Here is a 57,485-nt window from a genome sequence, read left to right as displayed (position 1 = left end):
CAGTTTGTTCCTTGTTAACTACACAGTAACCAACACATTCCAACATCAAGAATACTTCTAAAGTGATAATCGCCAGTCACATCTATTTCATGAATCATGTTGCTAAGTATTTTTAATTAATTTTTTTGGAACAGAGCATATTTATTTACAGTCATTATCCATAGTTCTCTTTCTGGATGAGGATGGTGTTTTCCATCCAAAGTCTATTGGGATTGCCTTGGATCACTGAATCACTGAGAAGAACCAAGTCTGTTGATCATTCTACAGTCTCGGTGTTATCACTGAATCACTAAGAAGAACCAACTCTGTTGATCATTCACAGTCTTGGTGTTACTGTTACTGCTTGTTTGAATTAGCTTTGTTCACAGGGGGAAGGAAGGGTTGATTCAGAATCACTGGCATAAGAAAAAGTATGTTAGCTAATGAAGAATGAGTCCAAGAAGAAAATCTGTGATTGGAGAAGGAGCAATTAAAGATGGTAAATGATTAGACTTTGGATTTAAAATCATGGCCAAGTGATAATACTGTGTCCCATGGAGGTGCACTTAATAGCAAGTAGAAGTGGGCAAAGGTAAAGCCTGGGGGAGTATGTTCAAAAGATAGGAGGGGAACTGGATTTGGGATGTCTTCTGGAATATCGGAGAAGGCCTCAAGTGAAGACTATGTCCTGGGCTGTTAAAGGAGGACTTTCTGGGAATTCCAAGAAAGAATAAAGAGAGAGGTGAGGAAGGATGTATGGATCTTGAGCTGACAGGATCCACTGGAAAAGCACTGGAGGAAAAATAATATGGAATTGCCTGAAGAGATATTAATGGAACATAGTTGTGCTATCTTAACATAATAAAAAGATCTAATTAATTTATATATTCAGTGCCATATCAATAAAAATACTAGAGTCGTATTATAGTCCTAGATAAAATAATAAAAATCATTACAACGATCAAGAATCTCAGAGAAAATAATGAAAACAATTTGAAAAGGAAGGGGATGTGGCAGTAGTGTATTTTGAACTCCATTACTAAATAGGAAACTTCAAAACAATTTGATACTGGTGAAAAGGGGAGGTATATGAGAGGTAATTTAAAGGTAGAAACAAACAACAGCTGACTGGATATAATAGGTGAATTTGAATGAGGAATTGATAAGATCCTGGGGATGCAAGTATGATTGACTGGAAAAATTTCATCCTTAACAGGAAGTTGGAAGTTGGAAATATGAAGGTGGGGAAAGATAATGAATTGTTTTGGAAATGTTCCAAAAATTATTTGAGGATAAAAGTGGTGCTCAGGAGAGAAATCATAGATAAATCTAGTTGAAATGGCTGAGATCCCACGCAAGATAGAATGAAGGGAAAAGAGAAGGTGATCCAGGACAGAGCCTTTCAGGACACCCATAGGTAGTAAGCATGGCATTGGCTAAAGAAAACTATTTCTTCCTGTGTGACAGAGGAGGAGAAAAGAACTTTGTCTGTGAGTTTATGTGTATGTGATGAACCAGCAAAAGAATTAGAATGAATCTCTGATGTTATAAAATCTAGAACTTTACTTAGATCTGCCTCAGGTCAGCTTCATAGTATAGTAGGGTTCCTTAAATGTAAAGACTGGGCAGTATACACAGGCAAAAGTGAAGCCTAAACTACATTTCCCAGAATGCTGAGAATTCTTGCTTTTTAGAAACCCTCCAGGATTCACAGCCTCAGGGGCTTTTTGCTCTGAGAAATGGAATCTGGACTTGGAGTGCTTTGACCAGAAGGTTTCTGGGAAGAGTAGTTCATTAGCTCTGCAGGTGTCAGGAACCTTAGTTTGACTACGTGGCAGTTGCTAGTGCCTTTGTTCTCTGGAGGCTCCAGACTGGTGAGTCAACTCAGGCTCCTCCTCCTCAGAAGGACGCAATCACTGAGGAGGGAGAGGGAGAAGTCCCTGTCCAAGGATTAGAGAGGGGAAAGGGGAGGGATAGAAAACGGAGGTACTGGAGGTAGGTGTGATCCTATCATTGTCCTTAGGTTTGACTGTGAAAAGAGGAAAGGACCCTATGTCCCTAGGTCTGAATGTCTGTCCATGTGTTTGTGTGTGAAGAGAGGGCAGAGAACCACATGTGTGCACGTGTATGTAGTAGGAGAAAGATTGAAGGAGAGAACTATATGACAGAGGAAGAGAAAGGAATCTTCTTTGAGTTTGTATGTGTATGTAGATGTATGTATGTGTGTGAGAGAGAGGCTTCCTCCCTATGTGTGTAAAAAGAGGAGGAGGTATCTGTGAGATCTCAGAGACAGCATTTATTGAGTGCTTACTATGTGCTATATGCAAGGCACTGTGTCTAAGTGTTGGGCAAACAAAGAAATGTAGAAAAATGATTCCTGCTCTCAAAGAGCTTGAAGGCTAATGAGATAACATGTATACAACTTTGTACATATAAGATATTTAGGATACTTTGGAGATAATCTAAGAGGGAGCTCTGTGACTGATAAGGAGGGTAGAGAAGTTCCATGTATAGTGTCTGGGGGTGGGGAGGGGAGGAGCTGTATGTGTATGTGCCAGAGATTGACTCTGTGTTAGTGGTCTCTAAGAGAAGACCTCAAAGATGTCTACGTGTGAAAAGGAGAGAAGGAGGTACCTTGTATCTTTGTGTGAGTAAAGAGGACTAGAGACAGTGTGAGTGTGTGTGTGTGTGTGTGTGTGTGTGTGTGTGTATGTGCATGCGTGGGTGAGAATAGATATATCTGTATGAGAGAAGAGTGGCCCCTGTGTCTTAAAAAGAATAAGAACACTGTTTCAGATAAGACTTCTATGTATATGTATGAGCATGTGTCCATATCCCTGTCATTATCTGTGAAAAGAGGAGAGAGGAGCTTTGTAGATTTGTGTGTGTGTCATGTGTGTTGTCATGCATGTGTGCATGTGCATGGTCTGCATGTGAGTAGTCCTGTTTGGGTCAGAGAAAAGGAGTTGTGTAGATTAATCATCTAGAATTTATTAAACTCCTACTGTGTACCAGGCATTGTGCTAAGAGCTGGGGATACAAAGAAAGACAAAAACCAGTCCCTGCTCTCAAGGAGCTCACCAACTAAGGGAGACAATGCGCAAACAATCATGTACAAACTACATTCAGGAGCAATTATAAGTCATCAATAGAGGGAAGGAACTGTCATCAAGGAATCATAGAAAAGGCAGAGAGAGAAGAAAGGAGACATGCTAACCTAGGTGTGTGAGGAGAGAGAAGCTCTAAGTATGTTTGCATGTGTGTGAAAGGGGAGGAGCACTATGTAGGAGTGTGACAGGAGAGAAGAATACTGTGGGTGCATGCGCAGATCTAAGAGAACAAGAGCTATTGTTCTTCTTTGTGTATGAAAAAAGGAAAGGAGCCTGGAGTCTGTCTTTGAAACGAAGAGAGGACCTATGTCTGTGTTTGTGAAAGTAGTGGAGCCCTTTATCCCTGTGTTTGTGTGAGAGGAACCTTTGTGTTACAAAGGAGAAAGAATGGATGTGTGTGTAAAGGAAAAGATCCCTGAATTCATAGATATGTATATCCTTGTGTGTATGTGTGTGTATGAGAGAGAGACAGAGAAACAGAGAGAGAGAGACAGGGAGAGACAGAGACAGGGAGACAGAGACAGAGACAGAGGAAAGGAGGAAGGGAAGGAGGGAGGGAGAGAAAGGGAAAGGGAAGGAGGGAGAGGGAGAGAGGAAGGGAAGGAAGGAAGGAGAGGGAGGAAGAAAAAAGGAGGGAGGGAAGGAGGGGAAAGGTAGAAAGAGGAAAAGAGGGGGAGAGAGAGAGAGAGAGAGAGAGAGAGAGAGAGAGAGAGAGAGAGAGAGAGAGAGAGAGAGAATATCACTATATGTATGTATGCTTAGGAAAAGAGGAGCCCTGGGTGTGTGTATTTGTGAATAGAGAAGAAGCCCTCTGTTGCTCTGTGAGAAGATAGGAGAAGTGCAGTGATGTAAGTGTTTGAATGAAAAGAGAGAAGCTTTTTGTCAGTCTATCTGTGTGAGTTAAAGGTGGAGCACTGTATGTATGTTATAGGTTGAAGACATTCAAGTCTAGAAGAGAAAGAGACACACACAAAGAAATTGGGAGGATAGGAGAGGTGTACCATATATGTGCAGATATATAAAACTGTATGTATGGGAAGAAGGAAGCTCTGTGTAAAAAGAGGAGCTTAGTGTACACATATTTGTTTAAAAAGAGGAGAGGAGCCTATGTGTCCATGTGTGAGAGAAATCTTATGTTTGCAACAGAAGAGGGGAGAGGAACACTGTGTGTGTTACGTGTGTGTGGGGGGGGAGTAGGGTTGGAGGGAAGGAGAGAAGCATTGTGTGTAGGAGAAGAGTTCTGGGTGTCTTTGTGGTGTGTTTATGTGTGTGTATATATGCACAGGCAGTCCTACATGTATACATGTACATGGTCTGCATATGAGTGGCCCTGTTTGGGTCAGAGGACAGGAGCTGTGTGTCAGTCATGTAGCATTTAGTAAGCACCTTCTATGTGCCAGGCATTGTGCTAAGTGCTGGGGATACAAAGAAAGACAAAAACCAGTCCTTGCTCTCAAGGAGCTCACAAACTAAGGGAGACAATGCACAAATAATCATATACAAACAAACAGGAGCAATTATTGATCATTAATAGAGGGAAGGAACTGCTATCAAGGAATCATAGGAAAGGCAGAGAGAGGAGAGGAGAATGCAAACTTGAGTGTGTGAGGAGAGAGGAGCTCTGTGTCCATGTGTCTATATGTGAAAAGGGGGGTAAAATCACTGTGTGTGTCTGGTAGGAGAAGAGCCGTGTGTAGGGTGGGGGAATAAAAGGGACAGAAAACTGGGGCTCTGTATTCCTGTCTCTCTTTGGGAAAAAAAAAATACTACATCCCTGTTTCTTTGTGTGTGAAAATAGAAAAAGAAGAATCCTGTGGTCACGTATGTCTATATAGAGAAGCTAAGTGTGTGTGTGTGTGTATGTGTGTGAGAGAGAAAGAGGATGAGAGAGAGGAGAGGAGAGGAAGGGAAAGAGAGGAGAGGAGAGGAGAGAAGAGGAAGGGGGAGAGGAGAGGAGAGGAGAGGAAGGGGGAGAGGAGAGGAGAGGAGAGGAAGGGGGAGAGGAGAGGAGAGGAGAGGAAGGGGGAGAGGAGAGGAGAGGAGAGGAAGGGGGAGAGGAGAGGAGAGGAGAGGAGAAGCAGATAAAGAGAGGAGATAAACCCTAGATCTGGGTACATGAGAAATAAAGAGGACAGAGGAGCTCTGTGTGTGTTGGTGTTTGTAACAGAAGAGAGGAGCCCTATGTCACTGTGGCCTTGTGTTCATGCTTCAAGTGTGAGAAGTAGAGATTAGTTGGTGTTCTCTGTCTGTGTGTGAAAAGAGAATAGCCCGGTTTCCTTGTGTCTCTCTATTCTGCATTAGTAGGACCCCTATTTCTGTGCATCTCTAGTTCTGTCTCTGGATAAAAAAGAAGAGGAGCCTCATATATCTGTGTGTAGATGCTTCAATGTGTGCACACCAGTTATTAAACGGCTCCAGGTGTATGTTTATGTGTGTAACTTTTTGACTGTCCTGTGACTTAACAGTTTTACCTTGTAAACCTTTTGGGGGAAAACCTTCATATTCTTTGTGAAATCTTTGATTTCCTTCCAGCACGCTGCAATGAGTTAATTGTGGAGGGAATGGAAATTATTGTTTTGGATTTATTTATTTTGTATCTCTAGCTGCTTCTGGAAAGGCCTGAAGTCAGTGAGACTGAGACTGTTAGCTTCCTCCTGTGACTCAGTCCTTTGCTTTTCTACAATAGCAATAGTCCAAGTAGAGTTTTAAGGAATCCAACTTGAGACACCGGGGAATATATTCTCAGTAGGGGAGTAAGATATGAACCCCAGAGTGAAGAAGGCCCCATCTAAAGGGAACTTACTTTTCCTTCTATAGAGCCCTTTTCAAAAGAACGTGAGAATATTCATATAAAAAAGGATCTTTCTTAGGTGGACTCATGTTAGGGCTTTCTTTAGAACCTTTGTATAGTTAGAGAATGCTGGAACATTTTCTGACCATCTTGTCCTAGGAAACAGTACTTGGAAAAAAACCAAGCATCCAGTGAACAACGAAGAAAGAGTGACTATGGAAGATCTAGTGAACATGTTTGAGAAGAAAGGTGAGGATCATATACTGTGAGAGGGGAGAAATATCTGCTGTGACAGACAAAGGCAAAATAGCACTTGGGGGAGGGGATGGGATTGAATAGGTCAAGAAGAACATGATCAAAATCCATAGTTGATCCTAGTTTCCATCTTCTACTTTATTCTTTCTTCTCACTTTCCATTTTTACCTTGGTTCCTCATTCTCTCTCTCCATCTTCCTCATATTTTTTTTCATTATTAATCTGATCTAATCTCTTAGCCACTAACTTATACCTTTATCTAGGGTACATTGATTCCTGAATATATACTGTTCAAAATATAGGGGGAAAAACCCACATAATAACAACAAAAACCACTGTCCTCTTTATTCAGCCAAGACAGGTTATAGCTTTTCCAAAAGGGACTTTCATTAAAAGAAAACAGAAGAGGAAAGAAAAAAATATATTGTGTACAAAAATATTAAAATGATGAATTTCCTGAGTGGAGTTTTCTGATGCAGAGGAGAATGACTGCCCCAGATTGTGAGTATGCCTGGCCCTAGCTCCTTTCTATTTCTTAAACACCATCTGAATCTTTGAGGTCTACCTTTGCAATCCCTCCTTCAAGTACCCCAATTTTCCTAGGGAAGGACTGGCTTAAGAATTTGGGTCCTAGGTTGGTAAAATAATGCATTGTTAATTGGACAATGGTTGCAATGGTGGCAGGAGAAAAATTTTTCAGTAGAGATACTTAAAAAAAAAAATCTGAGTTTGAGAATATGTAGCAGGCTTATAATACCATTGCACGGCTTTTTCTGAAACTATATGGAAATTTTTTCTGCTAAATAGCTCTGGTTCTATCAGAAATTGTGTAGAGTTGGAAAGAGGAAGGTCTTTTTGGCTTTAGGGTGTAGTGAGTATATTTATAGTCTTAGATGTTTCTTCTTCTCCTTGCTCCCCACTCCCTCCAGTCTATTTAGCCTTTAGCCTCACTTTTTTAGCTTTTCTGTAGAGGAAAAAAAAAGCCCTTGGAACTCAATATTAGAATCATAGAGTTAGATTTTTTTTTTAAATTGAGGTAACAACCAAAAAATATTTGTGGTAAGATTTGAACTCATGTACTCTGACTCCAGAATCATTCTTTTTCTCTTAATTATTCCTGTGAGAAACAATAGCCCAATCACCAACTATTTTATAAACCTTTATTTCATTTGGTTTCTGTACACTGGTTGTTTTTGTAGTGTGTTTTTATGAATAAAGCCTTTTACTTGACAAAAAGCTTTTGGTTTTATTTTCACATTTTATCTCCACAAGAGGAAGAGAAACTAGTAGATAAATATGGTAGTGCTTATTTTACAAACATGCAAATTATTATTGGAGAAATAAAGAGAATTGCTTTAATACCTGTAGTTAGTTAGTGACAGAACCCAATTTATAATCAGACCAGTTCTGTGTTCTTTTTTTTAATATGACATTATTTCATTAACAATAAAATTAAAACATGCTTTCTCTGAAGAAACTGTAAAATTGAAGTTGGGAGGGAAATGGTAATTTTTTTCTTAAGTTAGAAAGCAGAGAGGGTATATAACACATTCATTATCAGTACACTTGGGAATAGAGTTTTGGATTTATATTTATGGTCTGATTCTCAAAATGCATAGAATTCTGTCCTCTGGAACTTCTTAGACCCACAAGGTTAGAATCAAGAAGAAAAGCCAGGAAAGGGGATAAGAATCCTACTGGATCCCCTTTGACCTGTATATGCTTGGGGAAATGGTCATATCCCAATGAAGTGTTTCAGGTTCTAGCCTTATAGGTCTGAGAGTTGTGGGATGTTCTCTCATGGTTCTTTTTTCTTTCCCAGCTCTGCCTGAGAAGTATGACCTTCTCCCTAAACAGAGCACAGAGGTGGAAGAAATGACCACTGGGCTCCTATCATCCACATCCCAGGTGAGCTGGGGTTTCTTCTCTCTCCTTAAAAACCTCATCGTCTTTCAAAGAATTTAATGATTTCTTTTTTTTTTTTTAATTCTGAAGATTCTTGTTCAACAAACTTGAATGTGAGCTCAAATTGTTCTTACTGAGAAGGCTAGTTGCTGAAGGTTCCAAATTAGTATTCTCAACTTGCCTAGCATCTTAATAATTTTTGTCTCTGACTGACATTCCCTGGCTTAATCAACCAGGCCTATATGTGCTCACTATTGTGGTAAGTCCTGTGAACAGAACAAAAGTAGAATACCCATGTTGTGAAACCTCAATGGTATGAAAGCCCCTTGAAAGCAGAGATTATTTTTTTTTTTGTCTTTGTATAATCAGCACCTAGTAGAGTACCTTACACTTAATTTAAATGCATGAGAGGAGATATAGTCCTTGGCCTCAGAGGGATTCTAAGAAGGTAAGAGAATACTGTTTTTAAATTTTTGTTATGTTTTGATGCAATAGACACTTCCCAACAGACCTATATATTGTTAACTTTAACTTTTTCATGCCTAATAATTATAATGGTTATTTTTTGTGTACTTAGTCTCCCCTATGTGTATGCATCTTAAAATACTTGAGGGCAAAAATTACATATATGAAGTATATTCCATAAAATAAAGCTTATTGTTTTTGTTTTTGTTTGTTTTTAATAAAATCAATGGCAGACACTTCTCAACAAACATGCATACAACACCATCTTTATAAAATTAATTTAATAAAACTTCATAAAAAAGTTTATTGATTGTTAAGCAAAGCAAGCTGGATCTTTTAACTTTAACAGCATGTTTAGAACATTGACAATTAGATTTAAACAGAATTTTATTTCCTTCCCATGTTAACTTTATCAACATTGCTATAGATACTATATTCTTTTGGTTCTGCTTTCTTTTTATTCTGCATCACTTCATACAAGCATTCCCATGTTTTTCTAAATTCTTCATATCCCTTCATATCATAAATTCTTTATATTCATATCATTCCTTTTGAATATGTAATATTCCATTATATTTATGTCCCAGAATTTTTCAGCTGTTTCTCATTATTTGGGTATATTTAATTATAGTCTTTTCTTTTATATATATAATGCTACCATGAACATTTCTATATCCATACATTATTTGGTAATTTTGATTTTGTATAATTCCAAATTATTTTCCAGATTATTTGAATTTATAACTTTACTAGCAATGAAAGAGCAGGCAGCCTTTTCCACCCCCCAAAAAAACAATGTGTTCCCATTTCTTTGCATATTTATTATCTTGATAGATTTGGGGTTGTTTTATTTAGCTATAAGCATACCTTTAGGTTTTTATACCAATCAGTCATCCACCAGGCTTTTTCCTGTAACAAAGAAAAAAAGTTGATTATAATCAACAGATATAATAACTAGATATTAAACATCTTGTATCCATAGGCCCTCTCTGCTTCTATATCAAAAAGAAAATACATTTCAGCAGTTGTATTCTTGGAGTAATTAATATCATTTTAATTTATATTTCTTTGTTTTTGAACTTTTTTTTTTCAGGTGGCTATTGGTAATTTGCATTTTTCTCTTTTGAAAATAGTGTTCTGACAGATTCTATCTATTGAAGAATGTCCATTAATCTTACAGATTTCTGTTAACTTCCTATACATTTTTGGATATCAAAATTTTTTTACCAGACACACTTAATACACAGTGTTTTTCCTAATTTCAGTTATAAACACACAGTCATATTAAACATTTCCATATTAGTCATGTTTTGAAAAAAATAAGAATAAAAAGGAAACACTATGAGAAAGTAAAAACAACAACAACAAAAAAGTGAAAATAATATGCTTCGGTCTTCATTCAGTTGCCATAGTTCTTTCTCTTGATGTGGATAGTAGTTTTCATCCCAAGTCTATTGGATTGTCTTAGATCGCTATTGCTGAGAAGAGCTAAATCTATCATAGTTGATGACACAATGTTGCTGTTAGGGTGTACAATGTTCATTTGATTCTGCTAATTTGACTCAGCATTAGTTCATCAAGTTTTTTTCTGAAATCAGCCTGGTCATTATTTCTTATAGAAAAATAGTATTCCATTACATTCATATACCACAACTTATTTAGTCATTCCCCAATGAATAGGCATTCCTTCCATTTTCAATTCCTTGCCCCCATAAAAAGAGCTGAGTAGAATATAATCTTGAAGGCAGAGATGTTTTCACTATTATATTGTAATACAATACAATAGTGGGCCCAGTGCCCAAAATACAGCAAGTGCTTAATAAATACTTGTTGAGAAGTGATTGCTCTCTGCATCACTGTGGGGAGAATCTGCACCAAGGATATTATAGGTCATTTATATTAAAGAAAAGAATAGGTAGGAAGAAAATAGTATAAATTAATATAATTCATTTGTATAGTACAAACTTGCAAAGCAGTTTTCTCATTAACTTCTCCATTTTAAGATGGGTGAAACGATTTCTGAGTTATGAAGTGACTTATTTAATCATCATACAGCAAATAAATGCCTGATATAAGATTCAAACTTAAGTTTCCTGACTTCATATTCAGGGCTACATGTATTGTGCCAGAGTATTTCTTCATAAAATAGTTGTTTGATGCTTTTTCATGGCATGAAAGTAATTCCAGATTCTTTTCAATTTTTGCCAATGAAGCAATAAATCAAGAAAATTTTATTATGTAGAAAAATCTTTAAGTATTGTCCCAATAAAAGGGAGTTTTGGGGAATTATTAGTGATACAAACAATAAAGAGGATTAATAAGAAATTTTAAAATAATAAACTTTAAAGTAGATCAGCATGCTCTTTAGCAGTACTTCAGTACAAGGTAAGTATGATAAAGGATGATGAAAAATGTGGGAAAAGATAATTCAGTATTAAGATTTTAAAAAGGGCTAAAAGATATGTAACACAAAAACCTCTAACCTAGGTGTCATAAATGCTTTCTTAAATAGAGTTAAAAAGCATACCCCATAGTAAACATGTTACAAAATCACAAAAAATTAAGTGAATTTATCTTAACAATTGATAAATTGGTAAACAATTGGTTAACTAGGGAGGAACCATTTCATTTAGCAGGTATTAAATACCTACTATGTGCCAGGTACTGTATTAAGTTGCAGGAGATAGAAAGAAAGTCAAAAAAATGGTCCTTGCATAATTAGAACTTATGATCTGTTGGGGAGATTACATGAAACAATTATGTTCAAACAAGATATATATATAATGAATTAGAGATAGCCTATAGAGGGAAAGGCTTAAAGATGATTGGGAAAGACTTCTTTATTTTTGTAGATTTTTTTAGTATTTTATTTCTTCCCAGTAACAAGTAAAAACAAATTTTAACATTTGTATTTTAATTTTGAGTTCCATATTCTTTCCCTTTCTCTCTCTCCTCCCTGCCTCTGAGAATGCAAATAATTCAACATAAGTGGAAAAGAATAATGGCAAGGAGCAATCACAAGCAAATCAAACTTTCTGATCCTAATGGGAGTATTAAAGAGAGAGGAAAAAGAAAAGAACCCAAAATCTAAAAGGTACCTCCCACTGTCTCAAACAACTGGTAAATGGAAAAAAAAAAAAGCAAACTGTGGTAAATGAGTGTAATAAATTATGATTGTGCCATAAGAAAGATACTTATATAGTATTTCATAGAATCTGGGATAGTATGAAGGGAGCTCAACCAGGAAAACAATTTATGCAAGTGTGACAATTTTGTAAAGAAAAATAAGTTTAAAAGACATAAGAAGTCTGATCAGTTCAATAATCAGCCATGTCTTCAGAGGATCTATGATGAAACATATTAACCACCTCTCGATAGAGAGGTGGTAGTAGACAAGGTACACAAGCATGCATTTGGAAATGACCACCACAATATGGGTTCATTTTTGCTTATTTGTTACAAGGGCTTTTCTTCTACCTTTCAATATAAAATTGAGAGATGAGGAGGGTAATTAAGCAATATTGATATCAAAATGGAGAGAATATAGTATTTCAAAAACCATAAAGAATAGTAGGAAGTTTGGAAGGAAGCACAAATAAGCAAGATACTTTTTAAGCTAACATAGAATATAGTATACTTTTAAAAAGCAATCACTCAGATGTGGAGATTCATGGGTTCACATAAAATTGTCTTTTGTGGTAGTCTGAATGGAAAAATAATTTTTGGAATGCTTAAGTTCAGAATAGATTTCTTTTCCCATAAAAACAAAAAATTTATAGAGATGGAAAGTGCAATGTTATGAACTGTATCACTTCAAAAAATATCTAAAGTCAGTGACTGAGAAGAATCATCGAAGAATCATGGAAAAAAGTAAAGAAGAGTACTCCAGTAACTACTGGCTTATTTCCTATTTTCTCTTCATTATAAAATTTTATAACAATCATCTTTGCATAAATTGAGTGTTTACTTAATGGAAATATGAGAAGGGTAGGCACTGAAATAAAATCTTATATATCATATTACAGCTTCACATTACCAGTTACTAAAAGGTATACAAAGAATTCAAGATTCTACTTTTTATTCTTTATTGATAATAAAACAGTGTTTGCTCATAACAAAGTGCAACCTTAAAGACTATTATTCTGACAGTTAGCTCTCTTGCATAGATTAAGGTCATGATTTGTGACAGATGCAACAACAGGATGACAATGTTTAATGGCTATCTGGTTTTCAATATCTAATGTAGGTTGAGACATGCTTATCAAAGATATTTATCAATATCATTCAGGATGATTGATGAAGAGTGCAAGTGAATGAATGGTTCCATGAAGAAGGTGAGATTCTTTAGGAATTCCTATTTGTGGGGACCTTCTGATAATTTACTTCAAATTCTGGAATAATGAGAGAAAAATTTTTTAAAAAAATATTACATATCTTTTCTTTTTTACATTCTGCTCTTTTCTCAAAATAGCCCTTCTTTTCCCTTACCCAGATAATATTTCCTTTGTAACAAAAAATTATTACAGAAGAGGGAAAAATAGAAACTAGCACAATGAATGCATTTTGACAGTATATACTCTTCAGCTCTTAATGAAGGGAGGGTAGTATATTGTCTTATATCTTCTCTAGGGCTATTACAATTATACAGAATTGATTTTTTTTGCAATTACATTGTTATAGTTATTATTTGAATTAATTTATAGGTTCTACTTATTTTATTGTTACTTTATATAACTTAATAAATAATTATTGATTGATTGATATGCACCACTTTCACATGTCACTATTTGTTTAGTTATTGTCCACATACTTTGTTTCCAATTCTTTGCTACCATATAAGAATGTTGTTATGGATATTTTGTTATACATTTTGTTTTTGTTTTTTAATTTTTTACATCTTTTACATGCTTTGGATCTCTTAAAATAAAGACATTTATGCTGCTCAAAGTTGCTTTTTGGAAGAACTTGGATCAATTCATAGTTCCACTAACAATGTATTAATGTATCTGTCTTTACACAGTTCTTTGAAGCTATTTCTATCTTTAGTTATCTTTGCTAATTTACCTAGGGTGAAGTGAAACTTCAGAGTTGTTCTGATTTGCAAATTCATTGTGGTAAATAAACCAGTTATTTGAAGAGGTCAAGAATGAAAAAAAAGAAGGGGGGGGGGGAATTAGAAGGTTGAATTAGAATGGCTTGCAGAGTAAAATCATGCCTTTTTTTGTCAGGGTGGGTGGGTGAGAAGTGCTATTTTTGTTCTGAAGAAAGGTAAGTAGCATGATTCATTAAAATTTTTCAGTTCTGAAAGTTTGGGCAAAACTTTAAACAGTGAAATTTAATGAGGGCAAATACACAAAGTGATACTTATCTAAACCTCAGTTATACAAGTATATAATGGGTATGAAGGGGGAGAGTATTAAGTAGAAAGTTCATTTCCCTAAGGACTTCTGAGTTTTGTCATTCACCCTTCTGCTGCTTGCTAAAGACCACTGGGCCTTTATATCTATCTTGCACTCAAAGTTGTGTTGTCTCCTATGATTGGGATGCAAGTTCCTTGAGAGTAGGGATTGTTTTACTTTTCAATTTTTATCCCCAGTACTTAAAATTTTAGCCAAAATAAGTGCTAATGAAGGCATTTTCTACTTACTTCTATTTGATTACAATTTTTACTTTATTCCAAATCCAGTATGAGGCTGCCATGTAGTCTAATGTAATTATAAGTTGTAATAGTCACTGTAGAGTGAAGAATACTTAGTGGGGGTGGGGAGATGGAGGACCAGCAACAAACCCACTGTGCTCTACATTAGTTAGAACACTTTTGAAGTTTTGGGTTCAGTTCTGAACTTCCCATTTTAATAGAGATATTGAGAAACTTGAACATGAGGGTACATAAAAAATTCATAGGAAGAATGGTTGAAAGAACAGGCAATTTTTATCTGGTAAAAAGTGTAGCCAATATAAACTCTGGGGATCCTTATCATAATTCCTGGTCTTAAAGACAAATATTGGGTCTGAAATCAAGGCTATATCTCCTCAGGAACTAAGGATACTCCTGGGAGTCATTAGCTCAAGCCCATACCTATGTACTTCCCTCCTCAAGATTATTATTTAAGAATAATTTCTAGGAATACTTACTAAGTTGATACAACAAAAACAGTTGGTATAAAACATCTGGATGGTTCCACAAGTATATACCAAGTACAGGGGGGAAATAGGATAAAGCTTAGAGAATGTGATCAGCAAAGTGGTGGGTTCATAGCTCCTAGAACCTTGAAGTCCTTTTCTCCCATGTGAATGCTTGAGTTTATCTTTAGTCATGGTGTAATTTCTTTACATTGTGGGGCCATGAAATGATCTTTAATCTGGCCTCAGATTTAAATGCAAACACTTCTGGCAGATCATCTGGCATTCCATCATAGGAAAAGATGGGAAATCATCATTCTCCCACGCCCTCTGAATCTTACAAAGTCATTACCTTGCTAAAGTTGTCACAGGACAAAGCTGAAGCCTAGGCTTCTCCTTTCCTCCAGATGTTGTAAAGTTTTATTAGAGCACTTGCTCCAGTCTCTTTGATGGCTCCCTTCTTAAATCATTTGAAAATTTATATGCCCTATAGGGCATGACAAAGTTTTTTTCCATCTACCTGAACCCTCTTTCATGGGACAGCTCCAGATCAAAAGTCTTTTCTCACATAGTCTAGTGTTTGTGCTTGATTGATTGTTTTCACCTAAGGTATTGTATTTAATTTTTTAATTTAAGTAAGGTGAACTAAAAATTGAATAACTCAGCCAATTACCCTTACCAGGCAATTTAGCAATTCTTGTCACCAAATATTTGAAATGTTGTTTTTTAGAAGATGATTTAGACTTATTTTGAAATATTTCAGAGGCCAGAGGGAAATTACAATTAGATGCATTTTTACTTGGCTAATGTCAATAGTCTAATGAATATTCTCCATGAAGTCTTTTTTTTTTTTTTTTTTTTTTTTGGAAGGAGGCTAACCACAGATTTTGAAAACAAAGGAGCCTGGAACTGTACCTTATTTATCCATCTTACTTTCCCACTCTTTGAAATTTTTAAGCAACTTGAAATTATCATTGCATTGACACCACCTCTTTCAAAATAAAAAGATGTACATCTTAAAAAGATGTGTTCAATTCTGAGACACAATGTGTAGCAATCCATTTTATTAACAGATGCCTTTACTAGATTTCTAGTATATACGTAAGTGAAAACAGAGGCCACTTATATACCTTTGAAAAAAATGTAACATATCTATTTTTACCATCACAAGTTAGATTTCCTGCTTTCTCAAGATCAGGTCCTTTTCTTTTTTTTTTTTTTTTTCTTCCTGTTTTTGTCAGTCTTTCTGACCTTGTTTGCATCCTGTCCTTTTTTTTTTTTTTTTTTTTTTTGTCTAGCTTTATTTAAAAAACAAAACAAAAAAAAACCTTTTGATATCTTTGTCACTCAAAGATCTTTATTTGAACTGTATTCTCTCTTTTATTTCACTTCTAACTAGGTTAGGTTATTTGTTTGTACAAAGATATTATTATTGAGAAGTCTTATTTAAAATGTAGAACTTAAGGTAGATGTAGAAAGATACAATATGGACTTTTGTCCTAATAAATCCTATATAACTCACTCAGGAATTTTGTAGTTTTGTTAACTATTAAACACTGAGAAAAGTGTTTTATAAATCATTAAACACTATGCATATATGAGTATTAATCTTTTCATTAAAATGATTTATTGTTATTTTAGCTATTTTTGCTACTTTTAATCTCAGACAAATTTTTATCACTTTTATGCCACATGGTTGCATGATTTTTATGGTTAGTGTTCAATAGTGAAAAGTAAAAGGAAACAAATCCCAGCTCATTTATTTTTTTATTATTATAGATTTTTATATACAAAACATATGCACGGGTAATTTTTCAACATTGACCCTTGCAAAAACTTCTGTTTCAACTTTTCCCCTCCTTCCCTCCACCCTCTCCTCTAGAAGGCAGGTCATCCCATACATGTTAAATATGTTAAAGTATATGTTAAATACAATATATGTATATATATTTATACAGTTATCTTGTTACACAGGAAAGATTGGATTCTGAAAGAAGATAAAATAACCTGAGAAGAAAAAAACAAAAATGCAAGCAAACAATAACAAAAAGAGTGGAAATGTTATGTTGTGGTCCATACTCATTTCACAGTGTTCTTTCTTTGTGTCTAGCTGGTTCTATTCATTACAGATCAATTAGAACTGATTTGGATCCTCTCATTGTTGAAGAGAACCACATCCATCAGAATTGATCATCATATAGTATTGTTGTTGAAGTGTATAATGATCTCCTGGTTCTGTTCATTTCACTTAGCATCAGTTCATGGATGTCTCTCCAAGCCTCTCTCTATTCATCCTGCTGCTCATTTCTTATAGAACAATAATAGTCTATAACATTCATATACCACAAATTATGCAGCCATTCTCCAATTAGTGGGCATCCCTTCAATTTCCAGTTTCTAGCCACTACAAAATGGGCTGCCACAAACATTTTTGCACATATGGGTGCCTTTCTCTTCTTTAAGATCTCTTTTAGATATAAGCCCAATAGAAACACTTCTGGATCAAAGAGTATGCACAGTTTGATAACTTTTTGAGTATAGTTCCAAATTGCTCTCCAGAATGGTTGGATCCATTCACAACTCCACCAATAATGCACCAATGTTACAGTTTTCCAACATCCCCTCCAACATTTGTCATTATCTTTTCCTGTCATCTTAACCAGACAGGTATGTAGTGGTATCTCAGAGCTGTGCATTTCTCTGATCAACAATGATTTGGAACACCTTTTCATATGACTAGAAATAGTTTTAATTTCTTCATCCAAAAATTGTCTGTTCATAACCTTTGACCATTTATCAATTGGAGAATGGCTTGATTTTTTATATATTAGAGTCAATTCTCTATATATTTTGGAGTTGAGGCCTTTATCAGAACCTTTATATGTAAAAATCTCAGTTTACTGTTTCCCTTCTAATCCTGTTCAAATTAGTTTTATTTGTACAAAAGCTTTTTAACTTAATATAATTGAAATTTTCTATTTTGTGATCAATAATGACCTCTAGTTCTTCTTTGCTCATAAATTCCTTCTTCCTCCACAGGTCTGAGAGGTAAATGATCCTATGTTCTTCCAAATTATTTATAATCTCATTCTTTATGCCTAGATCATGAACCCATTTTGATCTTATCTTGGTGTACGGTGTTAAGTATGGGTCAATGCCTAGTTTCTGCCATACTAATTTCCAATTTTTCCAGCAATTTTTGTTAAATAATGAATTCTTATCTCAAAGGCTAGGGTCTTTATCCCAGTTCATTTTTTAAAAATTTCCAGATCTTTTTAAAAAAGAATATTTGACAATTAAAACTTTTTTCCCCAAGAAAATGACTTCCTTTCATTAGATCCAGAAGTATTAAAACACTAGCTAAGATAACTACATATCTGCAATAATTTAGGGGGCATCCTTACTCTCAAGTTCTATAATTCTTCTGGCTTGTCTTCCCACTCTACCCAACCATATTCTGATCTCTTTCATCTATGAAATATTCCTAATTATTGAGTGTTCAGGGAGGACTAGCAACTCTGGTGTTAGGGCTTGCTAAGCTGTAATGTCCAGGTTCAGGATAGACAGCACAAGAATGGTCAAGAATAGAGTCTAAATTCTTTATTCTGGCCCAGTCTTGATCTTAGTGCAGGAAGCATGAAAGCCACCATGAGGATGGTCAAAGATAGAATGTCTATCTTCCAGTCCTTCTTAGCCCTTATATATTTTATTGTAATTACATCATTACAGCATACTGATTATGTGTGAACTTAGAGAACTATTATATCACACTAAGTATTAAGTATATATGTGAACTAGAGAACAATCATCTCATCAATTCCACTGAGTTAACACTTTGTTTCAAGTATACTACTCCAGAATCCCAGCCCTTTACACTAAGCCTTCTTCAGGGTTGCTCATCCACCTTTGGTCTGCCCCTGTCATCCATCTTACATTTGTGGCTTAAAAAGTACAGTAGTCACATATCAGGAAAACCATTTTACTAGAGAGTCAACCTAAGCTGAGGGTTATCAAACAAGAATTAAACACATTTATGAGTTGGGGGGATGTCTACCCCAAGCATGTGAAGATTTCTTCTTAGAATAATAGGTGAATGAGAACAATTTATTCTAATGGCCATGAAGATAGCTGAAACAGGTACTATGGAGTGCTTAGAATTTGGTCATCCACTGAATCTTAAGCCATAACCAGTCCTTTGGACTTTTGTCTTGCTATTGAATTTCAGTGATTCTGGAAGAGAGAGTGAGGCTGAAGACTGTGCAAGTCTGTCTCACTTAAATCTAATTGCCAAACAAGTCATAATGTTACCTTATAATAATCATTGGTCTTATTCATAAACAAAGGATGAACAACTCCATTCTTTGTGCTTACCATATAATTTAGCACTTAATATTCTGTCTTGTATTGTTTTCTAAATTTGTCATGGCTGTGTTTTCTAATTGGACAAAATTACATGCATTGTAGCATATAGACCATGTCTTATAGTTCTTTGATATGTCCAACTTGATATGTTCCACATAGACTAGAACAGTATTTTTTAATTGTCAGTCCTGGTTATATTTAACAATTTGAAAATCTTTTTTACTACTAATAGTCTTCCTTCTAAAAGATGTTTTATTGGGGTCTTCTGCTTTTACATCCTGGTCATTTCTGGAAGTTTTGCATCTATCTCTTCCTTTATCCTCCACCAAACTTCCCTTGTAAAAAAGAAAAGTAATTAAACTAGCATATTTGAAGATGTGAACAATTTAGTTTTATGGTAATATTCTTCCTCAGACATGTGTGAAGTGTGTGTGTGTGGGGGGAAGGTAGACATATATTTCATTATTTATTCCCCAGAACTATTGCTATTGTTTCAGTTATTCATATTTTGGTTTCCTTTTAATGAACTTTTCCTTTACATTATTGAAATCATTGCATATATTGTTGTTTTGGGTTGTCTATTTTGCTTTGCATTAATTCATACATATCTTCTTATGGTTCTCTGAATTTTTCAATTCATTATCTTTCACTGTATGTGGTGTTCTTCTTCTTTTGTATAATATATGATGATTCTTTCTGAGCAGGTTTCTCGGGGAGGTTTTCTGGGGGCAGCCTTAATTTTGGTTCAGATCAATTAGCCAGCTGATAAAATCCAAATGTTTATTTCTTATCTCTTTCCTTGGGCCCGGGTAGCTTTCATAGAGGTCTCAGCTTTCCTTGGTTCCAAGAGCTCTTATTGCTAGTCTTTTGCCTCTAGCTCAATTCCTAATATCTCCAGCCAGCACCAAGGTGGAAGATGGAATAAATCTGTCTTGCCTCTGAGAGAGGGCTTCTGGCTCTCAATCTCCCAGAATGCTCTGTCAGCCTCAGCTTCCCTTGTTCCAAATATCTCTAGCCAGCACCAAAGTGAAAGTTAGAATGAATCTGTCTTGCCTCTGAGAGAGGGCTTCTGGCTCTTCCAGAGTACCTCTGTGTCTGTCCCAGAATGCCCTTTGGTCCTGGGAGCTTCTTGCTTATATGCGCTCTCTGAAGGTGTGAACACAAGCATTGTTTCTATCAGTTCCACTTAGTACCTTGTTTCAGGTTCTGGCCCATAACATCTCCTTGTAAGATCAGATCAGTCATACTGAACCATGCTAAATTAGATAATTATTGTCTCTATCAACTCTAATGAGTTAATACTTTGTAAGGATTCCAACAACTGTATAGTAATATTAGGTTATATTCATATGTTACATTTTATTTTCAACCATTTCCCAGTGTATACGTATTGCTTCCAGGTCTTTTCTAATACAAAACAGTTTATAATAAATATTTATATTTTATCTTAGTCTAAATGTAGTTACTTTAAAACATAAAGACCAAAAAAAAAAAAGTGAAGGACTATTCCTGTAATACTATTTATTGACTCACTTCATGCCTCCTTCCTAGCTTTGGCTGCCCTTCCAAAATTCCTAATCCCTAAACTGCTGGAAGTCATTGTGCTATGGCTTCAGAGGGCAGAACAATATTTGATAGATGATTTTTATGTTATATTTTTTCCAATATAGCCTGAGCTAATCTAAAATACTGCCAGATATGGAATACAATAAAGGTTTTATTTGACTTGAAATATTAAACATTATAAATATTATCAGTTCCTATAATCCTGCCAATTTACTCTTGCACCCATTAGATTCTGACTTGTCTTCCAAAATAAAAAAAAATTAGTAATAGTCCTGGAGAACACATAATGAAACATGCTTTCCCCTCCTCACAGCATACAGGTTTGAGGGAGGAGGATCATTAGGGAACCATTTTATTTGCATTTTCAGATCTGGTATTTTTGCTTAATTGAATTTATTACAAGAGGAATTTTAGTGGGGGAGGGGTGTTGTGTGTTTAGAGGTGCTGGATTTTAGAGGAGCTCCTTAGGGCTTCTCTTTTCTCCCTCTCTCTCTCCCTTCCGTCCTTCCTTCCTTCCTTCCTTCTTTCCTTCCTTCCTTCTTTCTTTCCTTCCTTCTTTCTTTCTTTCCTTCCTTCCTTCCTTCCTTCCTTCCTTCCTTCCTTCCTTCCTTCCTTCCTTCCTTCCTTCCTTCCTTCCTTCCTTCCTTTCCATTGTAAGAGGAAGTGGTCATAAAAGTTTGTAAAAATAAGTACACAAAATTTAAAAAAAAATACTTTGTATTTCAGGAATCACTGGCATTCAAGGATGTATCTATGAGCTTCACACAAGATAAATGGGGGCATTTGGATTCTGCTGAAAAAGGTCTGTATAGAGATGTGATTCTGGAGAACTACAGGAACCTGGCTTCATTGGGTAAGGGATATTTCCTTTAATTTTTAAAACATTTTGATTCCTTTTGTTATGCGCTGAATAAAATTATAGCCACCCCCTTTCTTGCCATTAAGACTGGGAGAACTGAGTCAGGAAAAACCTTGAAGCTCTGACCACTTTACATACCATTGTATAAATTCCAGGCGCATTATCTCAATCCTTGCTAGAATAATTCCCCTCCTTTTGAGTATTGCCCCTCACCTTGCTGTCTCCTGCCCTTGACCTTCTTAATTTAACCCCTATCCTGTCAGTATTAAGTTATGATCCTTTCCTGGAATTATGAGTTGTCTGCCCACCCAGTGTGTTCTCATCTCTCCCCTTCCCCCTTATCTGCCTTTGTTTCTTTTATAAGATTGTATATTCAGGTTATGTACTCTGTTTGCAAACTCTAGTTAGCTAAAACTTTATATAAGTTCCCTACCTCAGTTTCTATGAGCCGAATTTTTTTTTTGGACATAAGTCTCATCTGGCTGACTAGTCTAAACTTTCCACATTAAAGATTAAAAACCAATTTCTGTCTTGCCTCAGTTTCTCTGGCATTACACTTTTTTTCTCTCCTCCTTCCCTCACTTTTTCCCTCCCCCTGTCTTATTTCTATATATCATCATAATATCATTCAGTTGTAAACTGCATTTTAGGAAGGGCATTAATAAAAGAGCATGTTCAAAGAGGGTGATGAGGAAATTGAGAGAATTCAAAACTGTTCAATGTGAACAGGACCAGGACCAGGTCACAGGACCTGGGAATATCTATCTTGGAACACAGAGGTTTGGGGGTGGGAGGAAGGGTGTAAAATGAGAATTGTCTTTTGCAAACTATAATCCTTTGAGTTTTACTTTGATTCTTAGGAAAATTTTAGAATGGACCATTAAATAAATGATTATTGAAAATAAAGAAAAGGAAGCAATAAGCATAAGGAAGCAAATGAAGCATGACTTTATTGAAAATAGACCATGCCACATGGCCATGATTTGACAAGGTTACTAAACTGGTAGATCAGTAAAATGTAGATATAGTTTACCTGGATTTTAGCAAAGAATTTGATAAATTGTGACATTTTTTTTCTTCTGGAAAGGGAAGAAAAATGTGGACTAGACACAATTAAATAGATTCATGTTGTATAGCTAAATTCAAAGAGTATTTGTTAATTATTGGATCAGTATATGGAGGCCTCCAGTGGAGTGTTCAGGGATATTTATTTATTTTATTACTGTTTAATGTTTTTATTATGACTTAGATATAGATGCAGATACCATAAACATTGATTTGCAGAAGATTGTGAAGCTGAGATAGGTAACAGAGTGGATGAAATAGTCAAGAGCCAAAATATCTTGATCTGCATTGGGTTGAACCTAATATGTAGAAGTAAAGATAAAATGATACTTGGAATTAAAATCAACTTTACAAATATAGCATGGGGGAGGCCATATATAGACAACAATTTATTTGAAAGAAGAAATACAGATTATGGTGTGCTTCAAGCTTAATATAATTTATCAATACATTGTGATAGTGAACAAAGGTAGATCAGTCTTTAAGAATATTAAAAGATGCACAGGCTCTAGGAATTAGGGAGGGAAGTAAAAATCCCTGTCTTATATACTAATCAGACCAAATTAGAGTACTGTATTAGTCCTGGTCATTAGGATTAAAGAAAGACACCAAAAGTCTGGAGAACATCCATAAGAAAGCAACCAGGATGTACACCCCAAATCCTTGAATCCATGTTATATTAGAATTGGATGAAGGAACTGTCAGTATTTAGCTTACGAAAGAGAAAACCCAGGGAAGATATGTTAGTTATGATCAATCATTTGAAGAGCTGTTATATAGAGGAGAAATTAGACTTTGTCTGTTAAGGCAATTGCATTGTGTCAGGGAGAGTGTGATGGACATTTTTTTTTTTTTGAAGAAGCTTCTATTCTACTGTCCAAAGATGCATAAAATATTATTTGTGGAAGGAGTGAGCCCTAGAGACTGAGCTGGGGATTGGAAGAAGAGGAATTGGCAAAGTCTCATCTGAATCCTTCCTTCTGTATTTGAGGATGGGACTGAGGGATGGAATGGAGATTTTGGACTCAGAAAGGCGTGGATGCTTCCCTAAATCAATAAGACCCAAGTTTTAATCCTGCCTCAGACACAACTAGCTGTGTGGCCCTAGGCAAATAACTTTATTATCATTAACAAACATTTGCTAATGACTTATCATGTGCCAGGCATTATGTTATTCTATAGGGATACAAGAAAGGCAGAACCATGGTACCTGCTGTAATTGGAGCTTACATTTTCATGGGAGAGACAATATGCAAATGACCACTGATATATAAGATATATACACTATAAATGGAGGGTCATCTCAAAGGTAAGAGACTAGAGGGGTTAGATGGGAAAGTCTCTTGCAGAAGGTAAAATTTGAAGTTAGTCTTGAAGGAAGTCATTATCTGCTGTGGTTTTCTCACCTATATAATGTAGAGATGATAAAAGAACCTTCACAAATTTGCTGTGAAGATGAACTGCAATAATTTATAAAGTACTTTGTAAACCTTAACTAGCTATAAAAATGTTATTTATTATTAAATTTTCTAACAATTAGAGTAAATTGAAAGTGGATTACCTAAAGGGGTAATGGGTATCCCACTTCCACTTTGAAAGTCTTTAGAATTTGGATCAATTCTTGTCAGGTAGGCTATACTGAAGATTTCTTTAGGGTATGAATTGGACTAGATAGTCACCAAGGTCTATTTTAACTCTAAATGTGTTACAATGAAGTATGCACAATTCTGGTACTGTAATAATTACAACAGCCAGCAGACATAAGCATTTTAAGGTTTTCAAAGTGCTCTACAATATGTTATCTCATTTGATTTTTATAATCAACCTTGAAGTTGAGTGTTTCTATTATCTTCATTTTACAAAAGAATAAACTAAGGCACTAAGATGTTAAGTGAAATACCCAGGATCTTGACTCTCAGTCTAGCACTCTTCTACTACACATAGCTGCCACTAGTATGAATTAGAGAACTGAAAGAATTAGAGAAAGTTGCAAAGGATACTAACCTGTCAGGGGAAATATGGGTTTCACAAAATATGAGAAAATGGATGATACCATAGAGGAAATATTATGTAATATAAGGATATTTGTTCAAAAGAATACATGGAGATGTGGGTTTGTAGAGTGCTCCCATGTGTAGAAGTTCTTAAAAACAATAAGATGGAACTGATTTCTGATATGATTCTTTGTTTTCCAGCACCAACACTCAGATTCTTTCTTTTTACCTATTAACAGGACATCCAGTTTCCAAGCCTGATGTGATTTCTCAGTTGGAGCGTGGGAAAGACCCCTGGAGCAAGAAAAAAATTCCAAAAGGCAGCCACCTAGGTGAGTGTGAGAACACAGCATTTGGAAATCTTTGTAGCCCTCATAAAGTGGAATTTTGCAATAGTGATTGGGTAAGTATTCTTAATTCTCCCATAATTGTGGGTAGAACTGAAGCCATTTGCCTTGAACTGCCTTACATATCTGAAATTCACCCAAACATTTCACAGATTTTTGGAGTTAGAAATGATCTTTGAGGTTATCTGGTCTTATCTCATACCCAGTGCAGTAGTCCCCATTACACCATATCTGAGAAAGAGCCTGACTTCTGATAGAGCATATTATATTTGCAGTAATTTTAAAAATCTTCCTTATTTTTAATCTAATCTCCTGCATTTATATAAGCTGGATATTTTACTTTGCTATAGCTACAGGATGGTTCACTCAGATATCTCACCATTAAGTATTTTTTTTTCCTGTGGTTTGATTTTTTGGTGTATTTTCTGAGGCTTTGTAATATACCCCTCTTATAAAAATATCAGCTCTTAAAGAAAGTAGTTAGGTGTAGTAGGAGTTACACAGTCAAAAGGAATGGTCCTATCTCTTGCTTATAGAACTCCTCTCTCTTAAGATCAGTATGTTTTCCTCCAGGAGTTAAGTTTTTCCTCCTTATCTCCCCACCTTAGTTTTAGACTATAAGCAAAGGTATCAAATACTTTCTTTCCTGGGAATCACTTATTTCTCAAAAAAGGTGTGCTCTCCCTCTCACTCCCCCCTGGATGTGCTACAGTATTATCTTTTCCAATTCAGGTCTAAATTAGCTTCCTTGTTCCAGTCCCTACTGAAATTCTCCTCTGTATTTTCTCTACTCTTTTAAGTCTCCTGAATCTTGTTAAGAGACTGCAGAAATTACTGTTTCTTTTCTGCTCACATGATTGTTGGGAGAATCTTGCTTTTCCTCTTTTCACTGGAGCTACTTCCCATTGTTGGAGGCAGCTAGGTGGATCAGTAAACAGAATGCTTGATCTGGAGTCAGGAAGACTGAATTCAAATCTGGGCTCAGACTCTGAACAAATTATTTAACCTCTGTTTTTCTTATCCACTGGAGATGGAAATGGCAAGCCTTTCCAATATCTTTGCCAAGAAAACCTCATGAACAATATAATCCAGTCATTTATGACTGAATAATAACTTCCCATTGTATTTTTGTTCCCACAGCAGGTATTAATACATTTATAGAAAAGCATGAAATTTAGCCCACAGAATATTCATCTTCATCTCACTGTCTGATCAGGAACTTACAATACCGGCTGTATCAAGGATAAAACATTTCCTTCTAATTCTTCAACTGTCTTCCTTTCCTTTAGTTTCCTTTTTAAATGTCATATTTGGTCCTCTATGTGCAGCAGTCTAATATAGTAGAAAGATCCCAGGATTTAGCACCAAAAGATCTGAGTTTAAGTCTTTGCTTTGCCACTTAGAAATTGTATGACCTTGCAAAACACTGTTTCTTTTTCTGTCGAATAGGATAGAAATTTTTACCACCTACTTTATATGGTGATTTTGAGGGAAAAACTTTGTAAATATATATGTATACATCTGTAAATATAAATGTTTCTGTGTATTTACACACATAAAGACACATGTGCATGAAAACATGTGTAAATATATATATATGTGTGCGTACACAAAAAAATTATTAGAGAGATTGTATGATATAGTAAAAAGAACACAGGTTATGGCTTAAAATTTGGACTCAAGAATTAGTATAATCAATATTTGACCATATCTTTTGATTTTTTTTTATCTTTGTTTAATATATGTTAGTTTGTCTTTCCATTTAGATTCTAAAGACCTAGAAGGAAGGACCTATTTCATACACTTCCATTTATCTCCAGTAGTGAATATATGGTAGGCACTTGGTAAATAAACCCTTGATTGGTTGTGGAGTTAGGACACTTCTTTACCTCTCTTCCTTCTATTCTGTTTCTTTTCCCTCCCTTTCACTTACTTCTTGGCTTTTATTTTCTTCCCCCACTTTTTTTTCCTTCCCTCATAATACTACTTGTTAAGAATGTAGAATCTAAATAAGAAGACAAAACTATTAAATATTTTAAAATAGAACACTTAACAATGCCATTGTTTTAAAAGTAAGTTAGAACAATATCATGTGGCTATGTTCCAAAAATGTATAGGCAATAAGTGATTTGAAGTTCAAATTAACAAATATTTATTGAAAATCTATGCACAGGACACTATTTATTTATTGACCATTGGGTCAATCTTGTGGGGGATAGAAAAAAGAACAACATAGCCTCAAAGTTAATTACATTTTCAGCCTAGTCAGGGAAATCAAGCATGTATAAGGATGATTATAATACAAGATAATTCAGATAGACAACATCAGTGTGTGCTGACATGATTAATCTCTTTTGTGAGTGTGATATGATCAGGATCTTGAAAAATGTTTGGAATTTGAATAGGTAGGGATAAAGGATGATGGCATTCCAAGTAAACAGCATGAACAAAGGGTTCAGAATGAGTATGGCCTTGGGTAAAAAAGAATAGGAGACCAGACTGAAGAGAATGTGAAGTACAACTGGTATAGAGGATTAGGTTGTAAAGGTCTTTGACTGCCAACCTGAGTTCTGTGGATTATATCCTCCTGGTAATAGGGAACTAGATGTCTTTCAACAAGGGAAGAATGTTACCAAATTAGGGGTAGATAGTCACAATGAGTTTATGGTGGTCAGTAACAGTAGAGAGCTGAGTAGTCAAAAATAACAAATTTAATTTAAAGCTTTCTCCCATCTTTTTATTCTGATTTTAAATATCAAGATGGAATAAATAATGGACCCACAAGGAAACAGGCTATATTAAAGAACAGATTTCTTCACTCATAAAGTATAGATATGTCAAATATCAGACAACTATAGTGATTGAATTAAGAGTCAAGCTTTCCCACCCCCTTTTCTTTGTGGATATAATGCTTCTTCCTTTTCAATGACATACATGAGGTAAAAAGTATTTTAGTCCAAGTCAGCCCATGTCATGCACATAAGAAACATCACAGTGGAAAATAATTCTACAAAAGTAATGTGATAAGGGAGAGATTCCTTCTGAATCAGTTTTTAGTTAAAATACTTTACATCACTGGATCACTGGTTCTCAGAGTGTGATCCAAGGATCACTAAGAATCCTTAAGATCTTTTAAGGGGGGGGCACACTATCAAAACTATTTTCATAATAACATTAATATGAGTTATAGCAAAGTTATAGCAAAGAAACATTGATAGATATAACCAACATAAACAAAACCTTTTTGGTGGATCCTCATTTATTTTTAAAAGTATAAAAAATTCCTGAAACCAAAAAGTTTGACAATTATTGATTAAAGAGGTCACTAATTTATCACTAGTGATTCTTTTTGTGGTACTTGAAGATAAAACTGCACTTCCCAAGTGTAGTGGGAAGTGTGGTAGTTTGTGCTAGAACTCTCAATTTGAACTTTTTTTAAGGTAAAAAATTCATTTAATATTCAATTGAACAATTTGTACTGAACAACTTACCTGAATAAAATTGAACAAATGAAGTTTATACTATAAATACGTAGTATGAATTTCCTCGTAGTAGCAAAAACTAGGTATTAAAGTTAAAGTTGTTTATTTTCTGCTTTATTTAAAAAGAATTTATGGTTTCTTGAACTGCTATCTTTTTAGTGGTAACTGCTTCACATTCTACCTTTATGTTTTCTAAGATAGGTTATGCCTTTAAAATCCCTGAACTATTCCTTACTGTCATTGAATTTTTCATCCTTTACTCTATCTTTGTGTTGTCATTTCATAATGTCAAAATGTCTCCAAGCTATGGTTTGAATGATGATTAAACTCAACGATCACAGCCTTGATTTTTGTCCTGAATTTAAAAAAAATATAAATTTTCATCTCACAATCCTGTATGCTATCTCTTAATAAACAGTAAATTATAATTCTCTTCCTTGCCCTGATCAATTGTTTTAATGATTGACTATTCCATAATTTAAGGAGATTTCATTTTAAACAAACATATTAGAACTAATATATACAAATGAATGCTTTCATATCTTATGTAGGGATAAACCAAAATTTTTTCCTATTTCTGAGATTCTATAATTCAAAGAAATCACCCATTTATTTATTTCAATGCTTTTGCTCAAAACAAAAGTAAAATTTCTCTGTTAGAATTTTCTCATTTATAGTTTTTGAGCCACCTGATAAATTGATCATATTATATTGCTGTCTTTCCCTCAATCATTCTTATACATTTTGTGTTTTGTTCAAAAGACACTAATACTAAGCTAATCCATCTTCATATGTCATGGTTTACAGTCTTCTTCCCATTCTCGTTGTCCTTTTTTGAATGTGCTCTAGTTTGTCAATGTTCTTCCTAATATGTGGTTCCCAGAAATATATTTAACATTCCTGATGTGGTATGACCAGGTAGAGTACCTCTCACTTTTTTGGATGTGCTCTCTCTTTCTTAATGAAGTCTAAAATAGTAATAGGATTATTTTTTTTTGGGGGGGGGGAGGAGTCAGTTAGGGTAGGGATAGATATTATATCACTTCTGGCTCTATACAATTTATAATCTACCAACATCCTCCAGCTATGTCTTCTCTATACTATCTATATTTGTATATTAGAGGCTTAAAGAATTAACTGGGATTTATGGGTCAAAGAATAAGTATTTCCTGAGAGTAACTATCATGATCTTTGAATTGGAAAAGGGATTTATCAGTCTATGAGAGAGCAGACCAAAGAGAATGGGAAAATGGATACCTAATCTCACCTAGGACTTAATGAAATGTAAAACAATATAGGGACAATTGTCAGAAAAAGCTGAAAGGAGGCCGAAACTACAACAGAAAAAAGAAATTGGTGTGGGTGATTGAATGTTTTAGAACATAGAACTTGGTTAAACTTATCATTTTTATTTATCTTTTCAAGGATAGTTAGAAGTTCTTCCTCAAAAGTTTGCTCTTTCTCCAACATTCCTTCTTTGTGATTGTCTAGTAACAGAATACTATAATATCTTTCCACTTTTTGGAACATAATATTCCACTTTTGTTTTTGTTTTTATATAAATATCTCTTGTATCTTGATCTTGTTTCAAATATAAAGAGGCCAGGAGTTGGCTGGAGATAAACAAAAATTTAAATTAGGGAAGAAAGCCAAATCTTTGCCCGAATGTTAGAACTTTTTCAGAGGGCTCTGAGCTATTAATAGTTGTACTTCTTATTTCATATAAATTCTACAACATAGCACAGAATTGAATCATAGTACATGAATTTGAGGGCAATCATATTGCCCCTCCCCTAACAAGCTAGCTAATTATTGATCAGCTACAAGTTGTATATAGTTGATTAAATCTATAGAGAGAAGGGGGGAAAAAAAGGAGATAGTTCTGATTAAAGAAAAAAAGCACACCCTAAATTACCCCTACAGTGGAGACTCGCCAGGCCTAAAGGAAAACAGGGACTCTATAGAAGTCAAAATATGAGGAGCATTACCCAATAGGGATTAACCCCCTGGTTCAGCTGGATGTTACCTCTCTTATTCTCAGGTAAAACAAAACAAACTGTCCTCAGTAAATACTTCATGATTCTCTTTAGCACATTCTAACTAAAGGTTTGGACAGGACATCTTTAGGTGTTCCTTTCACATTTAGTAGACATCAAATGTCTTTTACATATAAAATGATTCTCCTTGACAAACAAAAATTTCCTCTGGTACCCTTCATGATAGGGGCATCCAAAAACTTTTCAAAGAATCCCTGTTGATGCATATGTCAATTTCAATGAAATTTCTCTCTCACCTATTTTTAGGATCAGTTTGACAAAAAGGAAGAAGTATGAGGTTTCCAAAATAGATTAATAATAAATAATAAGCATTTCTATAATTTAAAGTGTTTTAAAGTTTGCAAGGCACTTTATATTTATTATCTCTTTTTTAATAAACAATTTTGTTTGATTACCTGGTGTTTCTAGTTCACAGACAAACCTTATCCTATAGTATATAAATCCTAGGCAGAGCTAGGGAACTCTCCCCATTCTTTCCTGTGAGTCCATTCCTTATGTTTTTTCTTAGTTATTTATTTTTTTTTATTTCTAGGTATAAATCAAGTTCTGATTCTGGATCAAAAAATTCAAAATCCCAAATCACCTTCAGGTTTTTGAGGGAATGTTTCTACCTCTAAATTACAGATCCCAGAGTGCCAATCAGTTTTTAAACCCCTGTTACATTTATCTAGTGCTCTTTCTGTTGCCTCATCATAATCCATCTTTAAAGGGAGTCTATTGAATCCAGCAAAACAGCAGTGATAGAATCAGTGTAATAGAGTGGAGAGAGTACTGAGCTTATAGTGAGGAGGGCATTAGTTTCCATCTTGCTCTGACAGTAGCATTTGATATATTAGCTTTAAGTGAGAAAATCCATATCTTCTTTGAGTATTAGCCAAATCCCTGAGATTTATTTACAAAATCTTAGACATTTATGAATTATAGGCTGAATCAGATATTATATTTATATCTCCTGTATAATAAGTAAGAGCTAGAATGATTGCATACAATTCATTCCACTGAGTGGACTGAAAAGGAGTTCTGACTACTCTCTTTATGGTTAAATCATGAGAGTACACAGCCCAAATATTATGTTTGGATGCATCTGTAAAGATAGTTGGTCCTTTAAGAGGAACTTTAGAAATCTTTTCTTCAAGAATCCATTGCCAATTATGTAATAGTCTGGTTATCTTTAATGGAGACCCGTGTGTAAAATTTGGAGCCATGGCTAATAAAATTTGCCACTCTGGGATGGTTTCACAGCACACATTAATTTGTGTATTAGTATAAAAGGTATCTATCTTGTTAGATCTTGTCCCAGATAATTGTACTGCTCAGTTAATGGCCTTTAATAAAATTCTAGCAAAAGCACTGGGTAAGGAATAAGGCTTAGTTTTTGTTGAGTAAGGAGTAAGGCTTTGTTTTTGGTTGTGCTGGGAGGTTCACCCACTCTATCACACTGTCTCCTTGATGAAGGACTGCCGTGGGTGCCTCTTGTGTATCAAAAACTGATATTTCCAAGGATTTTTGAGTAACTCTTTCAACCACATTGGATAAAGCCAATTCAACTTCTCTCAAAGCCTCTTGAGCTTCTTTTGTAAGCTGACGTGGTGAATTTAAAACACTGTCTCCCCTTAAAATGTCATATAACAGTTGCAAGCCTAACACTGGTCATATCCATTGGATATCTCCTATCAATTTCTGAAAGTCAATGTTCTGAAAGAACAGCTTCTCTGTTCTTAAGGACAGTTTTTGTACTTTAAGCACCTTAGGATATACTTCATATCCTAAATATTGAAAAGGACCATGTCTTGAATTTTTTCTGGAGCTCTGTACAATTTGGAGTTTCTTAGTGTTTCTATGGTCTTTTGTAGAAATGCTTCTAATATTTATTCCTCAGGTGCACATCCCAATATATCATCCATGTAATGTAACAACATAACTTTTAGAAATACTTTTCTTACTGCAGCAAGAGCAGCAGCAACATACATTTGACACATAGAGGGCTGTTTTTCATTCCCTGTGGCAAAACATTCATATCTTTTATAAGGCTCAGCTAGTAATGCTGGACACTGAAAAGGCAAATCTTTTCATATCCTCCTTATCTAGAGGGATAGAATAGAAACAATCCTTAATGTCTATAACCCAAAGAGGCCATTCTCTAGGCAACTGAGTAGGAGATGAAAGTCCAGGCTGCAGAGTTCCCATAGTTTCCATCTATTCATTTATCTTTCTTAAATCAGTCAGCATCCTCCATTTTCCAGATTTCTTTTTTACAAAAAATACTGGGAAATTCCGAGGCTTAGAGAAGGTTGTAAGTGTTCTTGGTCAAGTTGCTCCTATATTATATCTAATAAGGCCTGAATCTTTTTTTTTTAATTTAATAGCCTTTTATTTACAGGTTATATATATGGGTAACTTTACAGCATTAACAATTGTAAGGCCTGAATCTTATCGCTACCTAAAGGCCACTGTTCTATCCACACTGGTTTATCAGTTTTCCATTGGATAGGAACAGGTGAAAGTGTAGGCAGGCCTTCAACAGCAGCCCTGCTTAAAAAACCAAAGTACTCATTTTTAACCCTAATTCTTGTAAAATGTCTCTTCCCCACAGGGATTTTTTCAACTATAAAAGGAGTAAAAACTCCTGTTTTGCCTTCAAAAGTCCATCTTATAGGGGTAGCACTAACTTCAGCTGCTACTGATCCTCCTACGCCAGACATGTAGGTGTCTGCCTTAACCTTTGGCCAGTGACTGGGCCAGTTGGTACCACTAAGGACTGTACAATCTGCACATGTGTCTACTAATCCTTCTAATGGTATGCCATTTATATAGATAGTGAGCATAGGTAGGTCAGCTGTCACAGCTGCTGTTCAGTATATTCCTGGATTTTGTGGTCTGGAGTCAGAATCTGGGTGACTATCATCAGATTGCTTATTAGGAGTCTATATCAGTAAACTTGATGCTACTACTTCTCCTGGGTGATAAGTCACACATTGTCTATCTGTATTAGTGACTGGGATATTATCTTTTTTTTTTTTTTTAATAGCCTTTTATTTACAGGATATATGCATGGGTAACTTTACAGCATTAACAATTGCCAAACCTCTTGTTCCAATTTTTTACCTCTTACCCCCCCACCCCCTCCCCCAGATGACAGGATGACCAGTAGATGTTAAATACATTAAAATATAAATTAGATACACAATAAGTATACATGACCAAAATGTTATTTTGCTGTACAAAAAGAATCAGACTCTGAAATATTGTACAATTAGCTTGTGAAGGAAATCAAAAATTCAGGTGTGCATAAATATAGGGATTGGGAATTCAATGTAATGGTTTTTAGTCATCTCCCAGAGTTCTTTTTCTGGGCATAGCTGGTTCAGTTCATTACTGTTCCATTGGAAATGATTTGGTTGATCTAGTTGCTGAGGATGGCCTGGTCCATCAGAACTGGTCATCATATAGTATTGTTGTTGAAGTATATAATGATCTCCTGGTCCTGCTCATTTCACTCAGCATCAGTTCGTGTAAGTCTCTCCAGGCCTTTCTGAAATCATCCTGTTGGTCATTTCTTACAGAACAGTAATATTCCATAATATTCATATACCACAATTTATTCAGCCATTCTCCAACTGATGGACATCCATTCAGTTTCCAGTTTTTAGCCACTACAAAAAGGGCTGCCACAAACATTCGTGCACATACAGGTCCCTTTCCCTTCTTTATAATCTCTTTGGGATATAATCCCAGTAGTAACACTGCTGGATCAAAGGGTATGCACAGTTTGATAACTTTTTGAGCATAGTTCCAAACTACTCTCCAGAATGGTTGGATTCGTTCACAACTCCACCAACAATGCATCAATGTCGACTGGGATATTATCTACACATTCCCCAGTTTCCCACATCAGTGTGTGGATGGACACTGTTCTGTATGTATTCTCAGGAGGTAAAATGGTTAAGCCTACTGTGCCTTGAGGCAAGGGATCCACAGGCTGAAGAAGAACAGATTTCACCTCTTCAGGGGTATCTCAGTTTTCCCAGCTGCATACAACTCTATTCTCCCCAATTATAATCCCCTTCTCCCATCAGATGGCTTCCTGGCTGATTGGTCATGTCTGGGTACTGGACTTCTAGGTACTCTCTGGGTGCATCATTGGCTGCCATCAAACTCCAAGTGTTTTTTTGCCTGGGGCCCTGGGTCTGGGCCCCTCATCCCGTTTCCCTGAATCTGTCTACATTCTGAAGCCCAATGGAAGCCTCTGTTGCATTTTGGACATGGGGTATTGGATCTTGTTCTCCCGCCCTGTTTTCTCACTCTGTCTCTATGCCAACATTGAGCTTTCAGATGTCCTACTTTACCACATTGAAAGCATTGATGAGTATCCCTGGAAGTCCCTTGCCAGAAGGGACCCTGTCTTCCCATGTTGGGATCTTGGGAAGTCTGCATCATAACCTGGCTATAAAAGGCATTTGTACCCACTGTGGCACAGCGTATTATGATCTCCTCTAAATGAGCATCCTTGTGCAGTCATAGTATAATTCTTCTACAAACCTCATTAGCATTTTCTTTAGCAAGTTGCCTTATCAAAATGTCTGTTACTCCATTTTCACCATTAGTTCGAATGATAGCTGTCTGCAGACATCCCATAAAATCAGCAAAGGGTTCATTTGGCCCTTGTGTTATTTTTGTGAAGGCTTTACTCTTGTTGTTTTTATTGTGGATAGAAGCCCATGCTTTGATAGCAGCAGCAGCAATTTGCTCACATGGTGCTATGGAATAATTAATCTGTACTGCAACATCTGCATAGGAACCTACACCTTTTAGTAGGTCACAGGTGATTGCAGCATGAACTGCATTTTGACTATTTTGTTGGGCTTGTATCCTACAGAGCTCACTATATTCAGAAAACCACAAGTAGTTTTGTCCAGGTTCTAAGCATACCCTTGCTATAGATTTGCAGTCAGTAGGGGTTAAGACTTCATAAGCCAAATTCTTTAATAACATCTTAAGATAAGCTGATATAACCCCATACACAGTGCAAGTCTTTTTCAGGTCTTTGAGGATTTCTATATCAAAAGGAGAATATCTTCTACTTTCTTGACCTGAAGAGTTAAACTGTTGAATCACAGGATAAACTTGTAGTTTTAACTCGGCTATATCCTTCTCTTATTCTGTGGTCTTAAGTACTGCCTTTTGCAATATACTCATAGCATGGAGTGGTTTCTGGGGGGAGATGTTGGTGGCATCACTGCCCCTCCCACTACTCCTCCTCTCTCCATCCTGGAAGGTGGAGTTGAGGGGAAAGGTTCAATTATCTGCTCAGTAGGCATGCTTGAAGCTTCCAGGTAGGATAGAAAGTCACCACACCCTTGAGCCTGTTGGGATATGGTCATTAATCTGTTCATTGTCTTCCTCTTTTTCCTCAAGCTTCTTCATCTGGCTATTCCTAGAACTTTTCTTTTTTCTATAATTTGCAGGATACTGTATTATGTTGTATACATAGAATGCTTCGGAAATTGAACGAGGACCTTTTTCATTGTAGTATTCACAGAATTTTTATCCTACAAGTTTCCAATTGTCTGGCAAGATTTGTTTTTCCTCTTAGAACCAAGGGGACATGCATTCTAATGTACCCAAGAGTCTAGCGATCTGTTCCCAAGTTATAATTAAGCCTTGTCCCTTGATCAAATTAAGCATGCTTTCTATAGCACCCCTTCAGGGCGAGTGGGGGTAGGAATGGAGGAGAATCTTTTCCTAATATCTGCCCCATTTCAGTCAGAAAAGCTTACTAGTTTATCCCTTAACAAAGTAAGTTCCCTGTTTGTCTATTAAAATACTCACTTACTTTCCTGGTCACTGGAGACTTCTTCAGTGAAAGTAGGTTCCACATGGGTGCCAAATGTGATGACAGCGTTAGCACCCAGGATACTTTTTAATCAGCTGGAGTCAGGATCAGCAAAAGTCCTTGATCTTTATTCTTTGTGGAGATGAATGGGAATGACGATATGAAGTGAGAACAATTGCAACATGAATCTGGCCAGCAGAGACTCTGGCTCTCTCACTCCACCCTCTAAAATCTCCACCCAATCTCCTATATAACAGCTCAAACTTGCACAGAGAGTGGGCAGGGCCATTCTTTCTCCAAGCATATATTAATAGAGTATTGTCCAATTGGTAATTAGCCTTAAGTGCTCCACCCTCAGTGCATTTGCTCAGCTTCAGCCCATTACATTTTTCAATGACAGTATTCTTCCAGTAATTTCATATGGCTGATTTGAAAGACAAGAAGACCTGAATTGAAATCCCACTTTTGATACGTATTATCTATATAGCTTTGGGTAGGTCATTGGGTATAATAACCCTAAGGCTTATTTACTATAGCCTAAGTAGGTAGAGGGAATTCTAAATAGATACAAATAGGATAGATAGATACAAAAGGAGTATAATGTTCTGTACCTTATTGCTAACAAGGATTGTAAGAGCTATCCTCAAGAAAATATGTGATGAGAATAAAAACAATGAATAATAGCTATATAAACCAAGTATTACCTGGTTGCCAGCACAATGTTAAAAAGACATAGTTTAATTTAAATAAACATGTTTATTTTAATGTTTAATTTAATTTAAATAAACAATGTGAAATGTTTAAAAGATTGTTATAGGAGTGACATCCTCTTCATGCAGGTTGGACTAGTTTTACTTTAAAGGGGGAAAAGAGGCTATCCTATGGAGTTGACTGGCCCACAGAACTAGGGCATGAATTAATGATATGGTTTCCAGGTCATTTGACACATTAAAAAGTCTATGAAGAGTAGATGCTTCTCAGATTTATCTGAATCCTAACTGACATGTGAGTCAATAATTACATCTTTCTGACCAGCATATACCAGAATGTCAGAGTTAGAGAATTGAGGTTAATTCTTTATGAATCAATTATGGTATCTTTTCAAATCTTTTCTTTTAAGTAAACTTCTTTTTGAATTATATATGGTCCGTGAGTGTTTCATTGCATTCTAATCCTGAGCCTGAATTACTATACTGATATGAATTAGGCATATCTCACTATAAAACTGTAGAGTGTATTAGGCATATCCTGGACTAAAATATTGTGAAAGAACTCAAAATAGAAGTGAATAGAAAGCTGTGTGACATTTTGTAGCAATGGATAGAGTGCTCATAATAACAAAATCAAGGATTCTTTTGAAGCATGTATTTACATTTATATATTTATTTAGTATATATTTATAAAGGAAAAATATATATTCCTTATTTTACACTACATTCTCCAAACAAAATTTCATTTTCTAAATACAATTTACTCTGAAGCCAGTGAATCTAGGATCTTATCCATTTGCATATTCATTCCACATGTCAAGTTTATAACCCACATCTCATTCTCTGTGATTCTTGTCTTTATCATTTCATAGATGTTCCATATAAGGCCTATGATTAATGCCAGAGTTTTTCCTCTAAGACTTTTTACATTTTTTTAGATAGCAGTACTGTATTTAAAATGCCCTGTTATCTCTTACCCCTGCTATATGACCAACCCACCTTCTTTTTTCTATCTTATATTTGTTAGATGATTTGCTGATTGCCTTAAACAATTTTTGGCACATATTTCATTTTGGTTGATATGACCACATATATGATTTAGATGTTCTCCCTTCTTTTCCTTCCCTCCTGTCTGCCCCAACATTCATTGCTACATCAATTTACTGGTGATAACCCTCTTTCTAGTTATGTAGATTCTGACAGCATATTAAAAAAAAAATGTTACCTTTGTGTATGTGATGGTAGTTGGCCCAGCATACTTCATTGCCCTTTGGGTCACCTAAGATTTTGATTCCTCAAAGAGTATTCTAATATTTACAAACACAAACACCACTGGAAGAACACTGATTTTTAAAAGTTTTATGTTATGGTTTCAGATTATTAAAAATTGCAATGAACATTCCTAGGTACAATCCTACCTTCTTTTTTCTATCTATTTGACTGTAGACCAGAGCCATGCAGTGCTTATCATAGATATATATGATACTACACTAACTCTATGGAAAAGCTTTCTAACTGTATATCACAGAATGGACAATATGTATTTTTCAATTGTTTAATTCCTAGTATATAGATTTTTAGGTTATTCAGTCTCTTTGAGAGATCATAGATCTCACTGAAGAGCCCTTGTAGTGCTCTTGATCAGGAGGATATTGTCTTCCAATATGTATCTGGAGGATCTTACCATTTTTTGTAATATATTAATCATTTCTGGTTCCTTTTCCCTTAAAGAAATAATTCACAGTATATAAACATGACTTTCTAAATAATCTATAAGTTTTTGCCTTTTTTATTTATTAAACTCTAACTATATTTTCTGACATCTTATTTGCTTCCTTCCCCTGTGCCCATCTTCTCATGTATTGGTTATTAAGCACTCAAAATATGTTATGATTTATGGATGTTTGGAAGATCTTTTTATGTTCTTCATAGAATTTCTTTATTTTCAGGAAGAGGGGGATGTTCTTCAGCTCACATTTGTCCAGCATGTCAGTTTACAAATATTTTTTGTAAATATTCCCTCAGTTGATTTTCTCTATAACCATGTGAAATAGGTAATGCAAGTATTATATTTCACAAATAAGAATATCAGAGATAGAGGAGTTATTAAATGATGATTCTTGGTACCAGCAAATTTATGAAATCTATCCAATCGTCCTCACTGTATTAGGTTCTTCAAGGCCTAGTGTTTAGACATAATGGCTGTATTGGATCTCCCAAAAATTCAGGCTCCCTGAATCTTTTCCTTGTCAGGTAATTAGGTGGCATTCCTGGAGTCATGAAGATCCAAGTTCAAGATTTGTCTCAGATATTCACTAGTAGTATGTCCTTAGGCAAGACACTTAATCTCTTTGTATCTCAGTTTCCTCATCTGTAAAATGAAAAGTTAGATTCGATGATCTCCAAGTAGTCTCTTCCTATTCTAAATTTGTGGTCCTATGATCCTTCCTTGCTTCTAACCACAGTACCTATGGACAATTTTGTAGGTGAACATTTTTTATTTTGCCTTACTTTATTGCTGAGCTTTTAACAAGATTTTACCCATTGGATGTGGGAAAACTGGGACATTGATACATTGTTGGTGGAATTGTGAATGCATCCAGCTATTCTGGAGAGCAATTTGGAACTATGCTCAAAAAATTATCAAATTGTGCATACCCTTTGATCCAGCAGTATTATTACTGGGCTTATATCCCAAAGAGATTTTAAAGAAGGGAAAGGGACCTGTATGTGCAAGAACGTTTGTAGCAACCCTCTCTGTAGTGGCCAGAAACTGGAAACAGAGTGGATGCTCATCAATTGGAGAATGGTTGAATAAATTGTGGTATATAAATATTATGGAATATTATTGTTCCGTAAGAAATGACCAGCAGGATGATTTCAGAAAGGCCTGGAGAGACTTACATGAACTGATGCTGAGTGAAATGAGCAGGACCAGGAGATCATTATATACTTCAATACTCCTATATGATGATCAATTCTGATGGACATGGCCCTCTTCAACAACGAGATGAACCAAATCAGTTTCAATAGAGAGTAATGAACCAGCTACACCCAGGGAAAGAACTCTGGGAGATGACTATGAACCACTACATAGAATTCCCAATCCCTCTATTTTTGTCCACGTGCATTTTTTATTTCTTCACAGGCTAATTGTACACTATTTCAGAGTCTGATTCTTTTTGTACAGCAAAATAAATGTATGGACATGTATACAAACATTGTATTTAACTTATACTTTAACATATTTTACATGTATTGGTCACCTACCATCTTGGGGAGGAGATGGGGGGAAGGAGGGGAAAAATTGGAACAAAAGGTTTTGCAATTATCAATGCTGAAAAATTATCCATGCATATATCTTGTAAATAAAAAGCTATAATAAAAAAAGAAGATTTTACCCATCTCTCTCAGGGATTACCTCTATAACCTAGAATTTAGGATTTGGACTACTCTGCTTTCTTGAGAGTCTATATTTTAAATTTCTCTTCCTGGGTTTGAGTTATAGAGATGGGAGTATGTGTGCATGATGGATGCTGATCTGGCCCCCCTTCTCTTTAAGCCCAAATTTGACACTTTGGGGTGTAGGTAGAGACACTATAAATTCATTTTCTCATTGCTAAAGCCCTACACTGAAATATATATTTCATTGCCAACTGAAATAAGCACTTCTTCCTCCCTACTTCAGAGTGGGAATGTGTTAGTAAAAACAAGGAATCCAGGACAGTTGAGTTTGGGGATGATAAAATAGCTGTTGTCAACAGCCTTGATAAGCCCCCAGTTTCTCATGTTGAGATTGTACAAGTCTCATGCCTAAAAGCTTATAGAAGTAGGATTTGTTGCTGGATACTGGTCCTATTAATTACAATGCTGCATAAAGGGCTAGTTATCTTTGAAGGAAGTAAAGTGAGAGGGGATTGTTATGTAATAATTATTGTGTTATGCAAATCTCTTGGGGAGACTAATATGTTGAGCTGATCTGTGAACTGTGTGAAGTCTTACACACAGAGCATCCTGATGGGTTTTGCAGTGGTGCTTTGTGTGACAGTAAACAACATCTGTACCTTGGCAACACTTTAGCTTTTTTTCTCTTTTCTCACATATGGATGAATTCCTGCATCCTCTGGAACTGATTTTTTCAAAATTAGGATGGATAATTTCTGACAGAAAATGCTAATTCCTCTATCTCCCCACTATTACAGATATTGGCTCTGTTGATAACCCAGGTTTCCACATTTCCAGACTTAAGATATAGGCACGTTTTGGGGGGGAGAGGAGGAAGCAGTGATTTTTCTGGGCCTCCATTTAGATTCCATCTCTTGAAAGACATGAAATGAAACACTCTGCCCTGTGTACAAAATCAAAGTCCTTCCCCCAGTTTCTTCTCTCCTATCCATATAATCACTTTAACTTTATTGTGGTGTACCAAGATCAATACTTATGGATATGGATTAGGGTGGAGCCTAGTTGGAAGTAAATTTCCTTAAAAATCTGAGCAGCTGCACTCAAACCCATCGCAGTGAAAACCTGGTTTGGGATTGGCTTTATAAAAAGAGCCTTGAAGCTTGGTGAAATTTGTTTTTGTTTCTTGCAAACCACTGAACATTTAGCCTGCTGTTTCTTCCAGATTGGACAAAACTAAAAAAAAGATCTTAAACAATTGCTATTGGTGGAACTCAGGAGATTCTTCCTCTCTGCCTCTTTCTTCTCACAACCCATTTTCCCAGTTCTTTCCTATCTTTTTCAGTCTCGTTGTTAACCCAAAACTTTCTTACCCACAGGTACTTCCCTGGCTAAGCACCAGTTTGTCTTGCCTAGAGTTTTCTGCCTAATGGTATGCTGCTTCTCACGAATTGCCAAGTCTCAACTAATGTGAACATTCTGCTCATCTCCAGTTCCACCGATCTCTCTGACTTGGAAAATCTCCTCTAAAAGTATGAGGATCATACTACTTTTGGTAAATTTGGCTAATGCCTCTGGTTAGGTTTTTCCATCCTGCCATTCATTATTGCCATAGATTCATAATAGATTATATAGGATCTACTTCCTTTATCCAAATTGATGTGTATGTGGGAGATGGGAAAGAAGGCTTTTGGTGAGAATTCTAGCTCACCCTTCCTGTAGTAGCCAGTGGTAGCTTATAATCTTCTCTTTATGCTTTATCTCTGGGCAATTCTTCATTCAACCCTCTCACTGGTACAGGCCTCTAACTTCCCCTTTGGAATGGGGGAAAACCCTTCAGGGTAATTATAATGCAAATTTTACTTAGTGCCTACAGCAACATCTGAGAAGATGTCATTGGTAAAGAGCAATCCCAACAATCCAAAATGCACTCCCTATCTCCTCAGATCAATTTGTGATTGTGGCACTAGACTTCTATTTGATTTCCCATCTCAATTGTTTCTCTACTCTAATCCATTCTTCAATCATCAAAGTGATTTTGCTAAAGTAGATCTGACAATATTCCTCTCTCCACCAGACCTCCTCTCCCCCATTCAAGAAACCCCAATGGCTCCCTATTCATTCTGGGATCAAATATAAATTTCATTAGTTGCCATTTAAAGATGTTCACAGCCTACCCCCAAGCTACTTTTCTAACTTTATTATATATATGTTTCTGTCCTTCCTGCATTTTACAATCCAACCAAATTGGCCTTCTTGCTCTTCTTCATCCTTATAAAAAAAATCCCAAATATCCAAATATGAAGGATATTATAAGGAATTAAACATGTATTAAGAAGAACCATGAAAAAAGAGCATTTGTAGAAGAAACTTTCTGCTGAGTTGAATTCATAAACAATTCACTTTTGCTTAATGTTTTTTCATTGTGTATTATGATTGTTTTCATGTGGAAAACATGACTCCTAAAGGAGCTATTATGTACACTATTACAAGCTATTGTTTATTGTAATTTGTATTTGTGTATATGTTTTGTAATGTGTGTACAGTAGAGCATGTATGCAATTTATAAATAAATTCATATATATGTGTAAATGGGGGGTGTGTTCTCAACATTTTTTTTTCCTTTTTACTGATAGGGTATATAATCACAATATCTGGAAACTATCCCCAGTCCCCGAGGTCCCATTATCTCTCTTTTTTTTTTTTTTTTGGTGCCATATTGTATTGCTAATATGCCAAAGTCAATTATACCTCAATATTCCACCCTACTATGATTGTGGGCCTGAACCCCACAAAAATACCTGGTCACCTCCAAATCTGGATGTCTTAGTTGTAAAACTTAATCTCTTTTTCACCTCTATTTTCATCAACTAAACTCCCCAGATCATAAAGTTCTTTTCCTAGGGTCTCTGTTTATAAGGCATACAAAAATAATAGAATCAATTAATCAACAGTCATTTGATTAAAAAAAAACATTTCCTATTTTGTAATTTTTAGATCATCAAAAAAGTCTCTCACCTCTCCCATTGCTAGTGGATGACTTTGCTTAACAAGTTAAAGTTCCCAAGCAGTAGGATATGAGGCATCTATCTATTCAGGATATGGACAGTTGAAAGGCCTTTCACCACATCCAAGGGCCAAGCAGGAAAGTGTAAGATGAGGTGAGACACTACTCTCACAGAGTCAATCCAATAGAACAATATGACAAAAGAAATATAGCATGAAAAAGCATGGTGATTTGCTTCATTCAAAGAAGCAGTCTCAGAAAGCATCACTTCATGGTAGTATGTGTTGTTTACTTTTCCAGGTTAGCTAAAGGCACCCTAGCTGTCGGCTTGGACAATAGCTCTTCTAAATGTCAAGTGATACATAAGTTTGAGTTACTGTGAGCATAGAGGCCACACAGAGTCACTGTTTATGATGACAACTATTCTCTTGTTAGTAGCAATAAAATGTGTTAAAGTTATCTTCAAGAATTGGTCTCAACTCTCTAAACTATAAGCATTTCCCTCACAATAGGCTTATGGTATGTATATTATTATACTTTTTATACTTGTTCTACAACTATGAAAACTGAAGTTATATGGGAGAATAAATATGAATAGAAATGAAAAGAAATTATCAACAGTTAACACAGCATTTGGAACATGGATAGATTATTCTGAGGGTATATCATACCACACAATTCACTATCCTTAGAGTATTATTTTTCAGTTTTATCACCACCCACATTATTTTACCCCTTATGGTTCATAATTTAAATCTGATAGTCACTAGGCCTTAAACATCTGCTTAAGCTGATCACCAGCAACAGGCAGGCATAAGATAATTATAATTGGACCTAAACAGAAATGTCTGTTCTCCAATTGAGCATAGCTCCTGTGACTGATTGAGAGTCCCTTTGCTGCTTCATTCAATAACACTCATTCCTGTATATTTCTTTTATCAAGGCTTAGTGGACAAGGTTCTGTCTCTGCTGTGACAGACCAATTGTGGGCAATATTTTAAAACTGCACAACTTAGCAATTCAATGACTAAGGATTACTTCAGATAACCAATGATGAAGTATGCTAACCATATCCTGAGGAAGGCTTGGTGGATTCAAGGAACAGAATGAGACATACATTTTTGGACATGACAAATGTGTGACTTTTTTTTTTTTTACTTGACTGTGGTAAATTATTAGAGATGAGTTTTCTCTTTTTTCATTAAGGAGAGATTTGGCAAAAGAGCAAGACTATTGCTGAGGAAAAAATATGAGTTCTGAAGCATTTAAAAATGCAGAGGAGGCAACAAGAAGAAATACAGAAGGAAGCAAAACAATCAGGATAGCTTTGAAAGTAACATGTTTAAATTTATTATCTATATATTTTAAAATAGTAAGCTATACCAATGGCACCTCACTTTTACACACAATCCTTTTTCATGGTATTGTTCATGGGAAGGGTGGTGTGTTTGGCAAATTGAAAATTTAAAAAAATTGAGAAAAAACTTCTAAACTTTAATCATATTCATCCAAGACTTTTGATGGCCATAATTATATTATTAAAATTCCACCTTTTACAAAAGCCTTTCTCAATGCCCCATAATGCTAATGTGTTAGGATTCTTACAAGGTGCAAAGTCACTGCAATTGATAGAGACAATAATTGTCTAATTTAGCATGGTTCAATATGATTGATCTGCTCCTACAAGGAGATGTTATGGGCCAGAATTTGAAACAAGGTACTAAGTGGAATTGAGGAGACAATGGTTAAATCTAATTTAGCATTGATTTAATCCTACCACAAATAATGGTTTCCTAGTGATATAATGATTGATGTATACCAGTGTACAGCATATAAGCAAGAAGCTCTCAGGGCCAGACACATAAGCCCACTAGAAGCTCTCGGAGCCTCAGCCAGGATTCAGTCAAGGAGATTCACAATCCAGAGAAGGCAGCTTAAGCTCTTGGAACCAAGACTACAGATGGCCTCTAGAAAAACTAGCTGAAACCCAAGTGAAGGAGATAAGACTTTGAAGGAGAAGATAAAGGATTTGGACTTTAACTCCTGGCTGCATTTGGGGTGATTACATTGAACTGAAACTAAGGCTGCCTCTAGAAGTCCCCCAAGAACCTGCTCCCAGAGAACATTACCTTTTAGAGAAGAATATTACACTGATGCCTTTCCTCTGAGATGATCGCCATTTTACACACACATACAGTCCTGTAGGTATCTCTGTGTAAAATAGAGATAATTTTTATATCTCTATCTATCTTTTATCTATCTATCTATCTATCTAGAGAGATCTACACACACAGACACACATACAACATATATATGTAGATAGAAATAGATACAGTTAAAGATGTATGTGGATATAGCTATATATAAATATAGATATAAATACAGATATATAATTTTGTGCTCTATTTGGTCAATTCAATTCAATAAGCATAAGCAACAAATAAGTGCAAGATACTATGCTTGGCTTTAGAGATAGAAAGATAAAAATGAAAAATAGTCCCTGCCCTCAAAAAGATTACATTCTATCTAGAAAATACTGTATCTCTAAGTAAATACATGATAATTTGAGGAGAGAGAACCAAAAAGGCTTCTAAAAGGATGTAGGACCTGAGCTGATCTCTGAAAGAAATTAAGAATTCTAAGAATCAGAGATGAATAGGGAATGCATTCTAGGCATGGTAGTATGGCCTCTGCCAATGCATGGGGAAGGGGTTTGAATGACAAGTGCAGAAGAGTGTACAAAGGGACATAATATGAAGTGTGTATAGGATAGGAGGCTGGATTATATGTGGAAGACTTTAAATGCTAAACTGAGGGGTTTGTATTTTGGTGTAGGGGCAATAGTGGCCACTGAAGCTTCTTTCTCTGTGCTTTTGGTAGACTTTTTTTTTTTTTTTTAAGCAGATGTGTATGTGATAGATTCGAGAGATAAGAGACTAGAAACTAAAAGACCAAGAGGAGCGAACATAAGACAGATTCCACTGATGTTGTGGAGATAGAATGGATGAGACTTAGCAATTGATTTGTTATGAGATTAGGATGAATGAAGAGTCCTGGGTGCCTTCAAGGTTGGGAAGCTAAGTGACTGGTGGCATCCACACTAGGAACAGAAAGTTAAGAACAGAAGTAGGGTTTAGAAAAAAAAGATGATGAATTCTTTTTTGAAAATGTTGATTTTTGAGGTACCTATGAACATTAAGATTAGAAATGTCCAAGAGGACATATCTGAGAATCATTTGTATAGGGCTAAATAAATCCATTAGAGTTGATAAGGTCCTCAAAAAAGGCCAAGACAATGTCTTAGGATATATCCACAATTAGATATCAGAATGATGCAGCAAAGAAAATTGAGGAGTAGCCACATAGCTGGAAACATCAATATGGAGCAGTGCTATAAAAACCAAGACAGGTGAGAGAATTTAGGAGGAAAGTTACAACATTAAAAGCAGAGAATGATTAAAATTAAGAGTAGTCTTACAGAAGTCTTACAAGATTTAGCAACTAAGATATTACCGATAATTTTAGAGAAATCAATTTTAGTCAAATAATGAGACAGATTAGAAGACATTGCAATAGGCTGAAACCTAAGAGGAGAAGTGGAGAAAAGATAAGAAAACATTTTTAGTTCTTAAAGGGAAGAAAAAGATAGGATAATAGTTTGAGGGGATGGGAAGGGAATGTGAACTATTTCTAAAGGATGGGGGGAATGTAGGCATGTTTGTAGGTAGTAGGGAATGAGTCAGTAGCTAAGGAGAAATAGAAAATTCAGTAAGTGTAAATGAAACAAATACTGCATCCAGTAAGATGTAGAACTAGACATTTTTCTCTTATCCTTACAGCTTCTCAAACTTCTCCAAAATAGCAATTAAAAGCCAGAGATAAAGCAATTTTAGCTATGTAGGATACCAAAAACCAAAGTAAGGTAAAAGTTAGAAGAAATTACAGTAAAGATAACCAACAATCCATAACTCCTAATGTGGCTTACCTAGTGCTAGGTAAGGGTCCTCCCTGACCATGAACCACATACTCAGTAGCAGGTCTGCACAGACACATATACTTGTAACATAATCTAACTCTGATGCCTCCTTATCCTTACCACCAATCCCTTCCTCACTTTAGAGAGCTAAATTGTGGTAATACCTTCAGGCAGCAATTGTAGTCGGGCAGTGGTATGTGTTGCTAGGCCAAAGAACTATAGAACAGAGGGAAATAGGATGCATATATGTATGTATATATATATGTATGTGTATATATATATATATATATATATATATATATATATAGGCTATGTAGCATTCCACTAAGCCTGAGGGAAAGAGCCCTTTCTCATTAAAGGTCTCACCAAGGATGGTAAACTCTGAATTGCCCAGCATGAAAGGAGGCTGAGTAACTTTGAAATGCAGCCTTCAGGGAATCATCACCAAAAGAGAGGGAGTCAGAAAGTGAGCAATGAGGGAAAGTAAAGGATGGGGAGGAAGAATGAAATTACTAAAAATCTCAGGAAGAATAAAAGCCAAAGAATTTGAGCAAAAGTATGTAAAGCAACAAGGAACACGTTAACAGCAAAAAAATTATGTGGTCTCAGCTTTAATGAATTAGTTCAAGTTTCTTTGAATAAATATTGCAGAACATAAGAAAATATGAATCAACCGCCTGATGAGGCAGAAAATGCTATAGATTTTGAGAACATGGAACTACAACACACTGTTCCTAAGTGGTTTAAAATAAAAATAAAAATTGTGAAAACATAATCTATATCTGAATACAAATGTGGATTCAGACACAACTTTTACAATTCTAGCTAGTTACTTAATCTCTTTTGCCACAGATTTCTATAAAATGTACATAATAATAGCCCTTAACCTCTCAGGGTTTTTGTGAAGCCCAAATGAAATCACTGTAAAATACTTAGTACAGTATTGGCAAATAGGAAACACTATATAAATGTTCAATTGAATTATTAATTTCAAATATTATAAATCTCTCAGAAGAACATGTCAAAAAATGAATACCACAATGCAAAGAAATAATACAGGAAAAATGTCTAGAACTTCTGAACACAGAAAACAAGGTGCCAATTGAAAGAATACATAGGCCCTCGAGAAAAAAAATTTTAAAAATCCTGAGCTACAAATTCCAAGACATAAAGTGATTATATTTCACAATTCCACTAAGACTATTCAGAAAATGACCAGAAAAGATATCTTGAAATATAAAGGGAAGGGATTTTTTTAATAATACAAATCAAAAACACAAGACAGAATGATATAATGCGTTCTGAAGAACAACAAAGCTCAAGATGTAGTGCAAGTTGGCATATTCTACAAATCAGAGCTTATCCACAAATGAAAAAAAAAAAGATGAATGCTAAAAAATAAAGAGATATTTGAAACATTTTAAGAAAGAAAACCAGACATAAAATATTGGATTTTGAAACACTCCAGAAAACTGAAATACAAGAAGTGTAAACAAATACAGCAGCAGCAGCAGCAACAACAAAAACACAACACAAAATAGCATATACAGGAAGGTAAGAGTGAAAAGAAAAGTCAAATAGAATTGATGGTGGAGAAAAAGATCTGAAACATCATGAAATACCTACACCTTTTAATACTATTTATAGGTGAATCTTTTTTTTTTTTTTTTGTAGAACTAAATTACAAAATGGGAGAATACATAAAAACAGGGAAGGGAGGAAGAAGAAAGAGGACAATACTGTATCTTAATTGGGTCAAAAACTTTACAATGAAGGGGAGGTAATTCCTGTAGAAACGAGTTTTTAGGAGAACAGGCAAGGGAGGGATTGAAAAAGAGGAAAAGAAAAGGATCAACACAATTACTAGGAAAAAAAAATCTTTGTAGCAAGTTTCTCTGACAAATAGTTCATTGTCAAGATCTTTAAGAAACTGATTCAAATTGAGAAGAGCCATGTAACCTAAGAATATTAGTAGATAATTTTTAAGAGAATAAACCAAGGCTATAGAGTCATAGGGGAAAATGCTCTAAATCACTAATTATAGAAGTATAAATTAAAGTAATTCTAAAATTCTACTTCATGCCCAACCCTTTAGCAAAGATGACAAAAATGAAAATGACAGATGCTGAGGGACTGTGGAAAAATATGTTCATTGATAAAATGTTGTTGGACCTGTGAATGGGTACAACCATTCTGGAAAACATTTTGAAATTATTCACAGAAAGTTACTAAAGAATGGTTATCTTATGATCCAGCTATGCTACTGCTAGGGCTGCACCCAAAAGAAATCAAAGAAAGAAGAAAAGGTCCTATATCCCCCAAAATATTTATTGTGATTCTTTTTCTGGTGGCAAATATATGAAACTTTGGGAATGTTCATCAGTTGGGTAATGGCTAAACAAATTGTGGTAAATGAATATGATAAAATATTATGAACAGATCAGAACATTTTGTACCTTATTTGTACTGTAATATTAATAGTATAAAAATGAATAATATTGAATATTTTTATAAATTGTTGAAGAATGAAATAAGAAGCAGACTAAATTATTCAATAACAATTGATGAAATCTTGAGCAGTTGGTGAGGTGGGCAGAAAGAAACTGAAGAATTTAACAACTGATCCCTGGGGCAGATAGAGAGAAGGCTCTGACAGAGATCAGTTTAGCTCCATGATCCCATTCTCTGTGGAGGTCATCCAGTCAGAAATCCAACTTATGTCAAATGCCTGAGGTCCACTCTCTGTAAGGAGCCTGGGCAGTATCACCTTGCCATGTCCTGTCAGAAATTCCAGTCATATCCCTGAGATTAAATTTTCTCCATAAAATTTACTTATGGTCCATGCCATGGCCACTGCTCTCCTTTGGGTCAGTTCCACCACAGCATTCTATCTCGTGATGTCTTTCCTCTTACCCCTCTCCCATCTCAAAATATTGGTATCTCTCCTAATTCCGCTGGGCTCCTGACCCCACTTTTCCTTTTCCTTCTTATAGCTAATTCTTTTTGTGGTATTAAATCCCTTTCAGGATTTAGCTAAGAATCCTGCCCTAACCTCATTGGATATTTCCTTTCTCCACTAGGGAATTTGTCCTTCTCATTATTAATTATTAACATCCTTTTCTGTGCTCTTCTAACTGTATTTCATATATACCATTCCTGGTATTTATTGTATCCCCTATTTTTTTTGTAACCCCCTCCTAAATAAACTTTTTTTTTCCCAAAGAGAATAACATAATGAATTTTCACCTGACCAGACCCCAACATTTAGTGTCTATATTAGCCACATCAATAGCATTGTAAAGACAAACAACGATGAAAGGTATAAGAACTATGATGACCATAATGACCACAAATAATTCTGTAGGAAGCAATGATGAAGTATACTGTCTACCTCCTGAAAGAGAGCTGTTTGATTTAGGGTATAGAATGAGACTTTTTTTTTTTTAAGAATGGACTATATAGGAATTTATTTTGCTTGGCTATGTATATTTGTTACATGAAATTTATTTTATCCTTTTCTTTTAATTAAATGAAAAGTAAATAGATTTTTGTTAATTAAAAAAATAAAACTTTAATTAAAAAAGACAACAAAATTAAAGTTCATTCAACAAAATTAATATAGAGTAAGAACTTTTAGTACATTCTGTCTCCATTGCCAGAACTTTAATCACCCATCCTGCTTCCAACTGTCATATACAAAGGCAGGCTGAATACCTTACATTGTTTTGCCAGCATATGTAAAAAGCATACTTTTACTCTTACTTCCTATTGTCTCACTGAGTCCCTGGTCATGTGATTTTGTTTTTTTGTAAGTTTTGAATTTGTGAGTTTATTCTCAACTAGGCCCCTGGCTGGCTCATCATCTGTAATTTCCTAGACTCTGCCCTTACTTTCCTCTCCTTCTCTCTGACTATAAAAAGTCATGTCACCTGGAAGACTCTTGCTTAATCATATATAATTTAGCCGTACTTAATCATATTTTATTTAGTTTATGAGCTGTTTCATGTTACCAAATAGCATTCTTTGCAACCGTGATAAATATCTCCTGTGAATTTGTCACATGGTAAACACTCTCCTACAATCTGGTATTTCGGTACTTTATTTACCTGATACTTCTTCACAATCAACACAGTAATACTACCTTGTTGTAGAACTTTCCTTTTATTGTATTAGATGCTTGGAACTTTACTTGTAGTTACTCTTTAGTATTATTTTGCTTAAGGGTTTTAGGCAGTATGCTTTATAAAACTTTTTTGCTGAATCAAAATTTTTCAGAAAAAAAGATAAACTTAAAACAAAAATCCAAATCCTTGTGTATTTTAAAGCTCGGTTTATATTTTATTTTCTAAAGGAAATCTTCCTTTATCACTTACATTGAGAGTGTTCTACTCTTTCCTTAAATCTTATATCTTTGATTAGTTATTTCTGTTCAGCATCTTCCATTCTAGACAACAAACTACATGAGTGCCAAGACTGTTGTATTAATTTGTATTTCTCATAACTACTGCATTAGGCCTTATATAAAGTAAGTGCTTACTTAATAAACATCTGTTTAATTGAACTCATAAGTAACTTATTACGTATACCATTCTCTTGCGCACAGAACATTCCCCAAAGCATTGTTGCAGGAAAAAGAAAGATAAGGTTAAGGAAATATTAAAAAGACTAACTAAAATAGAGGATGTTTGTTAGACAGTAAAACTTAACAAGTTACTTAAAAATAGCCAAACTATAAATAGAAAGTAACAAGATTAAAAATTATGCATACATTAAATTCCTGCTCTGATGCTTCACTATAAAAGGCAGTGAACTTAATGACGGACATATTTGTTATTGAAGATCTAACCTATATTTTTAAAATAGCTGTCTATTCTCATCAGTAAAAGTTTTTGAGCAGAAGCTCCTTTTACTAATGATATTACAGGCTGAACTAATATATATTATATATAGATATATCTATCTGTATCTATATATCTATCTTTCTATCAAACTTCAGTACCTAATATCCTATTTTAGTACATGGGGGAGTGGTAATAATATTTTAAATAATTAAATAGGAAAGTATATCCTCACAGATTTCATCTAATACATTAAAATATTCCATGCTGCCCATTTGAAGGATATTGAGGAATCCAAGTTCAAGCTGGTAAAAGAGCCACACAAAAAATACTGAAGCAAAGAACCTTAAAAAACAGAACTGGACAAATAGAAAAAGAGGTAGAAAAATACTCTGATGAAAGTAATTTCTTAAAAATTGTAATTGGGTAAGAAGCTAATGATTCTATTAGACATTAAGGAGTTAATCAGTTAAAAGAATTAAAGAAAATAAAAAAGAATTTAAAAATTTTACATATGGGAAAAAACAACTGACCCGGAAAATAGATCAAGGAAAGATAAGTGAAGAATTATTGGAGTAATCAAAAGCCATGATGAAAGAAAGAACCTAGGCAAAATATTTCAAAAAATTCTTAGGGAAAACTGCTCTGTTATTCTAGAACCACAGGGTAAAATAAAAATCGAAAGATATACCAAAATAAAAATTCTGAACAATATTATAGTTAAATTCTTGAGCTTCCTGGTCAAAAAGAAAATGCTTTAAGCAGCAAGAAAGAAAGCATTTAAATACCTTGGAGTAATACTTAGGATCTATACAAGATTTAGCAGCTACTATCTTAAAGAAGCAAAGGGCTTGGAATATGATAATCCAAAAGGTTAAAAAAAATGGAATTTCAACTATAGAGGGTTGGAACTCTGAAAAGGTGTATTTGAATCAAGACAGCAGAGCACTTAAGGCTAATTACATAGCAAGATGTGATAATGGTTCTATAAGCATATGGTGATGTGATGACTCTCCTCAGGATTGGCACTTGCTCAATGTATTATGATGAGGTAATCAGAGGCAAGGATTGGAGAGCAGAGAGTAAAGGTCAGAGCCTCTTTGCCACAGTTGAGGAGGGAAGACTTCAGGCTCCAGATTCCAGAGTCCAGGATTCATCTTTGCTAAGCCAAGTGGCAGCTTGCCTGCCTGCTTCACTTCTCCTCCTAAAGACCAAGGACTTTGACTGATTCTGACTCTGACTCATTCTGAGGCCCTCCAGAGAGCTTGCCCTGACATTATTTTCAACCAAAAAAAAAAATTACCTAGCAAAATTGAGTATAATCCTTTAAAGGTAAAAAATGGCTATTTAATGAAATAAGGGCTTTCAGATGCTCCTGGAAGAAAAGGCTAGAGCTGAATAGAAAATATCACATTAAAATTCAAAACTCAGAAAAGCTAAAAAGATAAACAAGAGAAATCACAAGGGACTCAAGAAGATTAAACTGTTTATCTTTCCATGGGAAGATGATACATGTATCATCTAAGAATTGTATCATTATTTGGGCAGTTAGAAAGATTCTACATAAAAAGAGAATACAGAAGAGTTGAACTGAATCAATCTTTTTGAATGATGTTAAAAACAATAGATAGGCAAGAAAGAAGGATGCTCTTGGAGAAGAAAAAAGGGGAGAGGAAGAATAGGGAAAATTATATCACTTAAGATATGTTCAAGGAAAGTCATTTATAATGGAGGGGAAAGTGGTGGTAATGAGGGCTATGCTTAAACCTCACTCACATTGAAATTGTTTTAAAGAAAAAAAATACAAAATATTTTTTTCTTTTAAATTAAATTAAATTTATTTTATTATATAAATTATATAATATATACATTTATAATTATATTATATAATAAATTATACAAATATATAATTATATAAATTATATATATATATAATATAAATAAATTTAATATTTTATTTCTTCACAATTACATGTAAAAACAATTTTTAATATTTCCCCCCCACCAAATTTTGCATTTCCAAATTTTGCATTTCATTTCCCTCCTCCCCACATTGAGAAGGTAGGCAATTTGTTAATAGATTATACAGGTGAAGTCATGCAAAACACACTTCTATATAAGTAATGCTGTGAAAGAAAACACTGACAAAAAGAGAAATAAATAAAGGAAAAAAGTATACTTTGATCTGTAGATTCTACTAATTCTTCTCCCCTCCTTACTTCCCCCCATTTAAAAAAAGGAAGTTCTTCTTTTAGAACCAATCAGTTCTCTCTTCATATCATTTCTAAGCAGACATAAAAACATACACATCCACCACAAATTCTCTTGTCCTCTGAAAACATAGGTGTTTAAAAATCAAAATGCAATTTTGTCTAAGTGAGAGCAGAGTACAGTATAAGTCTAATCTTATTGACCTCTCTATTCCTGGAAGCTATCCCCTTCTTAAAACAGCAAAATTTCAATTAACTTTTTTTTTGTTTGCCATGAAAAACTGTTGACATATATTGAGCAGCCCACTAAAATCCCTAGATTTTTTTTGAAAACAGTTGTATATTTATTACTTCTGAAAAGCTAAAAAAAAAAGAAAAGAATTATTTACAAGCTAGACAAGTAGATTCATCAAAAATTCACATGCACTTTAAGAGGGGGAGAGAAGGGAATAAACACTATTAGGGTCTACTATGTGTCAGGCAGTTTGTTAAGCCCATTTACAATTATCATCTCATTTGATCCTCACAATAACTCTGGGAAGTATGTGTTATTATTTTACCCATTTTACAAATGAGGAGTTAAACAGAGATTAAATGACTCATCCATAGTGACATAGGAAGCTAATAAGTTTCTGAAGCTGGATTTGAATTCAGATGTTTCTGACTCACTACTCAAGGCTCTGTCCAGTTTTCTTCTTTAAGTTATGCATGCATTTCATTTTTGCAGAGAAAAACCATCAGCCTGTTTTCCATGTTGCTTTGCTCCAGGAGGAAGAAAAGTGAATATAAAACAAAACTAAAATTTCTTGACTCATTTTTTTCCTCATAGAATAGTCTCCATAATGACTAAAATATTTAAGATAATTTGAGGGAAAGTTAATTTTTTAAAAAGTAGTCAATCTAATGTCACAATATGAAATTGCCACAGCAATTTCCTGAGCATCAAAAAGGATATTTTGTATGTATGTGTGTGTGCGTAATTTGGGGAAGACCCATTTATGTCAAATAGTAGCATTTTAATCTTTATTAGCCAATTTGCTTATAAAATTATAATTAATTACTTTTTTCTTTCCTCCAAAAGAACAATAATTGATTTTTTAAAAGTCCCCAAATACTTAAATTATATGACTATTGAAATTGGAAGCAATTTTTAACTTATACACTAGGGTTTTCTTGCCCCAAAGGAGAGTTAGTTATCTTGTTTCTATAAAAGTGGGTCAATAGGGAAAAGATGATTTCCATATCTATGTAGACTCCTTCAATTCTTTTTTTTTTTTTTTTTTTTTTTTTTTTTTTTTTTTTTAAGGATAGTGAAAATTGGAAAGGGGGACTGATCTTGACCTAGATCACTAGATCTCAGGGAGTTAAATATGGAAACTTAATACTATGCTGCTTTCTATAAGTCTACTGGGGAACTGTTGGACAACCACACTTTCAATTTTCATATGAACATCTTCAAGGAGTATTACGCATTTTAATTGAAGAAAGATTATTAATGATTCTGTTCATTTCCTCATTCTTGTAGGTGCTTCAAACTTAGCCATAATGATGCTATTGGAATGGTCATCTATTTATTGAACATGTCTTCTGGAGGTTTGTAACTACAAATAAGCATATCATAGTACTGACAGTCTCTTCCCACTCCATACCTTAGGTGTATCTCCAGTAAGGTCTGGTGCCAATCTTTCCATACAGCATATAACATAGGATTTGTCCATTTAATTAACATTTTTGTGGTAATATTAACAAAAATTATATAATAGCCAAATTCCTTCTCATTCCTATCTCATCTTTCCAATCCTTGTGTTTATACTTAAGTGATCTCTTAAAATGTTACAAGCTCTCAATTCATGGTCCAAAAAACATGCCACAAATTACAGAAGCAAACATAATTACTGGAAATTAAGCAATTTCCTTTTTCGGTTTTGGGTTGAGTAAAGTGGGTAGGCCAAGTAAAGCACTCCTAAGACACTGACATGGGGTGAAGTGGGTGGGAAATGAAAATAAACTGAAAGCAAAATGACTGTGAAAAAATAGACCTTGAAAAATCTACTAATAAAAATTTATTTCAGATGAATTAGGCAAGAAATGAAAACACTATCCTTGGATATTGAATGAGGCAGAGTTTAAAAAACAAATAAAGCAGAATTCAAACATCTTTTTTGTTGCTTGTTTTTATTTTTATTTTTGCAAATCTTTTCAGTAGGACTTTAATTTTAAGGAAATTTGAGAAATTTAGTAATTACCATAAACTAACACCAGGTGGCAGCATCTCTCAATATGTGGAAAATACTATAGTTGAAACACTATTCTGGTTCTCTGGTCTTCTGGAATTAATCACGGAAAAGTTTAGTCCAGAGATTGCTTTTTTATTTCTAAGTTTTCTTCTATATTTATTTATAAATTTTTCAGAATTCTTTTGTTCAGTTTAGTCATTTTTCAGTTGTGTCTGACTCTTCTTGACCCCTTTTGGAATTTTCTTGGCAAAGATACTGGAGTGGTTTGTCATTTCCTTCTTCATCTCATTTTTAATTGTGTGTGTGTGTGAGTGAATCAGAATTAAGTGACTTGCTCAGGGTTACACAATTAGGAGTAGACTGAACATAAGCTCAAGGCCTTCTTACTTCTGGGTTGGTGTTCTTATCCATTATGCCAGCTATTTGTCCCTCCAGCTCATTTTGCAAATGAGGAAACTGAGGCAAATGGGGTAAAATGATATGCTCAGGATTACAGAACTAAGTGTCAGGTCTTCCTGACTCCAGGACCAGTGCTCTATCTACTGAGCACTTTAGCTGCCTCATCAGAATTCTTGCATGATTTTAGATTCAATTCACAGTATATTCTTCAGCTGAGTGAGTCAGGAGTGTATTCATGACTGTGTATGAGGAGAGGGTGGAGAGTTCACACACCAGTGCTTTGAGAAAATAAATTACTTGGCTATTTTTTATTACTGACTTATGGTTTTTACACTCATCTGTCCTTTTCTTATGCATCTTAAGGTGAAAATTTTGTTGTTGTTTAATGTGAAGCTAGGTAGCCTGAATGGATATTCTGCTGAAAAATGATTTATATGTTGATGGCTTCTTGATTAGATGGAGGGCTGTCAGGAACAATAGGCTAATGCCGAATCAATAAGTTATCTTCATCAG

At 35.0% G+C, this 57,485-nt stretch overlaps 1 protein-coding gene across 1 annotated transcript; it reads left to right on the top strand.

Annotated features, from left to right (window-relative positions):
• The first annotated feature begins 1,981 nt into the window (after positions 1-1,981).
• Positions 1,982-42,896, top strand: LOC100932238 (zinc finger protein 69 homolog). The gene is made up of 6 exons (XM_031950339.1): positions 1,982-2,111; positions 6,040-6,129; positions 7,958-8,043; positions 21,283-21,409; positions 24,714-24,806; positions 41,685-42,896. The coding sequence occupies exons 1-6, from the start codon at positions 2,048-2,050 to the stop codon at positions 41,777-41,779; spliced, it is 555 nt and encodes a 184-aa protein (XP_031806199.1). The 5' UTR covers positions 1,982-2,047; the 3' UTR covers positions 41,780-42,896.
• Positions 42,897-57,485: the final 14,589 nt, after the last annotated feature.

Source organism: Sarcophilus harrisii, chromosome 2 (genome assembly GCF_902635505.1).
Source record: "Sarcophilus harrisii chromosome 2, mSarHar1.11, whole genome shotgun sequence".
Taxonomy (NCBI): Eukaryota; Metazoa; Chordata; class Mammalia; order Dasyuromorphia; family Dasyuridae; genus Sarcophilus; species Sarcophilus harrisii.
This window is presented reverse-complemented; position numbering and strand designations above follow the sequence as displayed.

Bases quoted from the DNA above. Each gene is read 5' to 3' on its own strand.
- LOC100932238 (XM_031950339.1), top strand. From the start codon at position 2,048: ATGTCTGTCCATGTGTTTGTGTGTGAAGAGAGGGCAGAGAACCACATG. The intron at 6,130-7,957 runs GTGAGGATCATA...TTTCTTTCCCAG, and splicing joins GAACATGTTTGAGAAGAAAG to CTCTGCCTGAGAAGTATGAC. The intron at 24,807-41,684 runs GTGAGTGTGAGA...TCTTACCCACAG, and splicing joins TCCAAAAGGCAGCCACCTAG to GTACTTCCCTGGCTAAGCAC.